At 35.5% G+C, this 72,089-nt stretch overlaps 4 protein-coding genes and 1 pseudogene across 4 annotated transcripts; 2 read left to right on the top strand and 3 right to left on the bottom strand.

Moving 5' to 3' along the window:
- Nucleotides 1-13,115: 13,115 nt before the first annotated feature.
- On the bottom strand, nt 13,116-13,701 carry LOC142624117 (large ribosomal subunit protein eL24 pseudogene; annotated as a pseudogene).
- A 10,681-nt stretch (nt 13,702-24,382) lies between these two features.
- On the bottom strand, nt 24,383-26,284 carry LOC142624142 (uncharacterized). Its single transcript, XM_075797661.1, has 3 exons — nt 25,750-26,284; nt 25,136-25,326; nt 24,383-24,967 (listed from the first exon to the last, which is right to left on the bottom strand). The coding sequence occupies exons 1-3, from the start codon at nt 26,282-26,284 to the stop codon at nt 24,383-24,385; spliced, it is 1,311 nt and encodes a 436-aa protein (XP_075653776.1).
- Nucleotides 26,285-26,371: 87 nt separating this feature from the next.
- Nucleotides 26,372-27,259, bottom strand: LOC142624150 (uncharacterized). Its single transcript, XM_075797672.1, has one exon. The coding sequence runs from the start codon at nt 27,257-27,259 to the stop codon at nt 26,372-26,374; it is 888 nt and encodes a 295-aa protein (XP_075653787.1).
- A 12,561-nt stretch (nt 27,260-39,820) lies between these two features.
- On the top strand, nt 39,821-50,512 carry LOC142613975 (serine/threonine-protein kinase BLUS1-like). The gene is made up of 21 exons (XM_075786503.1): nt 39,821-40,273; nt 42,395-42,649; nt 42,763-42,887; nt 43,011-43,055; nt 43,662-43,743; nt 43,866-43,934; nt 44,058-44,228; nt 44,314-44,379; nt 45,873-45,941; nt 46,065-46,148; nt 46,353-46,702; nt 46,850-46,986; nt 47,095-47,189; nt 47,302-47,340; nt 47,432-47,491; nt 47,977-48,078; nt 48,202-48,253; nt 48,340-48,395; nt 49,359-49,423; nt 49,528-49,579; nt 49,923-50,512. The coding sequence occupies exons 1-21, from the start codon at nt 40,100-40,102 to the stop codon at nt 49,989-49,991; spliced, it is 2,217 nt and encodes a 738-aa protein (XP_075642618.1). The 5' UTR covers nt 39,821-40,099; the 3' UTR covers nt 49,992-50,512.
- Nucleotides 50,513-61,003: 10,491 nt separating this feature from the next.
- On the top strand, nt 61,004-68,291 carry LOC142624643 (uncharacterized). Its single transcript, XM_075798302.1, has 6 exons — nt 61,004-61,306; nt 61,396-61,626; nt 62,675-62,754; nt 63,663-63,738; nt 67,608-67,733; nt 67,822-68,291. Exons 1-6 carry the CDS (start codon nt 61,190-61,192, stop codon nt 67,966-67,968), a joined length of 777 nt encoding a protein of 258 aa, XP_075654417.1. The 5' UTR covers nt 61,004-61,189; the 3' UTR covers nt 67,969-68,291.
- The last annotated feature ends 3,798 nt before the right edge of the window (nt 68,292-72,089 follow it).

Consider the following 72,089-nt stretch of genomic DNA (forward strand, 5'->3'; position numbering starts at 1 on the left):
GTAGGTCAGTGTCAGAGAAGTCTGATAAAATGACTTGGCGTTCCGAATGAATGTCTCGTCTAGAAAAGTTCTTCGAAGTCCTTGCAGGCTTTATCATCACGGAACTTAATATGGGAGGGGGTAGGATCAAAAGAGGTAGATGCCCCGGAATGAAGAGGATTCCAGGACAGAGTGAATTTATGTTTAGGTGCCATGACGCAACTAACATAAGAAGGAGAGAGAGAGAGAGAGAGGGAGAGAGAGAGAGAGAGAGAGAGACGGAGAGAGAGAGACAATCAGAAAAGCACCAACAAGATACAATATAACAAATATAGAAACTTGAAGGTACGTATGCATGAAAATGCATGAACATGTGACATGCAAATTTAAATACATCATGGGCTCAGCCCAATCCAAACCTTCCAGCACACAGCATAGCAACAAAGTAAACACACATCTAACATGCATGAAACATTGTTATAATGCATATGTAATGCAATACATGATGATTTAAAAACCATTAAAACAAGGCCCATCCCAAAAATCTCACAAGAACTTTATTAATTTTGAAAAATCCAAAAATTTCTCAAAAATTTCAAAAGTTAGGTTAGAAAACATGAAATGCATGATAGGATGAGAGAAACAAGATCTTACTAGAAAAAGAAAGATCAATCTAGGCCAAAAATCTCTTGGGAATGAAGTTTAGAGTGAGAGAGAGGTGTTTGGGAGGTGAAAAGACAGAAAACAATCGAGAGAGATCGAGGAGAAATGAGGAAAAATTGCGCGGATCATATTTAGAGAGCTTCTTAATTCTCGACAGATCGAGAGGTGTCAAGATTTAAAGCTTGAAAAGATCCAGCTATCATGCACCTGTCCAGAGGTATCCACAGCAAAAGTGAGCTCGATAGATCGAGGAGCTGTCGAGAAGCTATCGAGATTACGATAAAGAAAAGTTGAAGAGCTCGATAGATAGCCTGGCTGTCAAGAGGTGTCAAGAAGCTATTAAGATTGCTTTAAAAACAGTTTTCAAGACGAGAAAAACACAAACATAAATGCAATAAAGCATGCAACTCAACCAAGGATCCAAACAGCATTTTAATCTCTCAAAAACATCTCTCAATCAGGAAAAATTTAAGCACATAGATCCAAACACACACACACACTAAACACGTCTAACCAATTTTATATTTCAAAAACAAATTAAGACAATTTAGTTAGCATACATTAACACATGCAAACCTTGTGATGGTCAAATCACATTGTACCTGCACATGTATCAAAAGTAGCTAAGAATATTGCGTGTTGTGTGTGAAAAACATCGCAAGATTGCATGAGTGTCTATATGTTATGACGATTTGAGACATGAGTAAATCAATTTAACACACACACGATCATAACTACTTGATGGGGACTATCACCTTCAAGGTACATCCTATAACTTCCACATCTCCTAGAATATACGCTTGCAATCATGTTTTAAAGCATTTTGTTCTTTTTGCTTTAATTTTTCTTTGCATATTTTTCTTTTATTAATCATATCATGCATGGGCATACAAGAGAGAGAAAAGAAATACCCAATTATGTTAAGACTTTTGACATTGCACTTTTGCTATGCCGAAGCATACTGATGTCATTTCATGATTGGCGGGCAACAGTTGTGAGATGGTTATTTATGCCTTTCTCTTAGGATTTTTTTGTCCTTCCCGTCAAAAAGAGTGATACGAGTGTTAAGTACAAGAGATAACTTAATCTTACTCATCACAAACACGAACCACAAAACTCACTTGCTTAGTTGTGCATGGAGATGCTCATCTAAGCTACAAAGAGATACAAAGTTTAAAAAGAAAATTGTTTCATTGGCCATTCAAGGTACACAAGTACCAATGTATACAAACACACTGTTTTTGTATTTTTTCTGATTTTTCAATTTTTTTTTATTTTTATGAATGAAAAAATAATAAAAACGAAATTGAAAAACAAACAAACAAAAACATGTCAAATAAAGCAATGCATAAAAACTAGATTGTCTCAAAATAAGAAAGCAAAACACACAAGTAATGCAAATACAACAAAAATAGGGAGAGAGAGATAAGTGACTGAATCACTTAGAGCCTTTTTCCTTCCACACCTTGAAAAAACCCTTTCTTTTGGTGAACCCTTGAACCGGTGGAGAGGGGGAAGAATTGCAACCGTTCAAGTTCAAAAAGAACATGAGGGCCTTGAGGAGATCTCCAAGAGGAGCAAGAGAGGATGGAAACTAACTCAGGTTTCTTGCTGAAACCATGTTGTTGCTCTGTTGAGTGGCTTGCCACTTGTAGCAATTGGTCGAGTATGTCCAACTGCTCCACAGTGATGATAGAGATGCTGTTTCTCCTCTTTAGACTTTTGAGCATTACTTTTCTTAGCCCTAGAGTTTTTAGTTTCTTTCTTAGCAAGCTTAGGGGGTGCTCCTAAGATAGATTTACCCTTGTCTATGTTCTCACTAGCTATCACATTTTTGGCATCATTATTCTCATATTCAAAAGTATTAGTAAGAGAAACAAAAACAGTAGTACTAGAAGAAGCAATATTAGGAGAAGAAAAATCATACTCTAAACCGGTTCGATCGGAGGTAGATTTTTGCATGCTGAGCATCTTATCAAGCTTTGCACTTGAGGTCCTCTCCAATTGAGCTCTCACTTGGAACAATTTCGCCTCGAGCTTCTTGGTCTTCTCAGCCAAGAAATTGCTTTCAAACCTCAGTGCTCCAATAGTCTGATTGGCTTCATCAAACTTTGTGGAGAGTTGTTCTCATTCAAGCTCCACATCACTGAGCTTCTTGGTGGCCAACCTATACAGCTTCTCAGGCTTTTCCGAGACCTTGTATAAGTTTGCATAAGCTGTGTGGATGTTGTCTTGCTCATCCATCTTCTCAAACTTTGATTCCACCAACTTTTCTTCTTTATCCACATCTTCTACAATCTCTTCAGTAGGATTGCCAGTGGCGGTGAAGGCATTTAGGATTCTGTCATCTTCATTATCAGTATCATCCTCAGGTTTGGTGTCGCTCAAAGTTGCAGCAAGTACCTTGCTTTTCCCAATGGACTTGAGATAGGTAGGGCACTCTTGTTTCATGTGACCGAAGCCTTGACACCTGAAACACTTGGGTCCTGAAGAAACAGTGTACTGACCGCCATCCCTAGCATCCTTCTTCCCTTTGTCTTGGCTCTTAGACTGAGAAGAACTTGATTGCCTACGGTTCTTATTGAAACCCTTTGCATTTGCATTCTTTATGTTCTTGAACTGCCGGGTGATGTAGGATTTCATTTTAGAATCTTCATCGTCTGAAGACTCATCTGTGTCACTGCTTTTGGCCTTCAATGCCATGCTCTTGCCCTTGCTTGACTTCCCGATCCTTGACTAACCCAACTCATAGGTCTACAGATTTCTAACAAGCTCTGTCAAAGGAATTTTATTGATATCTAAAGTTTTGAATCCTTGACAGCCTTGGTTCCTTCATAGGTTGTCTGGAGAATGGTCCACGCCTCCTTTGCATTTTCAGTGGAGGATATCTTCTTAAATTCCTCATTTGTGACCGCACTGAATAAAGCATTCAATGCCCTGCTGTTGAAGTTTACCGCCTTGATCTTTACATCATCCCAATAGGCCAATGCTTCCTTTGGCTTGGTCTAGCCTATCTCCACAGCTTGCCACACTTTCTCATTTAGAGACTGCAAGAAAGCTCTCATGCGTACTTTCCAGTATGCATAGTTAGTATCATCAAATAAATGAGGTACAATAAGTGACTGCCCTCTATCCATGACAAACAGGGGTCAATGGATCGCACAACAAAGATTAAACCCTAATCAGAGTGTGCCTTCTCTGATACCACTTGATAGGCCAAAAACGTATTGATCCCTTATGATGGATTAATTGATTAATTAGCCAAGTTTAATTAATTAATCAAATTAACATGCAAAATACGTGACAACACAAATAAATCACCAAATAACTAAATATGCAGCGGAAATTAAATGACACGGTGATTTGTTTATAAATGGGAAAAACCTACACTGTAAAAACCCCACCGAGTGATTTTAAGGTCACCACTAAGGCTGTCCACGGGTCGGGCCAGGTCGGTTTTGGCCTCAACCTGGACCCGACCCACTCAGGTCGAGTGAAACAAAAATAGACCCGCAACCGACTGCCGACCACCACAGGTCGAGTCGGCTGGGCTTAGGGGAGCGAACAGTCGGGTCGGTTGAGTCCGATGATGAGCGACAGCGAGAAAAGGAGAAGATCTATCTTCATCGATCTAAGTTGAAGGCCGATCGGATCTAACGGATTATTGCCGAATTTGAGTAGATCGGAGCCTAATCTAACCAAGAATAGCCGAATTTGTGTAGATCTAAGTTAGATCTAACCCAATACCGCTAGATTTGAGCAAATTTGAGCGAAGGAGGAGCTGAGGAACGCCAGATTTGAGCGAAGGAAGACCAAGGATGGCCAGATCGGAGCTGAGGAACACTGTATCTGAGCGAAGGAAGTCCAAGGATGGCTGGATCGGAGTTGAGGAACACCGAATCTGAGCGAAGGAAGTCCAAGGATGGCCGGATCGGAGCTGAGGAACACCAAAATGTCACCAAATCTCGAAGGATCTCGCCGAATTTGGTCCAAAAGTCATAATATTTCGCCGGAGAGGATGACTGTTTTAGTTCGGGTTGTGTGTCACGGGTTTTGAAACGTAAAACTGGCAACCAACCCGCATGGGGTCGGGTTAGAAAGTTCGGACCCGCATCCGACCGCCGGAGACGTCGGATCGGGTGGTGGTGGGTCAGGCTCAGGTGGGTTGGGCAGGTGGCTGGGTGGGTTGGACAGCCCTAGTCACCACTTTCGAGAATTCATTATTATCACAACAAGCGGTTACAAGAAAAGGAAGCTCAGTACCTTATACCAACCTACAGTTGAACCCTTACCCCAATACCTAATTAGACTTGTTCTATAGTGACAATCTCTCCTTGTATTACACGGCTCTAAGTACGTGACTAACCATAAGATGCACGGATCCCAGTACACGACTTGATCACCAACTTAAGAAGGATGTTGGCTGCAAAGTTCTTCAGTTCATCACACGATAAAGATCACGAAGTTACTTGGTCATAAAACCCTACGGTGTACAAATACAGCAGCTTCTTCAAGATAAAGAAGAACTAGGGCAAACTATGTTTCCGGTCACACTTTTTTCACACTTGTGGAATTGTGCTCTTGTGCAACTGTACAACCTATGACAGCGCTTAAAATAATCCTTATATATGTTTAGGGTTGTGAGAAAAGAAAGCCCAAACATACATTCACGGATTGGATGAAAATCAGCTCTGAAAAATTGAACTTCATAAATCTCGACAGATACCCTATCTATCGAGCAGCTTTCGAGCCTTGGGTTGAAACAGCTCTTTTAAACCTCGATAGATACTAGCTGTCGAGCTAGCTGTCGAGATTTAATGAACAACACATCTTCACTTGATTCTTGGATAGACTTGCATGGCTTTAACACTTAAATTTGAAACATTGTTTCTTGAAAAATTAAACACATCCTAAATCTACCCATTTATAAGTAAAGTGCGTTTTGTTAAAGGATTAACCAATTACATAAAATGTTGACATATGTTCCTAACATGAATCACATATGTCCTAACACGACCGATAAGGCTATTGTGAATGGCTTGAAGAAGAGACTAGACGACTCAAAAGGACAGTGGACAAAAGAGCTTCCAAGCGTGCTATAGGCATACAGGACCACCCCTCGGCGTTCTACTAGAGAAACCCCTTTTTTAATGACATACGGGGCAGAAGTTGTGATACCCGTGGAAATGAAGCTGCTGACCTCACGAACAAACATGTTTAATGTAGAAAAGAATGATGAACTGCTTTACAAACATTTGGACCTGGTAGAAGAGACCCGCAATGTCGCTTTGGCAAAATTGGCTAACTATTAACAAAGGATTAGCCGAGGGTACAAAAAGGGAATCAAGAATAGGAAATTTATTCCAAGCAACTTGGTGCTCAAAAAAGTTTTAGGAAATACCCAAGATCCTACCATGGGAAAGTTGTGCCCAACCTAGGAGGGGCCTTATAAGGCTACCTCCATTGCGGGGACCGGAGCTTATTGACTAGAAGACCTAGATGAGAAACCTATAGCAAGACCATGGAATGTTTTTAATTTGAAGAAGTATTACTTTTAGCTAATTTGCAAAAAAAATGCGTATTACTCATGCTTCTTTTTTGTTTAAGTTTGGTGAATAGCAACAAGTACTGTAAAAGCATGGTTGGGAATTCAAAGATTATATATTGAAAGTAAACCCCACGGTACTAGACCCTGTCTTTGCCTTGGGTGGGTTTTAAGCTAAGTTCTCTGCCTTAGTTTGACTTCAGGGTCACTACCAAGAAGCAAAATTAAAACTTCATTGAAAGTAAATCCTGTGGTACTAGACCCTGTGTTTGCCTCAGGTGGGTTTTAAGCTAAGTTCTTTGTCTTAGTTTGACTTCAGGGTCACTAACAGGAAACGAAATTAAAACTTCATTAAAAGTAAACCCCGTGCTACTAAACCCTGCCTTTGCCTTGGGTGGGTTTTAAGCTGAGTTCTCTGTCTTAGTTTGACTTCGGGGTCACTAACAGGAAACGAAATTAAAACTTCATTGCAAGTAAACCCCGTGGTACTAGACCCTGTCTTTGCCTCGGGTGGGTTTTTGCTGAGTTCTCTGTCTTAGTTTGACTTCAGGGTCACTATTAGGAAACGAATTTAAGACTTTATTGAAAGTAAACCCCGTGGTACTAGACCCTGTCTTTGCCTTGGATAAATTATGAACACAGTTTTTCACCTTAATATAACCTCGTAGCAAAGCAAAAACTTAATGTGGGAGGAAAGACAAGGTTCATGAAAAAGGGACTTCATCTTTGATATAGGTGGAACTTGAGGGTGTGTAAAAAAAAAAAAAAAAAGAGTTTCACGGAGCAAGTACCCTGGGTATATGATTAGTCAAGGTTATTATATTAAGTTTGATTAAGCATTTAGCTATTAGACACTATCAAAACTTAGTAAATTATTAATACGACAAGAGGCAAAGGGTATGACCCACATGGGATTGCTATAAATATAGTAACTCATTGGGAAGTATAAATATGAGGTAATAGGCAGATAAAATAGAAGCACATCTAGAAATGTATTCCTAAGAAGAAATTTCAAACATTTAAATAATTGCCAAAAAACAAAAGCCCCCAAAGCCGAGCAAAGCATAGAACTGGTCTAGCCAAAAATAAAAATATAAACTAAAATATAAAATTTCAAAGTAGAATTAAACATGAGGAGCTTCCTTGGTAGAAGAAAGAGTAGCGGTAGTAGTTGCCTCTCCTCCTAGCACTGTAGTAGGCCCAGCCCCATCAACTTCTCAGACAGGAGATTCGACATTGATTATGGCCTGGATTTCGAGGTTTGGGATGATGATCAGCTCAATGGGGGTGGGTATACTACTCTCCAGCCTTAAGGAGGATGAAGCCTCTACTTGCACTTTGTCAAGGGCAGCCATCCATCCTTTGGAGAAGTATATTTGAAGGTTCTGCTGAACTTCTAGTTTCACAGTAGCAATGCAGTCGTATTGGCCTTGGTAGTAGGCCTCTTGAATTTTTGCATCATCAACTGCCTCGTAGTTCTTTAGCTCCACATCCTTATCTACAAGGGCCTTCCTCACTTTCTGCAACTCCTTCTCCAAGGTTTCTACTCTCTCCATGATGGATTTAGTGTTCTCTTCTGCCTTGGACCACAGCCTTTTGAATTCTGAGACCTTGCTTATGACATTTGAGATCTTCTTAAGAAGATCCTCATTGTCATTATTCAACTTGTCAGCCTTAGCTTTGGCCGCCTGGTACCTCTCCTTCATTACCACGGAACATTGGTACCCCTACCATGTCAAGGAAACAATGGTTTAAAAAAAATAAAAAATAAAGAAACAAAGAAAGCAATAATGAGCAAAGGAAGAGTTGATTACCATGATAGCCTCTCTCTTCATGTTAAGCAGGAGGGAGTCATCATTCCTCTTTGCCCAATGCTTCATGTCCTTGAGTAGGAGGAGGGCTTTACCTACGCTCTCAGCCACCTTGCCCCCACAGCCTTCCCTCCACAGCCTGACCCTGTCGTTCGCGGGAAGAGGGATCCCATCCACGGTGAAAGAATGAATGTAGGTAGGATCCCCCACAATATTAACATTGGATCCTAGATCAGGAGGGGAATTTTCAAAATCTAGGGCCGCAAAAGTTTGGCCTGCTCTCCTCGGACGCTTCTATCCAACTCTAGTCTCACAAGCATGAGTCACTACTACCGCGGTTGTTAGAGTAGCTTGGGTGACTGTGGGAGTATTAGCAGTTGGGAATGGAGGAGTCTAGGACTTTGGCATAATTAGAGTGGCCAAGAGCTGTGCAAGAGTAACTCCACTTCTTTGATTCGGTATCTCGGAAGGAGACTCATCTAATGGGATGCAAGTTTGAATTTCAAGTTCTACTCGGGGAGGTGAAGGAGTACGGGTACTAACGTTGCTCGTTTTCTTCTTCCTTTGGCATCGCAGGCGATTAACTGGAGTTGGCTCTGCGATGGTGACACCAAGGTTTGCGAGAGTGAAAGTAGGATGGGAATTGCTTCGATATCTTCCTTCTTCTCGACACGCTCATTCAGAAGGGGATAAGATGTACCCCTTGTAGCAAACGTCTATGTATGGGAGCAATGGATGCCTCAGAGTTATAGCCTTTCCCGTAGCTAGAAAGCTTTTGTACACAGGAGAATAGCCAAGTATCAAGTAAGCTGCACGAAGTTGACCATCGGTGTAAGGATAAATTGGAGATCTCAGCAATCAATTCAAATTCGTGGAGTTGATCAGCTGCCTTTTCCTTTTGAACGCAAAGTCCTTTGGAAAATGAATGAGCAAAGGTTAGTCATATATAATGCCTAAAATAGACTGGAAATGGAATAAGTCACAAGTAACAAGTTAGTAAAAGGAAAAAATCCTATAAGATCTACCCACCTATTTTACCCGCTCTAGTGGGGAAATGGATTCCGCCGGGGTACTAGTTCCCCGAGATGATCAGATAGTCTCCTTCGATTTCTTTGTCGAAATCCGCAAGGCTAGAAATGAGCCTCACCTCCCCTTGTCGGATCTTAAAGTAAAATCCAGAAGTTTTACTATCTTGGAAACTATAGATATAGTTGATGTCATGCTCGGTAAGTTTTAATCCGAGCTTTTTTTTTAAGTTTCTACACTACTAACGATACTAAAAACGTTAGGGGCACATTGGTCGGGATAGGCCTTAAAATGGCGTAGGAAGTTAGTAAGAAGATCGCTCATGGGGATCCTAACTCCCTCCTCTACAATGGCAACGAGTGGGATTACCACTCTGCCTTCCCTTCTAGAGAGTATTGCCTCAAATTCCAGGCAATAACTCACCTCTACATCATTAGGAAAGTTGTATTTCCTCCTAAACTCAGCTAATCTTTTAGGGTACCAACCACAGGTCTAAATTTCCCCATTATAGGCAAAGAAAGAACTAAAAAGAAGATTGTGAAGACAAAAATAAATCTAAAGGAAGACGGATAGACAAACTTACGATAAAAAGGAAGGGAAGAGAAAGGAAAAGTCACTGGAGGCCGCCTAAAGGTCGTCAAAAAGGTAAGAGGTGTAGAGAAAAGAGAAAGTTTTTAGGATTTTTGAGTTTAGTGGATTGACAATGTAGAAGAAGCTCAAAAATGGGTCTGGGCTCTCCCTTTTATAGGGAAAGTGGGGGAGATGAGGGGATAGATCAGACTCTTCCTTTCCCGCCATTTTTCCATTTTCCAAGGGGTTCATCTAGCCGTCCATCTAATAACACGGGCCCATGATCGTGGGCAAGAATTTTGTGCATGTCTACCGCATTAATTACCTGACGCCGCCACTGTTCATCAATGCCAGTTAATGATTGATCCATTTTTTTCTTGAACCACGATCCCCACCTCAATGATTATGACTTGGAAATCATAGGGGGTTATTGTGGGGACTAGGAGAATCCCTATGCAGGCCTTGGGCCCAGTTATGGATTGGGCCATGGGAGCAAACTAGGCCAAAAATGTATGTTTAAAATGAATCCCAGGAGACAATAGGCTGTGAAAAAGAAGAAGCTGAATCATCCTCGTGGAAAAGGTAAGGTGCTAACTTACCTGAGGTATGTTGCACGAATAATTCACGGATGAGTTTTAGGAGATTCCTGAAACCACAAGAAAGTCCCAGAAATGCAAGAAGGTTGAAGACCTTTATCTACACAGTAATGATGGAGTTCTTACCTCACCTTTGCCGCATTAAATACCTGTAAGACAACCTAAACAATAGAAGGACCCCCCCAAAAAGTCAAAATTCCAGGATAAGGGTGGGAAGCAAGATTGTCAAAATCGGGATCCTAAGTAAGATTGTTAAAGGTAGGTAGGATCGTAGATCGTAGGATTGGATCGTGAAACGTAAGATCCTACGTATTTTCAGATTTAAAGCAAAAAACACATTGATAATGACTTTGTATGTTGAATAATCACGTAAATTATAAATTCATCCATAAAAAAAAACTAAGATTTGCATCATATGATGTAATTTGCATGTCATACATTGCTAAGTCTATACGAACAAAACAAATATATTTAAGTTTTGATCCAATATATCTAAAAAGTTCAATAAATGTTTAATTAGTGACCAAATACCAAAATATTTATAAAAAAATATGGAAAATATTTTCCAAGTTTGAAATCCAAAATAAGTTAGGAAATGAAAACTAGCTAACTACAATATGAAATCTAAAAGCAAGATGAATATTAAGGTGAAGTGAACATTTAATTATTCACATTCTAAGATTCTTATAACCACTGTCCTAAATTCCTAATCATCATCATATATTTCATCATCTATGTAGATATTATATATTTGTATACTAGAGCTGCAAAAGACATCAAAATACAATTTCACACTCAACTATTCAAATTATACCACCTAGCACCAATTAAAAAGCATGCTCAAAAAAAAATTAATCAATCAATATACAAATACAAGCATAACTGATAAAATTATATATAAAAAAATATTTTAGTAATATTAGAATACAAATTAGTATATTGATCAAACAAATTTAACAACATTATAGTTTAAAAGGCAGCAAAGCCAACATCAAATTCTTCATTTAGAAATGTTGAAGCATTCATTTATTTTGATTACAAGTGAACTAGAAATTAGAAAACATTTGCTTAGGTTTACATAATTTTATAAAAATAAAATAAAAAGTCATACCATTACAACATGAAAAATAAAAACTCTTAAAGTTTCATTAGAACAAAAAATATATCCTATAAAAAAAACCAAATTTTTTTGTTTTTGGTAGGATCGGTAAGATCCCATACGATCCTATGTACGATACTACCATTTTTAAGATCTTCGTGTAATCCTAAACATTTTGGTGAGGTGGGATCATAAAATCATGTGATCTTACGATCTAGATCGTGATTTTGACAACCATGGTGGGAAGAAATCCAATAAAATAAGGAAAAAAAATATCCCTGAGACTCTAGCCGGTGCAGGACAGCTGTGGAGATAAGAGCAAGAATTGAAGCTATAAAAGGGGGAGGAGAAACGAAGAGAAAGGAGACAGAAAATCTGGGTCTAAGAATAGAAGTAGAGAGAAAGAAAGAGAAATTAAGTGTGATACCACAGGAAAAATGGAATTTCCTATTGTAATGTTTGAATTGTATTTTTGCAATACGAAAGATCAAAGAAATCAACTACTTATGCTTCCCACTGTAGAGTGTTTATCCCTAGTTGTATATTTACAGATTGTGTTAACTGTTGTAGTAATTATTCGAGCAGAACTCCTCGGGGGCAAATTTTTGAGTCCCCACATTATATATGTAAAATATTTGTTAATAAAATAACTATTTATTTTGCTTTTCCAAATCCTTCTTCACCTCGTAATTCTCCTACCCTATAAAAACACGACTGTTTCAATCTACAACTGTATTTTTCTCTTTTGCAAACAAAACACTCTCTAAATACTGATAGTCTATTGGATATAAGTCTACATCTCCCTTACAACTCCCTGGAGAAGTTTGGTGAGTTACCAAAAGCCATGCCAATAATGGCAATGATGGCAGAGGAGTCTGATAAAAACTGTTTGCTTGGAAGATTTTGAAATAGGCGGTAAGGCTAGAGAGATGCCATGCAAGCACGTACAGGTTCCATTCAATTTGTATCCACTAGCTCTGGTTTGCAGGTCGTGCCTACTTTGCCAATTTTTGCTATAGAGGAGGAAGAAGAAGGGAAAGAGAATTCAATATGTTGCAGTTCATCAAATCTGAGTCCACGTCCATTGGTCAATTTGCTCTATAGTTGTTGATTTGGGTTCGTATCGTTTTGAAGTTCATTCGGGTTTGGGTTCGGGTTCATTTCATTTTGAATATATGGATTTGAGTTCAATTTGTTTTGAAGTTCATTTGGGTAGGGATCTGAGTTCGAATTATTTTGAAGTTGATTACCTGTCCACAATGAAGCCATGCATTCAAGGACTATAAATTATTTATTTACCTTTTGTTTGATGAAAAAGAAAATTACAAAAAAAAAATTCACAAAAAAATCTACTTTCTATGCATAGAATGTTGATGAAAGGCATTGACTCTATGGGATTTTTCACACCATCGTTTGATATTAATATTGATCTACAACATTATAGCAGAATGATTAATTATGAGTAATGCATCTGTAACAATTGAACCAACTCAAAGCAAAACTTAAGAAATATACCGTGGTAGTCTATGCTCCGTTACTCTATCAAATGTGTTGAACCTGCTATACATAAATTGTTTTACACACATTCTCAAAGTAATTGAAATTGTAACTTGAAGTCATGATTTCCAATGTTAGAGATATATTAGCCCATTAGTATAAACACAGGCCTAATTCTACTTTGTGTGCAAGCCAAGTCTCCTACTTGTACTAGAAGTCTATTAGTCTAGGGTTTAGTCTACTATATATACACATGTTATGGTTCATTGTAATACAGGATTTGTACTACATTCTAATATATTATTGATGTAGCTCTTTAGGGTTTTCTCTGACTAGTCTAAGTTGTTGGCTCAACGCTTTCCACCGCCACTTCCCATTTTGGCCTTTGGTGCAGCACCCTTGAGCACATTTCCCTTGCTCTGACTCTTCTGAGATTTGGCCGTCACTTTTGCTTTCTTTGCCTTCTTCTCATCCTTGGTTTTCTTAATTCTCTCCTTAATTTCGCGGAGAGCAGCTTCACGTGCTGCATCTCGTACTTTAGGTTTTTTAGTTCTCCTTTTCTGGATAACTTCCAAGGTAGCTCCAACAATGGACCTAGAGTATGGCTTCTTGGTGACCCAACGCCTCTTTTTCCACAAACTCAGCAGCTATGTCCTTTTTATGTTGCTTTCTATACATTGTTGTCCAAGTGAGCATGGAGGGCTTCAATTTGTTGTGGAAGTACCTCTTGCATTTTGAGTTGACAAATAGGAAAACCTGAGAATCTGATCTGATAAATCTGATACCCCTACTCGGGTATATCTTTGACCCGCTGAAGCGGCAGAGTTCAATGTTGAGAATCGTTGGGTGTTGCTGCTGTTGTTGCGCTGCTCTACGGCTTTTTTTCACTTCGCAGAGCCACCTTCCTATGGCCATGGTTTTCTGTCCTTACGATGTATTAAAAGCAATCTTTGTCTTCCTTGATGTTCCTTCACTGCGTTCATCTTCTTTGACTTTCTACTACTACCGTCAAATCTCTCCGGTATAGTCATGCCACCGATATAAGTCGCATCAACACTGCAAGACCATTGCCTTCCTCAAACCACTATCACAGAGCCAAACTTCATTCAAGGGATCTTCTCAACCTTATCAAATCTCAAGGTTTCATCAAGTTTCCACCTTGAATTTGAGAGGGGGTGTTAAAGATATATTAGCCCATTAGTATAAGCCCAAGCCTAATTCTACTTTGTGTGCAAGCCAAGTCTCCTACTTGTACTAGAAGTCTATTAGTCTAGGGTTTAGTTTACTATATATACACATGTTATGGTTCATTGTAACACAAAATTTGTACTACATTCTAATATATTATTGATGTAGCCCTTTAGGGTTTCCTTTGTGGATGTAGGCCGTTAGGCTGAACCACGTAATTCTCGTGTGTTATTGTGTTCTATACTTTATGCTTTTGCTTTCGCTTCTATACTAGCATATTCAACATGGTGTATCAATGCTAATATTTAACATGGTATCAGAGCAAGAGATCCTGAGTTCGATCCCTAGTTTTACTCTACCTCCCATTTAAAAAGTTAAATTCCCACTTGTTGGACCCCCACTTATAAAGGGAAAGTTTAGGCCCACAAGTGAATTATAAAGGGAAAGTTTAGGCCCACAAGTGAGGGGAAGTGTTAGACTTATGGTTAAGTGATTAGATTCATCATTTCCTAATAGCTTAAACTTTTGGGACAATCGGTAAATCAAACATTCAAATTGCTTTTGGGAATGTGTGTAAAACAATTTGTGTTATAAATTCTACTCTTTTCAAAAATATATATATATATATATATATATATATATATTTTTTTAATTTTACTTGTTTTGGATACAACTTCTTAAACAATCCATATTCAAAAAACTGAACTAAGCTTTATACCAAACCGGCACTTCAGGGAAAAGCGAGTGTATGTGTGTTTTTCCTCTCATTAGCTGTTTACCTAACTGGCACAGAGAAGAGAGAAATGACGCTTTAAACAATGTATGTACACCTCTTGATGATCTATTTGCTAGTTCTTCTAAGAGACTGAGACTAACTCCCAGTTTCTATTTCAAAAAAGGACTGAAGCTATTGATGTTTTTACTACAGAGACCATATTTTTCTCTCGTGTGTTTCTTATTAAACTGCTTCAAATACCTAAAAAGAACTTTTGTGCTTTTATATATCTAAAAATCTTGAAGCCTGAATTGTATGCTGTATGGAGACTCAAAATCCAAATTCGTTAGCAACCTTTTGTGGGCGCAATTTGAAGAATTGCCCAAATCTCTAAAATAAATATGGAAGTAGTGCAAGGAACTTAACAGAGTTGGGTGTAGGCAAAATATAATGGACATGATGTGTAAAGAACCCTTTTCTATGTCTTATGCCAACTCTCAAACAACATAGAAAAGCAGCTAGTTCTTAAATAAATGAGAATTTGAAACATTTTTCTTTAGGCAAGCAGATGCTCAAGACCAATTGGAGGGCAAATCCATGGTTGTTGAAGTGGCCACTTGAAATACCAGGCATAACCCAGTTCAGGTCTCTCATAGCAGCACTGTTCTCGCCTTCAAAACCTACCTAGGTGCTTACTATAAAGTCATCATAAATAAATAAATAAAAGTACAAATGGAACCATTGCCTTATCAAATGTCATAGTTTCTTGACTTTTTTCCTAGAAAGTAGTACATCGTTTAGACATTACAAGAGTATAGAAAAAACAGAGAAGAATATGCAAGAAAGGGATTACTAAAAGATGAAGATGCATTTGTTGGCCACTCTATTGAACTATCAATTTCGTATACATGTCGTGATTGAAGATCTCATCTTCTATGCATTGTCAAGATTATGTAAAAAGAATTTCATATGTGTTTGTGCTTAGTGTCATAAATTTATTCACAGTCAGTTCAAACCTTAAAAAAGGAGGGGAATTAATTACAATAAGTTGATGATTAACATAAAAATTTATTCATTCTATTATAAATTGATAGTGTGGAGAGAAGGTTGTGGTGGTTTTGTATTTTATTTAAATTATTATTTATATTATATATTAATTTATAGGTATTCTTTTATGTTCTGTTAATACAACATTATAAGATGTTCTGAATATAGTTTTTTCCTTGAAAAAATTATATAATATAGAAAAATTTACACTAACTATACTATAAATAGTAAAACATGAAACTAAAATTTTTAATAATTTCATATAATTACATATAATATCACATCTTAGAAGAAAAAAAATTCATATTATTGAAGGCCATGGCAGTGCTTCTAACTCTGGTTCAGGTGATTCAAGTCCAGAAGATTAAAATCATGAAGGAGAAGTTCAAATGGCTACTTTCAATTCCAAAACGTTGTCGTGTATGAGGCTGGGAAAACATAAAGCAAGATTGAAACATCACGCCACCGTTTCTCATTAAAGTAAATGGTGTCGTTTCGTGTGAGTTGTAATATTATTAACTGTAGGTTTGTTATTTTTGGTAGTGCACGTGTGTGAGTCTGGTAGAGCATGCGTGAGGTAGTTACCATTGTTTTTCCTTTCCTTCTCTCTTGCTCTGTATGTATATATAGATTGGTACACCCATTGTATTTGTATCTAGACAGTTTTCAGTGTATAATACTTGAAGCATTTTTAGTCTCATTTCTCTCTCTCTCTCTCTGTTTCTTTCTTCTCAAAGTGTTTGTTATAGAATTTGTGAATTTGAGAGAAGTTTTTCATGGTATCAGAGCTCTAATCCATATCAATGGCTTCTGCTCACTCTGGTTCATCTTCTTCATCGTCTACTTCAACTGCTTTGCTTGCTATGGCTACTATGAGTTTACCAATGAATTCTTCATTGCTATTGTTGTCAAATATGTCATTTATGATGACTGTGAAGCTCGATGAAGGAAATTATACAGTTTGGAAACATCAAATTGAGGTAATTCTTGATACCTATTCAATGATTGATGCTCTTGATGACTCAATCACTACTCCAAATAGATTTCTTAAAGATTCATCTAGTAATTTCACTGCTAAGATTAATCCAACATTCATAGCTTGGAAGAATCGTGAACAAGCTATGTTCACTTTCTTGAATTCAACTCTTTCCCCTGCAATTCTTGCCCTCACAGTTGAGCAAAAATTTGCTAGAGGAGTTTGGAGAGTGTTAGAAAAGAGATTTGCATCTGTCTCAAGGTCTCATGTTATGAGTTTGCGTAATGAATTGAATGCAATTAAGAAGGGTGTTGCTTCCATTGATGGCTATTTTCAGAAAATTAAGCAAGGTAGAGATAGATTGGTTGTTGTTTCTGTGTTTGTGGATGATAAGGAGCTTCTCCATATCATTCTTGATGGTCTTCCTTTTGAATATGATTCCTTTAGTTCTGCTATTAGGACTAAAAGTGATGTGTTATCAATGTAGGAGTTGAATGCTTTGCTCAACGCTGAAGAACGAGTTATCAAAAAGAGATCTAAAATTGTTGATTCAACTTCTATGGTTGTGGTTGTAAACTTTCATTCTCAAGGTTTTCAACAGGGAAGAGGAGGTAGAAATCATAATCAGAGAGGAAGAGGTTGCGGTAATAATCATAATTCTGGAGGTTCTCACTAAGGTGGAAGTGGTTATTCTAGTCCTAATCAGTTTCAGAATTTCAATCCAGGCAATTTCAATTCAGAAAATTCAGGGTTTTCTCCTCAATTTCAGCCCTTCAATCTTAAGCAATCATCTAATCAGAATCCAGGTCAATCTAACAGGCCTACCTGTCAAATCTATGGCAAGAGTGGTCACTCAGCTCTTGATTGTTACCATCGTATGGATTTCACATATCAAGGGAGGCATCCACCTGCTAAGCTTTCCTTTATGGTGGCTAATGCTGCTCAAGTTCAAGCTTCTAATGCTTGGCTCACTGACACAGGTTGCTCAAACCATGTGACTACTAACCTGTCACAACTCTTTCTTCTACAGCAACCAGTTCAAGGATCTGAGACTGTCACAGTTGGCAATGGTCAAGAATTGCCAGCCACTCACATTGGCAATGGTGGGCTTCGAACCCTAACTCATAACTTTAGGCTTGATAACATTTTAAGAGTGCCTGAACTTGCTTCTAATCTCTTATTTGTTCATAAACTTTGTTTCCAAAATAATGCTTTTTGTTATTTTGATGCACATAAGTTCTTAATTCAGGATTTGCCCACGGGGAAGATCCTCTATGCAAAGTTGAGTAGAGATGGAGTTTATCCTATTCCATCCACCTCTAATCTGTCTTCATCTTCTAGCTTTAGTTCTGTCCAATCTTCTACTTTTGTCATAATCAAACCCCATCAAATTCTGTTATGGCATCACAGGCTTGGGCATCCAAGTTCTAAAATCTTACTTTTTGCTTGAATACCTGTATTTTCTTCTCTTTCTTTGTCTCGGATTGATGAAGTTTGTTCATCTTGTGAATATTGTATAAGTGCTAAAATGCACAGATTTCATTTGAATAAAACTACTCTTGTATCCACTTCAATTCTTGTGCATAGTGATGTTTGGGGTCCTTCTCTCATTACTTCTTTACTTGGCTTTAATTACTATGTGATTTTTGTTGATGATTACTCACGTTTCACTTGGTTATTTCTTCTCAAACATAAAAATGAAGTTCTTTATGTTTTTAAGCACTTCAAATCCATGGTTGAAATTAGTTCAGTTCTAAACTTAAGGTTCTAAGGATTAATAATGGATCTAAATACATTAATACTGAGTTTAAGTCCTTTTGTTCTGCTATTGGTATTCTCTACCAATCTTCATGTCCTCATACTCCTGAACAGAATGGTGTTTCAGAGAGGAAATATAGGCATATAGTTGAAACTGGTCTTGCCCTTCTCTATCAGTCTCACCTTCCTCTCAATTATTGGTCCTATGCATGTTCTGCTGCAACTTACCTTATCAATAGAATGCCTTCTTCAGTCTTAGGTTTTCACTCACCTTGGGAGAGAGTCTATTCCAAACCTCCTTCCTTTCATGCTCTTAAAGCCTTTGGTTGTGCATGCTATCCATATCTTAGGCCTTTTAACAGAAACAAACTACAGCCTAGGTCTAAACCTTGTGTGTTTCTTGGCTATCCTCCACTTTCTAAAGGATAAATCTGCCTTGATCCTACTTCCAACAAAATTTACATTGCTTGTCATGTTTTGTTTAATAAGTCTCTCTTTTCCTTTGCTCATGATTCAAGCTTTACTGATCTCAATATTCCCTTCTCCTCATCTTTCTCTGATTGGATTTCTAAGCCTACGCCTTCCTTTGATGAGTTTGTTCTTGCTTCATTTGATGAGTCTGTCATTGTTTCTTCACCTACTGATCTCACATCTTCCCTTATTCCTTCTTTCCTTTCTCCATTCCTTCCAATTCCTGTTGTTCTTCCTCCTTTAGATATTCCTTCATCAATCTCTAGTCCCTCTTCTACTTCCCTGCCTGTTTCTGCTCCTGTTAACCCTCCATCTTCCTTAGTGTCCGCTCCTATTATTTCTGACTCTACTACCATTGTTCCTACTTCCATTAACTCTCATCCTATGCTCACAAGGTCAAAGCATGGTATCTATAAGCCTAAGGTTATGTAGGTTCATTCTGATTACATTGTGTCAGAACCACCTTCTTTTACTATTGCCTCTAAACACCCTTAATGAGTGGCTGCTATGGATGCTGAATTTCAGTCTTTACAGAAGCAAAATACTTGATCTCTAGTTCCTCTTCCTCCTCATAAAAATGTTGTTACTTGCAAATGGGTTTATAAGTTAAAGAGGCATAGTGATGGCTCTATTGCAAGGTATAAAGCCAGGTTAGTGGCAAGAGGTTATCTTCAGCAATATGGCATGGATTATGATGAGACTTTTAGTCCTGTGATTAAGCCTGCTCTTGTTAGGATTCTTCTTGCTTTGGCTGTGCAATTTGGCTAGGAATTGAGGCAATTAGATGTTAGTAATGCATTTTTGCATGGTGTTCTTGAAGAGGAAGTTTATATGGTTCAACCTCAAGGCTATGTTGATTCTGCCTTTCCTAAGCATGTCTGTCTTCTTCACAAGGCTCTTTATGGTCTCAAGCAAGCTCCTAGGGCTTGGTTTGAGAGGTTCACTTCTCAATTGCTTCACATTGGCTTTTGTGCTTCTGCTGTAGATGGTAATCTCTTCATTTTGAGGCATGGTTCTTATATTGTCTATCTGTTGCTGTATGTGGATGACATAATCATCACAGGCAACAATTCTAGTTTTGTCTTTTCTGTTATCAAGCTGTTGGGGGTGGATTTTGATCTCAAGGATCTTGGGTTACTTCATTACTTTCTTGGCCTGCAAATTGATTACACTTCTTCTGGTTTATTTGTGCATCAATCCAAATATGCATCTGATCTCCTTAAGAAGTTTGGTATGACTGAATGCAAGCCATGTAAAACTCCTTCCTCCCCTAACTTTCATCTTCTCCCTGCTGATAGTCCCTTGTTGTCTGATTTTACATCTTATAGGAGTTTGGTTGGTGCCTTACAATATCTCACCTTTACAAGGCCAGATCTCTCCTTTGCAATTCAACAAGCTTGTTAGTTTATGAGTGCTCCTACTCAAAATCATCTTTAGGCAGCCAACCGTATTCTTAGATATCTTCAAGGCACCTTACATTTTGGTATTGCCTTTACTCCTAGTCCAATTTCTTTGTCTGCTTATAGTGATTCTGATTGGGCTAGGGATCCTGTGGATAGGCGTTCCCTCACTAGTATGGTGGTCTTTTTTGGCATTTGTCCTATCACTTGGTCTGCCAAGAAGCAAGGCATTGTTTCTCGTTCATCAATTGAGGCTGAATATCGTGCTTTGGCTTCTACTACTGCTGAGTTATATTTGATTAGGATGCTTCTTCATGATTTTGGTCTTTTTCTTCCTCATCCTCCTCTTCTCTGGTGTGATAATATTAGTGCTCTGGCTATTGCTTCTAGTCCTGTGTTTCATGCTCGTACCAAACACATTGAGGTTGATTATCATTTTGTTTGTGAGAAAGTTCTTCGGCATGATTTGTTGATTAAGTTCATCTCTACTCATGATCAACTAGCTGATCTATTTCCTAAAGGTCTTCCTTCTCCTCAGTTTTCTTGGCTTACCTCCAAACTCATGTGAAAATTCCCCATACATTTGAGGGGGGATGAAAGACATGGCAGTGCTTCTAACTCTGGTTCAAGTGATTCAAGTCCAGAAGATTCAAATCATGAAGGAGAAGTTCCAACGGCTACTTCCAATTCCAAAATGCTGCCATGTATGAGGCTGGGAAAACATAAAGCAAGATTGAAACAAAACGCCACCGTTTCTCATTAAAGTAAACGGTGTTGTTTCGTGTGTGTTGTAATATTATTAACTGTAGGTTTGTTATTTCTGGTAGTGCACGTGTGAGGCAGTTACCATTGTTTTTCCTTTCCTTCTCTCTTGCTTTGTATGTTTATATAGATTAGTACACCCATTGTATCTATATCTAGACAGTTTTCAGTGTATAATACTTGAAGCATTTTCAATCTCATTTCTCTCTCTCTCTCTCTTTGTTTCTTTCTTCTCAAATTGTTTGTTATAGAATTTGTGAATTTGAGAGAAGTTTTTCAATTATCAATCAAAATATCAAATTTAACTCAAGTTGAAATATTTTTGTAGAATGATAATATATGAAATTTAATTATAGAAACTGTGTATGTTTTGGAATATTTTTATTTTATGCAACAAAGTTAAGCTTTTTCATTAAAAAAATACACATTTATATAATATATTATAATAAGTGTATTTTATATTTTTATTAATAGGCAGTGACTGCAACAAGCACAGTAAATTATGTACTTCTTACAAGATAATGTGTGCATTGCCAAGTTAACAAAAATTAAGCACCGGCCATCCATCCCAACAATTACATTTCTATTCAGCAAGTGCATAATATTCTTACATGTATGGCTAAAACTTGTAACCAAACACAATCGGAAAATTGTTCGGTTGATAAGATTTGGGTGTGGAGGAAAATGGTTTACAGAAAATGAAAGTGTAAACCAATATCTACCATAGGTGCTTTTATTTTACGATCAACCAGAAAATAATTTTTTCGGTTGATAAGTTTGGGTGAGGAGGAAAATGGTTTACAGAAAATGAAAGTGTAAACCAATATCTGCCATGGGTGCTTTTGTTTTACGGTCAACTAGATAATAATTTTTGGCTGACCAACATTTTCGATTGCCCCAACGCTAGTAAATGTGAAAATTGTTTTCACAAAATCAATTTATGTCGAACCAAACACATCCTTAATCTGCCCTTCATTCGTGCCCTTAATTTTCTTTTGAAAAAAATTATTAAGACAAGTAAATTTTATGGTTAAAGAGAAAATGTGAAAAACAAAATAGAGTCAAGTTCAAAAGCTATTCATTAAGTTGAAAGCCTTGAATTTTAAATAATAATTTATTTATAATTTTGAGGATGATTTGAGTTCTTAAGACATTTATGAAAACAACTTACATGGATAGATTTTTATATCATTGAGTTATAATGCATAGTCTTAAATATTATTGATTCTCAGGAAAAAAATTCTTAAATATCATTTATTCTTGGAGTGCATGCGTATCTATATGAGTAATGGATCACATTGTGTCAAGAATGCGAATAATAAAAAAGAGAGTATTTGTATTTCATGTAAAAATTCTTATAGCTTTTAGTTATTTTTCCCCAAAATTGTTTTTCAAAGGGTGTTTTGAAATAAAAATTTATTTTTCATAGGAGGAGAAAGTTTAGAGGGTACGTATCTATTAAAGGGGAGTCATATTTGTTTGTTTAGGAGCTTAACAAGTTCATCTTCTTTGCCTTCACCTAACAAAAATAGGGAGCAATATAGAATTTTTTTTTTTTTTTTTTTTTTTTGACTTGATGCTAATGTGCTTAAGTTGATGTATTTTGAATACAGTCTAATGTACTTAAAAGCCTAATATATAAGCCGGTCATATTTTGTCTGTACTTGTTCCCTTTGCGTTTAATATGTTAGTTTATGTTTCATTAAAGACCGGTTTCAAGCCTCACATAATAGAATGTAGGTCTAATTTATATTCAGTGGTTTATGAGATGTACATGTATTACATTGAGTTTGTAATTTTAATTTAGTCTTCTACTGTAATTTTTTATCACATGTTAACAATATAATGTGAGAGAGAGACTGAATAGTCTGTATATTGATGTGTATATAACAATTTACAATAGAGAGCCTTATATAGGCTAGGAATGTGTGCAGTACAAGTAATATGAGTGAACTACAAGTACAGTATACTGGGCTAAGCCCAATGAGCTAAACTAGTCTAAGCTATACACTAACATCCCCCCTCAAACTCGAGGTGGTAAGGAGGAAGCCAACTGGAATTTGGATATAAGATCTCGAAGACGACTTGGCGGGTAAGTCTTGGTGAAGATATTAGTAGGCTGGTCAGCAGAGGAGATGGAGAACAACTTGAGATTTCCTTTCTTGAGATGCTGGCGAGTGATGTGGCAGTCGATCTCAATGTGTTTGGTGGGTTCATGGAAGACATCATTATGAGCAATATAAATAGCACTATGATTGTCACAATAAAGAGGAGTGGCAGTGGGTTGTGGAGCATCCATGTCAGCCAAGAGCCAGCGAAGCCAGACAAGCTCGCAGGTGGTGTCAGCAAGGGCACGGTACTCAGCCTCAGTACTAGAACGGGAAACCACATCTTGCTTCTTGCTACGCCACGAGACAAGAGAAGTACCCAACAAGAAACAGAAACCTATGATAGAACATCGATCAGTCGGATCACCTGCCCAGCCTGCATCTGAATAAGCATGAAGCTCAAGAGAAGATCGAGAGGAGTAATGGAGACCATGATAAAGTGTGCCTTTGACATATCGGAGAATCCAAAGAATGGCAGCATAGTGGACATTATGAAGGGCATCCATGAACTTACTAACCATATCCACGGCATGTGAAATATCTAGACGAGTAACAGTGAGATAGATCAGACTACCAACCAATTGACGATAGCGAGTAGCATCTGATATAGGTTCACCATCTAAGGGTGTGAGCTTTGCATTGTATTCCAAGGGAGTGGAAATAGTCTTGTTGTCGGTGATATCGGCTTTGGAGAGAAGATCAGAAGCATATTTTGCTTGGGAAAGATAGTATCCATCAGAGGAGGAGGTAACCTCAAGCCCAAGAAAATAGTTGAGAGTGCCCAAATCTTTCATCTCAAAATGCTGACTAAGGAAGTGTTGAAGAGAGCAGATACCTGCAGAATCATCTCCATTAATAATCATATCATCAACATAAAGAAGAATAAAAGTGATACCAGTAGAGGATCTCCAGACAAAGAGAGCAGTGTCATGAGGACTCGAAGTGAAACCCTGCTGAGCAACAACTGAGCTAAACTTTTCAAACCAAGCTTGAGGAGCCTGCTTGAGGCCATAAGGAGCATGACGAAGGCAGCAAACTTGACGGCCTAAATGTGATAGCTAGGGGGTGGTTGCATGTACACTCCTTCTTGGAGGTCTCCATTAAGTAAAGCATTCTTCAAATCCATTTGATAAAGAGGCCAGCGGCGAACAGCAGCCACAGCAATGAGACATCAAATAGATGTAAGGCGAGCAACAAGAGCAAATATTTCCTCATAGTCAATGCCATACTCCTGAGTAAAGCCCTTGGCAATGAGGCGAGCCTTGTACCGTTCAACAGATCTATCAGCCTTGGTCTTGATCTTGTAAACCCACCTATAACCCACTACAGACTGACCAAGAGGCAAATCAACCATATCCCAAGTGTGATTCTTATGAAGGGCATCTAGTTTTTCGTTCATAGCTTGCTGCCAAAAAGGGTCAGTATGGGTCTCACGATAGGTGTGAGGTTCATAAAGGGTGGCAAGAGCAAAAGAGTAATGATAATCAGCGAGATAAGGGGGAGGAATGCTTACCCGAGTGGAACAACTAAGTTCAGGACCAACAGGAGACTTAAGAGAGGGTGGTGCCACAGGATCCAAGACAGGCGGGTCATATGCCGGGAACAGAACCGGAGATGAGTCGTCTGGAGAGGCAACCGATGTTGAAGAATCCTCCACAGGTTCAGGATAGAGAGGAAGGAAAAGATCAGTAAAAATGGGAGACTCTAAGGAAGAGGACGCAGGAAACTGCTGAAGACTCTTTAAAGGACGATGTTCCTAAAACTCAACATGACGGGAGACACGAAGGCGATGAGAAATAGGAGCATAGTAGCGAAACCCCTTTTGAGATACACCATAACCAAGGAAACAACAGAGACGAGCACGAGGCTGGAGCTTTGTTCGTTCATGAAGAGGAAGAGAGACAAAGCAAGCACAACTAAAAACCCGAAGAGAAGAGTAGTCAGGAGTTTGACCATAAAGAAGCTCGAATGGTGATTTGTTGTGTGTAGTTGGTAAAGGAATACGATTAATGGTGTACACAGCAGTGAGTGCAGCCTCACCCCAAAAACGCTCAGGAAGAGAGGCAAAAATGAGAAGGGTGCGGACAACATCAAGAATGTGACGATGTTTTCGTTCTGCACGACCATTTTGTTGAGATGTGTAAGGACAAGATCACTGAGGAAGGGTACCATGACTGTCTAAAAAGGATAGGAAAGATTTATCATTATATTATTGAGCATAATCTGATCGAAAGACTTTGACGGTGTGATTGAACTATGTTTCAATCATTTTATGAAATGTTTGGTAAATAGACACAAGTTCAGATCTATGGTGAAGTAGATAAATCCAAGTATATCGAGAAAAATTATCCACAAATATGACAAATTATTTTGATCCCCCCTCGGTGGGAATAGGTGCAGGACCCCAAATATCAGAATGTATAAGATCAAAAGGTGCAGAAGAAAATGAGTCACTATTATTAAAGGGCAATTTTGTTTGTTTGCCAAAATGACAAGAAGTACAATCAAATTTTTGAAACTGAACTGAACCTAAATGACCTTGAGAAGCTAACAACTGAAAACGAGATAAGGATGGATGACCAAGACGAGCATGCCATAGATCAGGTGAGGGGGTGGCAATGGTAGTAGCTGCAGAAACAACTTGTGAAGGAATCTTCAAGTCATGAATCTCAAACATGCGACCAACTTTATGACCTGTCCCGAGCACTTGACCTGTCCGGGGATCCTGCACATCCACACCATGATTAGTAAATAGAAGATCTACGCCTAATTCACAAAGTTGACCAACAGAAAGTAAATTGAGGGATAACATTGGGATATGAAAAGTGTCACTAAAGGATAAACAAGGAGAAGAGATTGTTCCTTTATGACTAACAGGCATAGGAGTTCCATCAGCAGTGTATATGGTGATTGGATGTGCTAAGGGTGTCTTATCAGAAAATTGGGATTCATCAGGAGTCATATGGTTACAACATGTAGTATCAAAAAACCAAGGTTGTTTACCTGAGGTGACAGAAAGAGCAGTGGAAGTGCGGGATAAAACCCGTTGAACAACTACCTCAATATTAGCCATAGTAAGTGAGGAAGCTAAAGATGGACCTGTAGGAACTGATGGATCTGAAGGACCTCCAATAGCTGCCCGAGGAAGAGAAGCTTTATTCTACTCTTTCACAAATTTTTGCAGTTTGCGACAAACTGAGATGTCATGGCCTTTGGCACGGCAAAACTTGCAGCGAGTACCTTTGAAAGACTGAGAGGTGGGATGCCTAGAGTTTATTCGTGGAGGAGCAGTGAATGCAGCAATGGGAGGCTGTGGAGATGGTGTAGCCAATACATGATCAGATGATGACATGTGATGAGTAGGCCGATGGTTCTCCTTAGAAATGAGCTCCTTGACTGCAGCATTAAGAGAAGGAGTAGGAGACCGGCTAAGCAGAGAAGCCCTAGTAGGCTCAAAATCCTCACGTAAACCCATCATGAAGTGCATAAATTTACGGCGGTCCCGATATTTGACAAAGAGCTCAATGTCCTTAGAACACACTAATGGAGGATCTGCAGCAGAAAGTTGTTCCCACATAGTAGAAGTCTGAGAATAATAATAAAAAATAGACAGACTTGTCTCTTGGCGCATTTGATAAAGTTTTGATTCAATGTGGAACTCCAAGCTTGAATCATTAGTACAATTATAACAATCGGCCAGAAATTTCCAAGCAGCCTTAGCAGTCTCAAGACGAAGAAGAAGATTATGAATGGAGGGAATAGAGGTATTGATAAACCAAGACAAGATCTTACTCTGAATACTCTCCCATTCCTCTAGGCGTTCTTCATAATCATCCGTTGTAACAGCAGTCTTGGAGGCATCTTCAGTAGCTGTGGCTTTGGACTTAGGGTTTGGTACTGGCTTAGGAATTGAACCAGTTACATATCTCCATAGTTTACGACCCTTGAGGAAGACAGTTATATTCTGAGACCATGCATGATAGCTAGTGGGACCATCCAACATGATGGTGATAGGACGTATGATATCTCGATCATTTTGTTGAGCCATAATAAGAAAAATGACCAAAAAGTGGGATTTAGAGACCTCAATTGCAAAAACGGGGCCCAAAATCGAAATCTACGCGAAAAACTGAGCAAGACAGGTCCTGTTGAAATATTTTTGACTTTGGTCAAAGTCAACGGTCAACGATCAAAGTCAACGGCTCGTGTGCTAACGTGGCAGTGTGACGTCACCCTAGGGCTAACGTGGCAGTTCGTGAAACGGAGCGTGACGGCACTGTCCTGGCGTCACACTAGGGCGCGTGGAGGCGAGTGACGGCACTGTCTTGGCGCGTGAGGCGCGTGAGAGTGGCTGACGGCGTGTGGAACACGTGCTCTTGAGGCAGAAACTTCAGCCGGCGCGTGTGGGCACGTGGGAGGTGGTTTCTGGCGATGCTTTGCTGGGTTTTGCTTGGGATCAGAAGATCTGTCAATCTATGCCTTGACTTTGGCAGTTTGATCAACAAAACCGACGAAATCTGAGTGTTCTAGGGGCTGTGGGCGTGACGGCAGTGACTCGCTTCCGACAATGACTACTGGATGAAAGCGAGGGCAGCGGAAGAACGTCGGAGATGTCCACAAGAACCAGAAAGTCAGAGGAATGGCTCTGATATCATGTTAACAATATAAAGTGACAGAGAGACTAAATAGTCTGTATATTGATGTGTATATAACAATGTACAATAGAGAGCCTTATATAGGCTAGGTATGTGTGCAGTACAAGTAATATGAGTGAACTATAAGTACAGTATACTGGGCTAAGACCAATGGGCTAAACTAGTCTAAGCTATATACTAACATCACATAATTGTCAAACGGGAAATTTATTAGGTTTTGGATGTTAGCTAATTCAATGTAATAAAAACGGAATAAAAAAAAAAAGGATTGAAATTGATGTATTTGAGTTAGGTTAAAAATATGTCACATTACTTTATTGAAAATTTTCGTTCAAGTGAAATCAATCAATCATTCTCTGTTTAAGAGGAATAGCGAAAAAAGTTTTGCTCAAGAATTCATATAGGAAGTACTTGAGAGTCTTGTTAAACATTTGCTCAAGCGAGATTGCATGAATGGTAACCCAACTTTGTAGAACTGACTTTTTTTTTCTATAAATAGTAATACCAACCCTTGCTAAAGAGAAAATGTGACACTGCCATACAATGTTGTGTATATATAGAGGTTATAATATCTGAGAATGTCTCACTTTAAAAGTAAAAGAACGAAGAATGCTTAATAATCGAGCTAGGAGGCTTGTTTAGTGAATTTTAGTAAGCTGAGTGATGAGTGAAATTTTTATCACCTGATTTTTTAAACGTATACTAAAAAATCGCTCAAGTGAGAATGACTTTGCTCAAGTGAAATCATGACAGAAAATCATTTATCTGCAAAACTTTGCAAAAAATTTGAGGGAGACTGAACTTTACTTTCCTAACAAATAGTAACAATCATAACAACATTTTAAAGGTTTTATGTCTCTTACTCTCTTAACAAGTGACTTTTGAAATGTAACTTTTTAGTGTTCATTGGTATCACTTTATTATTTATGAATAAAAAGTCATTTTCAATTTTTGTAAAAATAATTTGCTCACCATATATAGAAATTTACAGGATTCTCTAAGTTTGATACTTGTAGAATATTGGCTTAGTTGTATCTTGAAAATAACTTGCTTGCAATCCTCACTACCAAACATGCGGATCTTAAGCCGCGTTTGCTTGAGCCACGTTTGAAAAAACGCGGCTATAGATGCCCCATTTATTAAAAATGCAGCTAAAATTATGAACCTATAGCCGCATTTTATAAAACGCAGCTATAGGACAGTTCTGTAGCCGAGTGCAGCCAAATATCATCTTAAATATAACAATCATTTTGTGCCTGTCTAAGCCTACTTTGTTCTTATATTCTTTCATTATTTTCTCCTTACTTTCTGAACATACAAGACCAAATCTAAGAGTTGAACCTTCTTGAACCGTAAAGTTCTAAATCTACCCTTCATATTGTTACTTTTTAGAGTTTCTATTTGTGTCTAAACTGTTTATTCCTTGGTACTTGTTATAAGTATTCAAGCCATTGAGATACTACAAGAGCCGGTCTGTTTATTCCTTGAAACCACATATTAGTTCCTCAATAGTTCGTTAAGAAGGTTGTTTTTGTGTGAAGTTTTGGGTTGCAGACAAGGTCCATCTTGAGGGGTGATTGCTGAGATTACAATGAAGACCTATTTGTGGAAAGGTTTTACAAGTAGACTACTGTAATTGTCTCTTATATTGATTTTTCTACGTGAGTAGATCCCTGGAGTGTTTTTTCCTTTAAGATTGTTCATTGGTTTTTCATTTTGTTACCAAACTTTGTGTGTGTGTGTGTGTGTGTTTTACCATTTTACATTTTTATTGGTTTTGATTTTATGAATTATTACTGTGATTAAAATAATTGTTTATGCTATGAAATAAATCATAACTTGTTTAATTAATCCACTGCTTGATTAAATATAAAAATTTCAAGTATAGCTAAGCTAACTACTATGACTAATAATAGAGTGCGGGTTCACAAAATTTGTGGCATTAGTTGTTTTCTTATTTCTAGGGATTTAGAGATTATTATGACAAGTCAAAGGCTAATATGAAAGATTTTTAGAAACATCAGAGAATTTGGATCTTTTTGAGTTAAGGTTTATAATGATGGTACTTGAATTATGTGATTATGACTACCACTAACAAAAAATGTGCTCTAGGATGATCCATTAAGCACACTCCACGCGTCAATCTAGTCAAATATTATTGAGGTGACTACATTTAACATGCGCGCGCGCGCGCACACACACACACACATATATATATACTTTTCATGCTACAAATGAGAAAGAATTTGAACATATTTTTTTTTTTAGAGATAATTATAATATACTGTTAATCCCACAGCTCAAACTCTTTTTCTCAATCCCGAAATATTTTATACATGAAAATGTGTCAATTTACTATAAGGTCTTTAGCAAAAAGAAAAACACTTCACGCATCAATCTAGTCAAATATTATTGAGGTGACTACATTTAACACACACACATGTATATATTTATTTATTTATTTATTTATTTATTTTGCATGTTACAAATGAGAAAGAATTTGAACATATTTTTTTTTTAGAGATAATTACAATATACTGCTAATCCCGCAACTCAAACTCTTTTTCTCAATCCTCCAAATATTTTATGCATGAAGATGTGTCAATTTACTATAAGGTCTTTAGCAAAAAGAAAAACAATCCACACGTCAATCTAGTCAAATATTATTGAGGTGACTATATTTAATACACACGCATGCATACACACACATATATATTTATTTTTCATGCTACAAATGAGAAGAATTTGAACATTTTTTTTAAGAGATAATTACAATATACTGCTAATCCTGCAACTCAAACTTTTTTTCTCAATCCCTCAAATATTTTATGCATGAAGATGTGTCCATTTACTATAAGGTCTTTAGCAAAAAGAAGAATCTGAACAAAGTACAAAAAATACTAGTAAGCCACAAAACTCACGGCTGGAATAGCTTACTACGTATACTTATATATTCCTTATATTATTAATTTATTATACCATTGCTTTTATTTCATTTTTGTTCTCCTATTGAGCCAGTGTTTTATAAAGTTTCCTGCGTGACTTATCAAGCATTTAATACTCAATCTTATATGGCAATTTTTGTCCAAGGAAACATTTTGGCAAAAATTTGTGAAGGATGGAATCAAAACTGGCCTATCAAAACAATAATAATAAAGTCTTGAACTTTTTTGAGAATAAAATAAAGTCTAAATTGGCGTCTAGTCAACAATAATATGAAGAAGTAGAGCTGTGCAACTATAGTTTGCTTTAGTTTAGCTAATATCTTTTCTTTATGAGTTTTTTTATTTTTTATTTTAATTTTATATTAATAGAATCATTTTATTAAGAGTTGTCAACTCGTTCTAATAGAGCTTATCCATTCACCTATTGAAGTTCGTTACAACAATTCTATTTATTGATTATTGAAAAGTTTGGCTACTTTTAATAATTGGGTCTGGTTAATGTATACCCTTAGGACATATGTTAATAAAATTCTTAATAATAGTAATTAAAAAAGTTGTCAAAATTTTTTCAATTCTCAATAAATTTTTTTTCAAAAATGGTATACTATTGTGTGCCTTTAAGGCAAACATCGGTAAAATCCTTAATAATTTTGTACTATATATCATTTTTTTCACTTTATTTAGTTGTGCTCAAGATAAAGAGATATATGTGTGTGTATATATATATATAAAATTAATTTGGACTTTTGGAGAATGGCCCTATCAATTCGTATTAACTTTTCTAACCGCATGCTTTAGACATATAACTATTTGACTATTTCGAATGAATTCCTCACGGTGGTTCTAATTCTATGACTCTATCTTTTCTACCTGTGGGGTCTAATTAAAAGTACCACTAATAAGTCTAATATACATTTGTCTTGTGCATTGGCATTGCAGAATTTTTTTTTTTGGAACATCGAAAAATGTTGAAGGGGAGAGGACTGAGACTGTCGTCATAGGTCTGCTCACCCTACCTATAAGTGAGACTCGAATTCAAGCGTTTATAGAGAGGAATCCGAGCTCATGCCACTCCACTGAGGAGTTTTGATGGTAAAATAAATGGAACATTGTAGAAAGATGCTCACTAAATAATCCATATTTTGCATTTTAAATGGTTAATAGCCATTGCCCGTGTCAAACAAAATCTTAAACCTATATATGCTTTAATTTCTGGTTTTTCTTCGAATCTATAAAATTTCTCTCTCTCTCTCTCTCTCTCTCTCTCTCTCTCTCAAAGGACAAATCTTGTCGAGAATGAATCGTTCACTTGAAGATAGTCATTGTATCTTAAAATAATTCTATTTACAAGTTGTGAATTAATTGATCATTTATAGAGTTCAAGATTTATTTATTTATTTATTTTGCATTTGTATTAGATTGATTTCTAATTTTATGTATTGAATCATGGACAGCACGACATTTATTATCAGCCTATATATCCTTGTCTTGCTATCACTATATGGATACAAGCCTCACAATGGGAAGACCAATTCAGTTTAGCTATATATGTCCACCTAATCTATATATATATATATATATATATATATATATATATATATATATATATATATATATATAAAATAGGTGAAGCAGAGAGAAAATTCAACTAACTTTCAAATTGGAATTTAATTAGAGTCTAAATTTGCGTCATGTGTCTCATCTAATCTAAATTTTAGAATTTTGTGCCAAGTGAGTTAATTTAGTATAAAAATTGAATTTCAATTATAATTTAATTTTGTGTTACATGTCCCATCTAATATAAATTTTTAAATTTTTGTGCCAAATTAGTTAATTTAGCGTAGAAAATGATGAGCACAATATAATAAACCATAAAAATCATAATCATATAACTAAAAAAAATTCAAATTTATAAGTCATCTATATATATATTAATAGGTAAAACTTAGAGAAAATTAAATTAGAATTTGAAATTATAATCCAATTTTGCGCCATGTGTCTAAATTCATGTGGGAACTACACCATAATTATCCACTTAGGCTTGTGCCATGTGTCTATTTAAGTTTTTTAATATTTGTGTCAAGTGAGTTAATGAGTTAAAATTTAAATAAAAAAAATCACATATACTCAATAAAAATCACCACATGTTTCTCAAAAAGTAAATAAAATAAAAATCACCACATAACAAAAAGCATCACACGTTTTATCTTATTAAAAATTAGAAGAAAAAAAAAGATCATAAGTAGTATTAAATTTAGATAAGAATTTTAATATGTGACTAATTACGTATACTTTTATAAAAATTGACTAATTATCCATATTTTATAATAAAAATTGTGTTTAATTTTAAATGTATCTATATGTATGCATGAATGCATGTGTTACATGCTTTAAAAAAATTAATTTGACTAATTATTTATATTTTTATAATAAAATTTTCGTTTAATTTTAAATGCCTCCGTGCATTTACATGGAGTTACATGCTAGTAAAATAATGAGCAACCCTCATGATCCCCACACGAACATGTAAATAGTAAGAGTGACAAATTGACAATCTCATATCGTAAGAGAATCAAATTTGATCTTATCATTGTCATGCTTTTGCAAAGAGACAAATCATTACTGGTGGTTTAATTTGCCCCCTTGTTAGTATTAATTACTTAATTTCATTTAAAAAGAGAGATAGAATATGGACACGGATATTTAATTTTGTACGTCTCTCAACTCATATTAAAGAATATGATATATATATATATATATATGAAAGAGGATTTATCACCACACATCATTGATATGATGGTTTGTACTTGTAGAATAGAGGATAAGAATCAAGATTCAAGTTTTCAAAAATGAGATTTTACTTATATACATAAATTATGCTAGAGTAAAATTTTTATTTTAGGAAAAAAACCTTTTAAATTTGAATACTTTCCAGGACCCATTGCTATTGGAATTGATGTTTCTATTTTACTTGTATCACGTTTCGGCCAAATGTGTCATACATTTAAGGCCTACTCAGAACATAATTCTTCATGATCTGATACTTAATTATATATGGGATTCACATAAATTTTTTACACGACTTGCATGCACAAAATATGTCAATTTTAAAATTTTTATAGTACTGCAATGATATCATCACCAATAATACGGTAGAAAATTGAAAATTTTCCAATACATGGCTAAGACTAATATCTATCCAAATTCATAGCCCTTCATAATGCAATACTTATTACATGAGTAAATTTTTTTAAGTACATAGGACTTTTTTTTGAATAGTTACAACTTACAATAAGGAAGATTGATTTGAAGCAAGAATGTTTCCATTAAAAAAACCAAAAAAGTTTCTTTTAAACTGCATGGCTCTTTGCTTTTACATAAGACTTACATGCAAGAAAATTTTAATCATCAAATTAAGTTTTGAGATTGTATTGCCAAGGATTTCATCCCTTGTAAAAAGTCGAAAATTTGACAAATTAGACTATAGGAACAGAACAATAATTTCAACTTTGGAAGCAAAGGAAACCAAATAATTTTATTATTTGAAAATAAAATAAAATATTAATATTCAAAAATAAAATAATATAAAAATCCAAACTATCATATAGTCAATATTAACAAAATATGAGTAAAAGAAAGTATATAAAATAAGACTTTTTAGATACATTTCTACTCAACCATATATTAAAATGGGATTCAACGTTTTTCAAAATCTCTAAAATTATTTATTATTATGTACTGAAATTCATGAAAAAAAATATTTTACAAAATTAAAATCTTAAATCTCTAAATATACAATTTAATTATTAAAATTTCCGGCCCATGACCCTTGGTCTATATTTGGTTTTGTCACTAGATGACCAGGATTAATAGTTGTTTAAGCAAAGGCCATAATCAATGAATCTTTTTTGTGGCTGGATAAAAAATTTAGGGTAAATTATAATTTAACCCTTTGGATTTGGTTAGGTCACAATTTAGTCGATAATCTTTTAATTGTCAGGTTTGAACTTTAAAGTTTAGATAAAAATAAAATGGTTAGGTTTATGTTCAAATTAACATATTTTACATTGTTTGGGCAAAAAAAAAAATGCCACATTGCGGGTAGACCCAATAGCAATTTAATTCCATAAGCTCTTTTTGTTACATTTTGACCCTTATAATTTGGATTAAAATGATTTACTGAAGCTATAAGTCCATGAGTGATTTAATGAAGCTATAAGTCTACCTGTCTAGATCTAACTTGGATTAAAAATCAAGCTATTTTGGATTAAAAATTACCTTATTGTGGTTGACCCAATAGCAATTAAGTTCTACGAATGATTTATTGAAGCTATAAGTCTACCTGTCTAGCTCTCATTTATTTATTCCATACAGATTGGGTACCTTACTGATGCACGGAAATCATATCTATAGAATGCTTTCCTAGGTATTTCATTTTTCCATGCACATGACAACATTTTTCCTTACATAAATGAGCTCGGTTTGTTTTGCTGCCTAGAGTCAATACTAGTGGATGCTGTATATTCTAGTCATCTTCAATGTAATCATTTTTTTTTTAATAGGCGATGCACTCATTTTCATTTATTGAAGTGATAAAATATTATTAGTAAGTGAAAAAGTAATAGTAATAAATATAATAACTTTAAATTTCTCCTAATTTATAATAGAAAAAATCTACTAATTTCAATTTATTACTTTAATAAATTGAAAAAAATTGTGAATATTATATCCCTAAGTATTGTTTAAAATCCTCTTTCAAAATTTTAAAATATAAAAATTGATATAGGTAAAATTTCTCCTTTCGGTAACAAATAACAATGCATACAAATTATGAAAAGACAAGATAATATAGGATGTAATTAAAAATTGGAATGCTACAAATCCGGGTTTCTCCGAAATTGGCAACAAAATGTGACACGTACCTCATTGCTCGAGGTCAAAACCCATTCAAACAAGAGAAGTAAGATAATACAATGAGGTCATACTATTTTGATCTTCCGTAAGCTCTCTCTCTTTAATATTTTGATCCTGATCAACTTCATCTTGAATCAGAGCATGTTAACAAAATTTAGTGTATATTTTTCAAATTTTTTTTAAAATTAATCCAATAAAAATCAACCCTCACTGTAATGATTCATTGATTAATAAAAGTTGGTTTTAGATTTGGGTAAAAAAATTTCAATAATTTCATATAAAGGCATTTCTTTTCACATAAATAATAGGTTTTATCACGAATTTATTTGGTAAAATATAGTATTATCATAATAAATAATAACTCGATTTTCATTAAATGCAACTTCCTACGTGATCTTATATGTATATAGCTATGAGATTCAATATGAAATTTGTCGCCATGCCATCAATGGAAAATCATTCACTATGCTGTAAAATAATGCTTCTTCTCATCACATAAATGGTGAGTCCTAACATAAATTTTAGTTAGTATGACTCATTATCATATGAAAGAAGTTGAATATTTACTAGTTATCAATAGCTTAAATGGATATTAGAGCAAGTCACTCAATATTCACAGCCTGAGACCCATAGGACATAATCCAAAAGCTTTGAGAGAATGGTGGAGAGGAAGGAGATGCTCTATTTCCATGAGTTACATAAATGAAGAGGTTACACCCTTTTGTGACCAACTTTAACATAACATATGTTACATGAGAATTAATTCCATTAAATGAGCCAGCCAAGGGTCATGTCCATTAATGGGTGACTCGACTGTCCAAATTTTAACGATAATAATAATTTCAGGTTTTCAAGAAGAAGTTTCACACATATTTATACTTAGATTAGGTTAGAGTAGAATTTTATCTTGTATAAAAAAAAAATTACAACAATATAAAATGTACCTCTCAAACGAGATTGTGATGATTTTTTTTTTTAACAAATCAAAGACTTGTGCCAAGATAGTTATAATGAAAATACATGAATAAAATATATGAAGTAATAATTACAACCATATATATCGAAAGAAATGCACTTTTCTCAAATAGGAGAATGTGATAAATTGGAGAAAAAAAAAAGGAAATCAAAGATTCGTCCAAAGAAATTTAAGAAGAGACATGAAGTGAAAGTATGAAGGATTGGGGAGGAAAGGAGAACGAAAAGGAGGAGGTTCATTTTTTAGAGGAAACTTAGGTTGCGTTTGTTTTAATGTAAAATATTTTCCGAGTGTAAAATATTTTCAGGTGAAAATATTTTTGGGAAAATAAAATATTTTCAAGTATTTGGATGCATTATGAAAATTGTTTTAGAAATGTTTTCAGGTGGTTGGTTGCATTCTAAAAACCCAAATTTCTATTAGTTTCTCACATTTTTTCAGCCATTTTCTTAGCTTCCAAACAAATTTTATAATGGAAAATTTCAGTATATACAATTAACAAAACAAAAATCCATTAGCTCCATTCATTCACAAGTTGAACTCGGTCAAACTGAGAGAGAGGGAGGAAGAAAGAGTGAGAGATTGAGGGAAAAAGAGATAGATCGGGAAAGAGATGGAGATCGGGTCAACGAGATCGGTCTTCAATGGCAGGGACAAGATTGGTCTTGGGTGGGTCAAGAACGAGATCAGTCTTGGGTGGTGATGACGAGAACAAGATGCAAGGCTCCAATCTAGATGGCAGTGACGTTGAGCAAGAGGGAGAAGAAGAGTTGAGGAAGAAGAGAGAAAAAAGAGGAAGCTTGGCCAGCACGTGATCTGGGTGGTGGGAGCGGCACGATCTGGGCTGGCCGAAACTTGGCTAAGGCGAGCTTGGAGATGAGTTTTGGACTATGTGAGGAGTGTGCTTGAGCTCTCTCTCTTCAGGTGTGGTTTTTGAAAAATGTTTGAAGGTAAAATCAAAGTGTAAATGATTTTATACTTTTAGTGGCTTATTTTACGATCAACGGGTTGCTGAATTTCCGTTTGACCATATTTTCTATGGGTACCAAACACACACAAATGTGTAAAACAGTTTCCTAGAAGCATTTTCATGTGAAACAAACGTAGCCTTAAAGGAGGATGTTTTGGTAAGCAATCATGGGGAAAAAACACTGAACATGTTTGTGTTAGGATTAAAAAAAATAAAAATCAAAAGAATGTGTTTGGGAAAAAAAATACTAAATGAGTTTGTGGGAAAAAAAGAACAATGTGAGAAGTGAGGAAAAACTGAAGTGTGGCAATTGGCAACTGGTCATGGATTCATGATTACGTGTGTTGATAGTTTTTATTTTTTTAATGTTTGAGCACATGCTACTAATTAAAAGTGTGTGTGAGAAATACAAAAAAAAAAGTGTCAAATTTATACATTTAAGCCTAAATAAAAACTACAATTAAAAATTTTGCCTAAAAATGACCATGCTAGTTAATCTATAAATATGTAAATTCTATTGTTGCTATAGTAACCATGTAAACATAAAAGAAATGTGTCAAATTTATACATTTAAGCCTAAATAAAAACTACAATTAAAAAAAGAAAAGACTAAAAACTACCACACTAGCTAATCTATAAATATGTAAATTTCTATTATTGTTATAGTAACCGTGTAAACTATTGTAGCTTTCTACTTCAATATTTTATATTTTTTCTCACACCTCTCTCTCTCTCTCTCTCTCTCTCTCTCTCTCTCTCTCTCTCTCTCTCTCTCTCTCTCTCTCTCTAAGCAAGACACAACCAATCAACCCATTTACCCACCACCGCAATCTAGTACCACCCACCAACATCGCCACAAACCATTCCAACACCTTATAATTTAAACACAAACATCCAAAAATCAATAGAAAATCAACCTAAAATCATAGTAGCACTTCATGAACTCATCAACCAACTTGAGTTAAATTAGTTATCTCCTAGCTTCATCTCTAACCCATTTCATCTCAAAACCAAAAAACTTACGTTTAGGTCATAGGTGTGATTATGCGAGAAAGATAGAGAAAAGGGTTTGAGAGGTTAGAGAGAGCCTCTACTATGACACTATGCATCGTGAGTCGTTAGAGTCGTTGCCGATCATATTAAAAGAGAGAGGTTAGGTCTTGGCCTAGTCAAATTGAGAAAGAGGGGTAAAGGACAATGGTGGGTCAAAATGAGAGAAAAAGAGAAGGGTTTGAGAGGAAAGAGACATTTGAGATAAGAGCGAATGAAGAAAGCTGAGAAGAGAGACATTTAAGATAAGAGAGATAAGAGATGAAAGCGAATGAGAGAAAATAAAGGTGGAAAAAATGATTATTTAAATAAAATAAAGCGTAAAATAGATGATCTGTTGTGAGTGTTTTTAAAAAGTGGTTGTGTAAAATAGGAAAAAATAGGTTCTTATACTAAAATAAACAATATTTTTTACACAAGTTGATGTAACTACTCTTAGAAATTGTGATTGGGATGATAAGGATAAATAGTTTTCTTGAGTAGGTTAATGGAGTTTTAAAATTTTGTATTTTATGTATTTATCCCATTTAGTTTTTTTTCTTTTTTTGAGTAAAATTTTTCTCATTTAATTGAAAACTTATAAGTGAGCATATTTATGCTCACTTAAATAGAATGAGAATATTTTTAAGCATTGAAGTTGAATTAGGAAAACTCATTAAATAAAAGTATAGATAAAAATAGTGTTAATAATTACATGATAAAAATCTTCCATTCGAGAACACTCAGACGGTGAGTTTAATGGATTTGGGGACATGATGTAAAACTTGAGGAGGTTTGATCTACTATGTAATTGCCTAATTGGTTAATGAGATTTTCAAAGTGTTTCACGGCCAATAAAAAATATAATAGTCTAGCTAAAGGTTAAGGCACCGAAACCGATCTAGTAACCAATCAAAAGTTACAGATTTTTAGAAACTAGCAATGAGAACGGTTGCAGTGAAATACCACCGAACTCCAAAAAATACAGCTGCTCTAACCTCTCTTCCAAATTAGTAGAAGTAGGAATTAGATGGTACGAGAGGACGAGCCAAGGCAAAGGCGGGTCCCAGCCGTCCCTTCTGACGACTTACCCACGCGTCAGCATCCCGATAACCCAGCCGCTCTTCGACACGTCAGCACTTCTCTCGCTCTCTCTCTCTCTCTCTCTGTCTCCTCTGCGCCTCTCTCTTACTCTTTCCCTCTCCCATTCCATGCTACTTCCTTCTCTCTCTCTCTAGCGCTTCCCATGGCGGTCAACGATTCCATTTCTCACTGAACAAAGCGAGACAGAGAGAAAGGAAAGAGTCCAAGGTGTAGAGTGGTGGTTTTCGCATGGAGCTGAGCTGAGGAAAAAGCGGCTTTGGTTTTTCTTCTCCGATCAGTAGTTTTATTGGGAAGGATGGGAGGTAAAACTAAGAATCAGAGGATTTACTCTGCGAACCCTAACGACTACAAGCTTCTAGAAGAAGTAGGTTATGGTGCCACCGCTACGGTTTTCAGAGCGATCTATCTTCCTACCAATGAAGTCGTCGCGGTTAAGTGCTTGGATCTCGATCGCTGCAATAGTAATCTGGTTCGCCTTCTTCTTTCTCACTCTCTCTCTCTCTCTCTCTCTCTCTCTCTCAGTATGCTTCAATTTTTGTTTTTTTTTTGAAATTTTTGGTTTTATTGTTTGGATTCTGTGAGGTTAGATTCGAAGTGAGATCTTGTTTGGTTACTGTGATTCGATTTGGATTTGATTTCTGTGATTGAAATACTGAGGGTTGCAAAATATTCATTTGAAATGGTTAATTTGAGTTTACACTTCGATTCTGCCGGGAATTTGTTAAGAGTGATTTCAAAATACTTGGTTAGGCTCGCTAATGACTTTTTGGTAGAGTATTGAATAAGGTAATAATCTTGGAGAGGAAATTTGATTTGTGTTTATTTCAAAATCTTAATTGTGTCGCCACAATCTTTGTTTAATAGTAAAGGGAAAGATGATTCGGTTTCAATGAAATTTTTTTACTTGGAAAGGTAATCGCTGGTTTTGAAGGTGTTATGGGACTTACTTATAGATGGATAGAAATTAGAAAGTTGTGTAGGTAAAGTTTAGCTAAACAAAGAGCTCTATCCGAGTTCATAGTTGGGTCAACTGGATCACTGAGCTTGGCTGCTGGACTAGAGCGGAATTGGAACATGATGGGATGTTTTGATGAGCCTGAATCTGGTGTGAGGCGGCTTGTGCTTCTTTCTGATTCACTAAATTGCATGCTTGATGTGCTGTAATGCTATCGGAGAAACTGTATTACACTTGTGTTAAAGTGAACTTTTAGGATGTTGAGATTGGATATGTGAGGACATTGCACTTAGGAACCTGTCTATGTGTGTTTAGGCGGTGATTATGTTTAGAGAAAAAATTGTGATTGTAGGATTTGGGTTGCGGTTTTGGCTGCTTGATTATGTTTTGACAAGGCCAAGGCTCTATTCTTGAAATTTTCTGGAAAATTGCCCATGGTCTTTGGACCTAATCGCATTTCCTCTCTCTCATATAACATGTAGGTTGAGTTCAAAGGTTCATTCTCATATGGTTGTGTAAGCTGTGTTTTCCTTTAAAGAAAGAAAAATGCCAATTTTTGATGTCTAAATGTTGCTAAAATTTGAAAATTTTGCACACAAGCAAATTCTTGATAGTGCCCGTTTGGTTTTGAATCTTTTGATGGGTTAGTTTGTAGTGAAAGGCTAAGGAAAATGTAGTGCTTTTGGGTTTCAAAAGTTTCATGACAGTATAAAACTTGCCTAGAGTGAATTTGCCACTAATGCGCAAGACAGTGCATCACCTGCTGAATCATATTGAGTTTGTGTAGCATCTAAACATTTCTTGAGATTGGACGCTCAAAATAGAAAAGACAAGCCTTGGAAAGAGCCACTCTGTAAATGCTAGTGAGGGTTCAGGGGTTGGCTTAAAAGTGATGCAAACAATACCAATGAAGAAAAATAAGAAAGAGGTGAAAGCTATCACAAGAAGTACACTCTTAAAATGATCTCAAACATTCTATCCTTGGGGGCTTCGATCCCAAGTATCTTCACTTAGCAGGGAAAAAAGATCAGAAGTGTATATGTACACTCCATGTTCCACCTAATATAACTCTTTGCGATGTTAAGTCACTCCATAACTTTTTATAGGATCAATATTTTGAAAGTCCGACTATTAAATTACAATTTTTGTTGCTCTTAATATGCTTGTAAAATTTTGTGTTAATAAGATGTTATATGCTATTTGATTCACAAACTCACGTTTTATGTATAATTTTTAAGTTCAAAAACTTGAAATTTAAACATTTTATGATGGGATAATGATTGATTTTCGATCATCTTGATATTTGGCAAGTATTGGAGGATAGAAGGAGATAATGTAATCCAAATGTTAATTCGTCAAAATACTCTATCAATGAAAGTAACATCACAAAGAGTTAAAACACCCCACACCCCCCCCCCCCCCAAAAAAAAAAAAAAAAAACAGACAGAGATACATACATATATATATATATATATATATATATCCTTATTCTTGAAACTGAACTTTTTCCTGTATTCTTGCTCTTTTTTCAATTATTTCTACTTTTTTTTATTGTGTAATCTATCAGAAATAGTTGGTTCTTTTTATATTGCTTTAAATGATGGTTAAATTTTAATTTTTTGTGTTATTTTGCAGGATGACATACGTAGGGAGGCTCAAACAATGATTTTGATAGATCATCCAAATGTTGTTAGGGCTTATTGTTCATTTGTTGTTGGACGAAACCTTTGGGTGGTCATGCCTTTCATGGCGGAGGGTTCTTGTTTGCACCTCATGAAGATAGCATACCCTGATGGCTTTGAAGAAGCTGCTATTGGTTCTATATTAAAAGAAACTTTGAAGGCTTTGGACTACCTTCATCGACAAGGACATATTCATAGGGATGTTAAGGTCAGTTGAATGTAGAACTTCAACATCCCTCCACTACATGGTCTATATTTGCTCTTCTTTTTTTAAAGATATGCTGGGAGGGTTTCAAATTAAGTTTGATATTTGCATCACAGGCTGGAAACATACTACTTGATACAAATGGGGTGATAAAGCTTGCCGACTTTGGTGTTTCAGCTTGCATGTTTGATACAGGTGAAAGACAACGAATAAGAAATACTTTTGTAGGGACCCCATGCTGGTAAGATATATTGTCAATGGACTCAATTTCTTTTTAGGATATTTCTTGGTTTGATGCTGTATGTTATTATAATTTATCCTTTTATCCATGTGTTTGAGATTTCAACATATCTGTGCTTTCCAGGATGGCACCAGAGGTATTGCAGCCAGGAAGTGGATATAATTCCAAGTGAGTTTTATTCCATTTTTTAATTTCAAAGAAACATAGAGGAGCTTTGAGGGTAAGGGTTAGGGTTGGAACATGCAGGTGTTGCTTCTGTTCGTCACAGCCCCAGTTGAACTTGATAACTTGCTCTAGAACTTTGGCTTATGGTTATAGCATTTGTTTGCCTTGATGATTTGCCATTATTTGATTTATTCAGCACTACCTACCTATTCTGTTTGAAAGCTTTAGCTGCCATGGTAAACTGGGCATAGTCTTTTCTAGGTCAAGGTCTGTTGAGCATGGATTGGGTTGCTTTTGGCCTGGGACAAAAGGCAGGCTTTCAGTGTCTTTACATGTTAGTATCTACTTATATACATGTCTGTGTGTAGAATGTAGGCCCCATAATAGATGGTCCTTTAAACTTAGCAAATTTGTGATAGGGACTGTGGCATTTCCTGTATTCTACTTTTATTCCTTTTTTAAATTCTTTATCATACAGAGAATCACTTTCTTCTGATAGTTGTTGAATGTCTTATTTGCATAAATAGTCAATTTCATGGTATGATTTGTGGAGAAAATAAGAAACTAATATATATATACTTGGTTCTCTTTTGCATCATTCTTCTACAGGGCTGATATTTGGTCATTTGGTATAACGGCACTGGAGCTGGCTCATGGTCATGCACCATTTTCAAAATATCCTCCAATGAAGGTATTTACATTATAGCGGTTCAATAAGATTGTACCTGCAGAATTGCATGAGGTTAAGTAGGCTTTCTCGGTAGCACTTTGTTGAAACATCTAAAATATATCTGACCATTTGTTGTTCTATAGGTTCTCCTGATGACGATACAGAATGCCCCTCCTGGGCTTGATTATGATCGAGATAAAAAATTCTCTAAGGTATTCATGTTCTTTCTGGCTAAAGTGAAAAATGACATATATACTTCACTATTGGTTTCCGTCTTTCAATGTCTTTATATTATGGAATAATATTCTAATTGGAGGATTTCCAGTTGTGATCAGTCTTTTAAAGAAATGGTTGCAATGTGCCTGGTGAAAGATCAAGCAAAGAGGCCAACAGCCGAGAAATTATTGAAACACTCCTTTTTCAAGCATGCAAAGTCTCCAGAGCTTTCTGTGAAGAAATTATTCACTGATTTGCCACCCCTTTGGAATCGTGTAAAAGCCCTCCAGGTTAACCATCATACTGCTGGAATGCAACATTCATAATTTCACTTGTCCTGGTGGGCTTGTCTGATGGCATTGGTTAATTTTGCAGCTTAAAGATGCAGCACAACTAGCTCTAAAGAAAATGCCTTCAGCAGAACAAGAGGCTATATCACAGGTCATAAACCTTAGTTCACGCCATTTATTATGAACTTAAATTTGATTTACCTGTGGTCATGATGATGTAGCAAATTGTATTTTATTTTATTTTTCTAATATTCAACTGTTTGCATTTCTTGAGAATGCTTTTTTGAACTTTAACAAATTTCCCCCCTCTCCTGTTCATATTCTGTCCATTTGTGAAAACCTCAACCTAGGAAGCTCGGGTGCGGCGTTTGGGCCGCCGCACCCACGTCCAGCGCGGCCCGACGCGGGGACGCGCAGGCGACGCCGCTGCCTGCGCGTCTGTGCCGCGTCGGGCATTAAAAAAATAATTTTTTCGGCGCGATTCACGCCGATTCGGGCCGACGCGCACGAAATCGGGCCAATTCGGCCCGAATCGGGCGCAAACCGATACCGGCTGAAATCTGCCAATACCGGCTGAAATTCAAAAAAAAAAAAAACAACAGGTGCGTAACCGTTTAACTTGGCTGAAAAAAAAAAAAAAAAAAAAAAGGTGCAAACGCACCGTTTGGAAAAATACCAAGACCCAGCCCTCTCCCTCTTCATTTTTCTTGTGCCTCTCTCCCACTCTCTGCCTTCACTCTTCAGCTAGGCTCTCTCCCATTCTATGTATTCTAGTTATTATTTACTAGTGCTCTTAAATTTGGTATATATTTATATAATGTGAAAAAAGTATGTTTAGCAATATATTAAAAATATTTTTAATAATTTTTTAATCGCCGCACCTGCACTCTACTTTTTCAAAAATTGTCGAGCCCCGTACCCGCTCCCGCTCCCGCACCCGCACCCGCACCCGCACCCGCACCCGAATCCCGAAACGCACCCGTGCTTCATAGACCTCAACTAAGACGATCAAGTAATTATCAGTGACAGCTGCCCCCTATTTGAAAATGTGTGCCGCTTTATTACCACTGAGGAATCTAAGTTACAATCATGTATGTTATTTGGTAGTTGACTGGGTAAGTCCATCCTAAATTCTGAATCCATGAGAAGCCATTATATCAGAGGAAAAGTTAATATTTTTCTTTAAATGATTATTGAAGAATCTTAATCCATAGAAATCTGTTGAAAAAAGGAGTAATAATATTGAAACAGAGAAAACAATCTGTTTTAGAGTGTAGGGCTTTTCAAACAAGGGGTTTGCTGTGGTCAATGCATGCCAACACCTCGTATTTCTGATTTGGAATTTGCTCTTTTATCCTGCTTTGGTCTGTTTTCTAACTTATTTTGCAGATTGATAATAATGATTATACAAAGAAGATATGTAATCTTTTTTTTTTTCTTTGTGGATCATTCAAAGGCTAGAGATTAATCTCTATCATGTCATATATGTTTCTTTGCTCAGACTACAATTAGTGTAAATAAAAAACTGGGAAAATGTTACTTTTGTAATATCTTACATTTAGTGATCAGAGATATCTGTACATAAAATGTTTCTTTACTCTTTTTCTTATCTTTGGTGGTAATGTATTGTCTTGCTGCTATCAGAGTGAGTACCAGCGAGGAGTTAGTGCCTGGAACTTTGATATTGAGGATTTAAAAGCGCAAGCGTCACTGGTAAGAAATATTCTTTTTAATCTTTACCGATTATCAAATTAGTTCATATTGAGACAGTATCTTCTTTTGGACAGTGTTTGGTTAGTTATACTTGTCAGTTAATCTGAAGTAATTTTTTTCTAGGTGAGAGATGATGATGATGATGATGATGATGGGCCGGAGATGAGGGAAGAAGGCAAAGGCATGAAATATGTTGTCAGTGAGAAGGTAGTAATTTGTTTTTTGAGCAAGACGGTAGCAATTTTTTAAAACCACATCGGACATCTAATTTTCTTTTTCAAGAGCAGTCCAAGTGTTCAATTTTTCTCCTGCTTCTTGAGAGTGAATATCAATCTTATTTTATCTTTGTTTTCTCTTTGAAATTTTGATTCTAAGCAAGTGAATTGATATTTTCTCATCTTTCAATGGCAGGATTCAATTGATTTCCAAACCAGTTTTGGGAAATTGAATTTAAATTATGAATTAGCACAGCCCGAGTACAGAGGGCGAACTAGTGGTGAAGAAACACCACAGGCTGACGTCCTGAATAGAAAGGGAAAGGTTGTGGAAAGTGATTTACTGGAATCTGGATGCCAAGAGAAAGTTGGTTGGAGGAAAAATGGCTCAAGCACTGAGGCATCTTCATCAATGTCAGAAAAGGACATGGTACAGGGCAAGACTAAAACCCAAACATTGAAAAGTCGCCAAACTCAGAGTGGCCCACTTATGCCCGGTGCTGTGCTTAGTCATTCAGTATCAGAGAGAGTGCGAATCTCTGAAAGGTTTGTCATGATGTATTTGGATTTATTGTGTGAAGCCAAATTATTAATTTCTGTTTCATTTGAAAAGTTTCATTTTCCATATGCTCTTGTCATTTGGATATTTTTCTGGTGGTGTGGACAAGTAGCTCATTTTTAGTTAATTACTAGGACTGAGCTTGAACTTCAACCATCTACTGATAAAGCTTTCCTACAAGTACGGCGGGCACCAAGCTTTAGTGGTCCATTGATGCTTCCAAACCGAGCTTCGGCAAACAGTTTATCAGCTCCAATAAAGTCTACTGGAGGTAATGAAGTAATTTAATATGCATCAAATATCATCATTATCATCACTGCTGCTGATAGACTGCAGGTTCACAGAATTTGTGACATTAACTATTTTTCCCCCTTAATAGGGTATAGGGATTCTTTAGATGACAGGTCGAAGGCAAATCTGGTGCAAATTAGAGGAAGATTTTCAGTAACATCAGAGAATTTAGATCTTGTAAAGGTAAGGCTTTATAATGAACCCCCCCCCCCCCTTCCCTTCCCCAGGCAACTCCCTTTCTCTCCCCCTCCCCTCCCAATTATATGACTATCACTAACTTTAAAATGTTCCCTAGGATATTCCATTAAGTACAGTTCCACGACGGTCTACACAGGTATTTGGCCAATTTTCGCTTGAAAATATTGTTGAAGTAATTACAATGGGTTTTCAAATTCTCACCTGATGTTCTGTTTTGTTGTTTTTAGGGATCTCCATTAAGAAAGTCTGCTAGTGTTGGTGAATGGATTTTTGATTCCAAGCAAGCGGTTAGTATACTGACTTGCTCAAATAGTTTAATTATATAAATTCTGTTATGTTAATAACCACCTTCATTTGTAGTACAATCACTTAAAAGGTTTACTAATATGGTAAATAATAGTATCTTTTTGGGGGATTTTTTTCTTGAGAGGAAAGAAGACAATATTTGACGTCTGTGGGTGTCTGCAATGTTGTGTGAAAATTAGATATTACTATTTGTAAATTTTCAGACTTGTGTGCTGTACTTTGTTAATTATTAATGTGTGTGTGTGTGTGTAAGCGGGTGGACAATAATGCCCAATTGTTAAGTAGCATTTTATCTTGATCCACACGTTTACATTTAATATATCCAGCTCCCAAGTGGCGGATTATATTGAAGATCAAGTCTGACATTCTAGTATACTTGCAAGGTTTACTTTAGTCATAGAATTTGTCCTTATGATAGTTTTTATTTTTCCTTTAATTCATATAATGTAATTCTCTGTGTTTTCAGCCTATCAATCGGTCGCCAAAGGAATTTAGCAACGGTAATTTACCTGCTTCACTTCTCATGCCTCACCTTCAGCATCTTTTTATGCAGACCACAACGCAACAGGTGAAATCAAACTTGTAAAAGAGATTATGCTTTTATGTTTGATTTTGACCGTTAAAATAGTCCTTGACAAACTTAAATCTGTGTTCAATAGATTCTTTTACTAAAATTTTACTTGTATGCTAGGATCTTATCATGAATTTGCTCTACAGCATGCAACCAGCTGAGGTAGCAGATGGTGAGTATGATTCTTGAGGTAGTTATATCTAGTTATATTGAGAAAATAGGTATCAAACACATTAAGGCACTCATATTTTCTTTCAGCTACCCAAAATGGAAAGTTGCCGCCATTGCCTCGTAGTTCAGAGAACAATGGAACTGTAAGTATATTTATCTATCTATGTGCTTCTGGCTAGTTGGAAACTGTTTGAATTCATTTTCTTTTTACAAAAGAAACATTGAAATTTCGCTGAAGAATAGGTTGTCCTTGCATTACTAAGACCCTATTATTAGCTTTGCTAGTTAGTAGAAATGTATTTATGAATGCATTCAAGGTTTCTGGGATTAGACTTCCCTTCGGTAGGTTGCATTCTTACTTAGCCTTTTTGTTCTTTTAAGTTTTGGACAGAAACATAAAGACTGTCCTGAGACTTCCTTCACCAAAATTCATTCTAAGTTCTCTGTGCCAATAATTGCTTTTTTATATTTTATTCTTTTGATAAGTGGTTATTGATTGATTGTTTTCATGGAAAGCACTCTGTTCGTATAAGTTTTCCTCATGAAGTAACTTATTAAAAAAAAGAAAGTTTTTCCTCATGAAGTACTTTCATTACTCCTCTCCAATAAATTTAGTACGAAAATCAAACTTACCAATTGTTATTGCATGAGGATCCTGTGGCCACAGTTCCAACAAAATGAGATGAGGGCATATGCAATTATGAATGGATCAAAGTTGGCACTTTATATTCTTTGATTGTGTGTTGACTGGCATAATCCCATCAAATGTGACCAGTGTATGTGATCAGACAAGGATGATGTTTTTGCTCACTATATGGCTTGTTACACCACTATGATAAATATGATGAATTGGCATACATAGTTTTAGGTGCCAAAAATTTCAATGTGAAGGAGTCTGTTGAAAAGGTCCTTGAGAGCACCATTATGGAACCCTTACTCCATTATCTTGTTTAAATTCCATAATAGATCTAGTTTGTATAAAACAGTTTCATGACTAATAACTATGTGTTTCTTTGATTGGTGCTGATGACAATTGGACTGACATATTTCGATTAATGCTTTGCTTGATATTCTTCCCTAGTTTCTCTGATTTGTTCTTTCAACAGATCGAAACAGTGGCTTCTGAGAGGGAACGTGTACTTCTTCTCAAGATCTCTGAGCTTCAATTTAGGTTGGTATCATAAGTGAACTGATCCCTCTTTTGTTTATTGTTTTGTTTTTTGTTTGTTTTTCCGGTGTGTGGAGGTTTCCCTAATTTTCTCCCCATTTCTGCAGGACGGTCAATTTGTGTGAAGAGCTGACTGCCGAAAAGTTAAAATACATTCAAGTGAGTTGCTCAGGGGGGGGGTTTAGTTTTAGATCTTGCTTTTGAATTGTCTGTTTCCATGACTTTGGGATGGGCCTAGCATGGAATTTTTAAAACAAGATAACTCACTCTAATAGAAATAGGTTGGCTTTGGTTGGTACTGATTGGCTGTTGAAATAGGATTGTTAGTAGATTAACATGACACCTGGATAGATTTCTTTCAGGAATGCTCCAGGGCATCGTCTTTTTCTTTTTTTACCCATCGGGGGATAGAAAGAGGGTGGGGGGGTCCAATTGATTATGTAGGAATTAATTATTAACATCATTTGAAGCATGCATTGATAATTTAGTTATCACTAAACAGTTGCAGCAGCAGCTAAATGCTGTATCGGGTCAAGAAGAAAATGGAGACAGGAGGGAAGGGGATGCCTGATATTAAAAAATTCAGGTTGTGTAAAGTGAAATCACCATGTACATCCAGGCAAGAGCTGTAAATCATATGCAGAAAGTGTTTTCCTACATTCTTTCTCAGTGCCAAGAGGGAACTGTTTTGGCTACTCATAGCAGTAAATAGAAGCAAAGAGTGGCATCCATGTGTCTGGATCTCTTTTCTACCTACCGCGATCAATAAGTTTCTTTGAAGATTTTCAGCCACCAAATATGACAAGCAAAAGTTCAAAGTTCATCGGTTGCTCTCATACAAATAGAAATGAGCTCCTCTCCTGCAGTCTCATGTTGTAACTTGGGGAGTTGGCAGTTGATTCTTTTTTCTTTTCCATTTCTTTCTCAATAGTTGCCATGAGAAGGGAGGGAGTAGTGGGGTTGTTGGTATACATTTTACAGTTTACCTAATTGTAATGTTCAATTATATATATTGAAATAGTATTGTGTAAAACAGGATATATGAGGTTTTATTTATGAGCTTGTAAATTGGGCGATAGATTATTATTTCTATCTCTTCGTGCTTTTTTATTGCATTGAACTTTCACTTGTGTTTTACTTGCGGTGCAAGGATCGCATAAACCAACCTATCTTTAAACCTTTAAAATAAAGTTCCAAAAAAAAAAAAAAAAAAAGAAAATATATCAATGTGAACGCATACTGGGCGTAGGCTCACTCTCCAATGTCGCCCCAACCACCTCGCTTGCTTCCCACTTCCTGTCACAAACCTTTTGGTTTTGACAAACTTCCTGTCCCAAACTGACAACGAGGGCTAATCACAGCTTTCTAACCAAAATTATATGATATTTTTTGGAGTAAAAATATCAATATACTCTATTAAGAGATTAATTTGTAATATGCTCCTTATAATCCAAATCAATATCTAAATTAATAACTTAATTAATAATTATCAGAACAGAATGTTTTCTATTTCACTTGAATTGTGGATGTGTGCAATTTACATTACAAATACTGTAAAATTCATATCAAAATTTGAAATCTCGCAACTAATATGATAATTTTTAAACAATAAATTTATATGGTAAAGGAATATTACAAAGTGATTTCAAATTAATGCTGAGTTTTATAGTTCAATAATTGTCTAATTCTTCCCTACCGAATAACACACACTTGATATTTCAATATTTAAGAGAAAAAAAGATTTGAACTCTAGACATCTTTGTTGAAAATACCAAGAGATGTCCATTGCAAAAGAACCTATATTTTTAACAACTTAAATTTTGAGTTTTTTTTTTTTCCTTTCAATTTTTTTATTAAATGATAGTATTTAAACCTATAAATCTGACATAAATTCAAATTATATCGTATTTTTTTAATTAAAAAAGTTGTGAAATAAATTTTGTGTTTCACTTTATATTTTTAAACCTTTATCTAATTTGTAGTGTCCAAAAACAAAAGAGGTGTATTGTTAGTAGTTTGCTTTCTACCATCAATATATATATAAAAGCAGAGATCTTATGCGGGAGAGCATGAGGTCCTGCCATGTGGTGCTCTATTTGAGTTCTATTAGACCAATTATTGCATTTAACCTTCCCAAATCACCTTCACTTGAAAAATAAATTCCAACATCTTTTTAGAAATTGAAAAGATGCACATTACTTATTGTTTAGCAAAATCAAATTCACCTCTTTCTCTTTCTTAACTCTTCAGTTCCCCTTTAAATTTGATGCACACTAATATAATTCTTTTTAAATCAATATATATATATATATATATATATATATATATATATATATATATATATATATTATCTGTAGCCCTTAGAGCTTGCTGGACACTGAGGAAAATAAATCAATGTAATAGTTCTTTGGACAATAACCCAAATCCCATTAGATACCTCTACCCTTTCTAGCTCCATTGATGCCAATTTGCTTCAACCATTATATCTTCTTCTCGGAGCTATGTTTTAGATCCCAAATTTAATAATAAGGTAATTCTTTCTCTAAAATGTGGGTATATAATCTCTAAAAAAAATCCTTTCTCTGTCAGTCTCTTAATTTTTTACTTTATTACTTTGATATCTTTAATTTTACTTTGTAATTTTGGTTTGAACGCAATTGCCTTTAATTTATATGCACGCAAATTGTTTGATAAAATAGCTGAATGTTTTGCTATAGGCAACTATTAATGCAAGAGCAGCAAACTATTTTTTATGTGTTCATATTGTAAATTGTAGCAATACACAATAAATATGGTCTGTGCTAGAAGTAACGTTGTAAATTGCTTCATATAAACACTATTTTGGTTTTACTTTCTTTTCTATAGTTTTTATGGTTTGCTTAATTTGACAATTTTGTCACTAAACCAGAACAAAAAAAAAAAAAAAACAAGACAGGAGAATTCTATAGCTATGAAATTTATCTTAAGTGATGCTCATTTTGCAACATTTTGATTGTGTATGTGTGAGTGATATTAGAATAATTCAAAACATTTAAGAATATATATATATATATATATATATATATATATATATATTAATTACAAGTCAATTCTTTCAATTTTTATTTTTATTAGTGTGACTGTTATTTATTCCAACAGTACTATAAGCATGAATTTTATAGAAAGGTATATAACAAAATCTGCCAATTGTTTGGAATACAAACTCTTTTGGTCTTTGACCGGCACTTTGCCACTTCTTTTTATCATAAATCAAACATGAACTTTCTAAATATTGTATTTGTACTTTTGCTTTCCTATAAATACTCGGTAATTAGTTTATTGTCATACGTGTATTGAAGATGGATTGTGGGTTAAGAACAAGTTTTTGGACTAGGTTTTAGGATAATTATATCTAATTATATTTATTCAAATCAGAATTGCTGATACCTAAAACATCCTAAATTAACATTATAAGGTTAATATAAGGAGGCTCAACTCCATGTTTCAATGAATTCTATGAGAGAGTGTCAATGCCCTAACAAAGGACGAAGTCCTTACATCTTTCAATCGAATGTCCAAAACTACCACAAAATTGGGTCGTTACTTTTGATAATTGGAGAAAAACCCCGTTTTGCACACCTAAAGAGATTTTTTTTTTTTTTTTTGAGAAGGCGCCAAAGAGATTGATAATGGGCTAACTGCTTTGCCTAGACATGACTCACTATATGACCTTGACACTACTATATATAGTTAAAATATTATTGAGGATGCTTGATGAGATCAATGCCTTGGTTAGAAATTTCATATGAAAAACAATAGATTCAACGAGTCTGATATGTACAACATATCCTTGCAGCTAATTGGGTTCATGATCAACTGATGGTAGGGAACAAAATATGCTTACTTGGTCTGAAGTTTCAGCTATAATTGTAGGTGATTTTTTTTTTTTTTTTTGAGAAGCAATTGTAGGTGATTTTAGCAATGAAAATATTCACCGTTTGTGTTATAATATATGTACTACATTTTTCAAAATCATCTTACATAAAAGCTTAAATAGCATTATTCGCGCATCGCGCGAGCAACTTCCTAGTTTAACTAATAATTGGTACTAATGACGAATTGATGATACTTCCAACTAGCTTAATCCTTTGTTGGTCTCTAAAATTTATTTTTTGAGAGTTTTTAATCCTTGAAGCTTCAAATAAGCGTTATTAATCTCTCAATTCAAAAATGATCTTTATCAGTTCCTCCATCAAGTTTTGTTAATTTCTATGTGTGTGTCCACGGAGTAAGGATGTAGCGGGTCTTGCTCGACACAAGCATTGGTATTGACACATTGCAAATACATATGAAATGAGTCAAATGATTCATCAAAAAAAATAAAACCAACCTGCATATACTAATGTTGTTATGCATCCCTGCGCTGATGTTTATCAGTCTATGGTCGTCTTGCCCTGAATTTAATAGAAAACTAGGGCATACAATACTGAAAGATGATGTTCTGTTACAAAAAATTTGAAATTTTGAATTAATTTTTTTTAACTATCAAAGATTTAACTTGTGCGAGTAAATAGTATTAAAATTATATATGACTTAATCCAATTTAACTATACCAATCAAGAAAGAGGATAGAGAAGGTGAGTACAAAAAGATAAGGCATAATTAAGGTCCTGCTGCTGCTATTCCGCTAGATAGCCTGGTTTAATTCTTTGTTAGCAAGCTCCACATTCTTTGTAGCTTCAACTGCCTGTAAAATAAACACAAGAAAAGACGGGAAGAAAAAGGAACAAATAAGAGAAAAGGTGCAAGTTATATTTAACTCCCGAGTCTATAATAATCCCAACGAAAAGTAGACAAGAAAACAGTACATGACACATTTTGGCTATAACAAATAAAACAGTGAAGGAAATGCTTTTCCTTCATGTACAGTTAATGTATTGCATCACTTTTTTCCACCCTAGGATTCAGCTCTAAATGTAGAGTTTGGATGCATGTAGAGGATGCTCAATCTAAGTGCAACACAATTTAAAGATGTAAAATATGCTTCCCCAAATGTCTGATTGATGATGTTAGAGATTAGACAATGATAATTAAAGCATAGAAAACAGAAGGGAGAAACAAATTAATTACACCTATGAGATCATACTTCTTCCCCAGTGACATACCCATGGTTTATAAAGCTTGCACTTCTTGACCCCATCATATATCAGCTTCAAACCACCCCCCCCCCCCCCCCCCCCCCCCCCCCCATATTATTAACTACAACAGATCAAGCTAACAGGTCAACCAGACCAGCAGCCTTCACCCATATAACACTGCAGCTCTGGAATTTTGAATGCAGAGTGCATGTGTTTCCTCAATTTAAAGTAATGTTGAAGCTCGCCCACAAATACTATAATAAAGTATTCGAGTTGCCATCTGAGACAAATGCTAACTGAAGAGACCCACCCATTTGGAGCAATTTCACAAGGTTGGGTATTAGTTGTACAAAGCCAGAGATATCATTGGGTGTATGAATTGTTGCTAAACATATAAGCAAGAAATATGGAAAACAGATATCATCTCTCACCTGATCATACAGAAGTTCTATCTGTTGAGTTTGATGCAGAACATAGGTGGACATAAGGTGATTCAATGCTGACATTTCCACCATCTTAGCTTCAGGTTCTTGAACTCCATCCAGAAGACTAGTTAGCTCTACCTGCATAATGAGCAACGGCAAGCAGCTTTAACTTTAGGGCGACCTCAGCCTAGAATTGAACAAGAGAAGAAACACGATTCTAGGTGGTTTTAAACAAATGTGATCAGAGAGCCACTAATTTAATTACATGAAGGGCACGTGTTTCATCATCCAAAAGCTGCTGCTGGACTCTTAGATGGTCAGGTTGACAAGGGTATCGATGAAAACATGAATTGGACCTCACAAAGTGGTAAAAATAGACTAACTGGCCACTTCTAGATCAGGTGAGACCAGACTTTTATCAATGGAGTTATGTATGCAGCTAAAGCATATATAGAGCAAAAATCAAACAAATGCAAGGAATTCCATTCTTACAGGTAAACAATCAATACCCATGTAGGCTTTTTAAAATTATTATTTTTATGAATCCACAGCACAATCAGCATGACACTTTCATGTTTAAAATACAATTCGTCACTAAAACATAGCATTGCATACAAACATATACATATATAGAAAGAGAGAAGCAAAAAAATGAAATATAGAGAGAGAAAGTGACAATGCAGAGAGAGAGAGAGAGATAAAGATGAAGAATCCAAATACCTTTTAATTTCAAAAGCTTTCAGACGCAAACATGCATGGAAAACGATTAAACTAAATTTCAACAGTGAAGCTCTGATCTCTCTGGATGTAACGGTGTCGTTTCTGCTTTAAGCGCCGTTTTTTTTAAATAAAATTTTTAATTTCACTATTTCTTTAATTGTTCTAAATTATAAGATTCAATGTGTAACCCTTGCCAAGTATAAGATTTAAAATGTATTTTTGCCTCTAAGGCATGTTAAGTTGGAAATCTAGAGGGATGTCTAAGAAAAGGAAAATGCTAGTGTTACTAGCAATTTTTTTTTACAAATTTTTAATAAAAAGGATTTAGGTTAAGTAGGTAAAAAAAATAGAGTACATGAACAATAAGTTTAGTACACAGATTAACAATGATTGAGGAATTGTAAAACATGGAGTCAAGAGAAACCAAAGAGTGGTTGCTTTCAATATCTTAGATCAAATATTCATAAAAGGATGAAGAGGTCAAAAAGATTTGAATTATAGATAAAGAGCAAGTGAGGAAGTGCATTGTATGGAGGACGACAAAGATTGGAACATCATTTAATGAATTTTCTTTTAGTTTAAAATTATAAATGTTTTCAAACTACCATCATTAATTTAAACTCTACTAAAAAAACGGTAATGAGATTTTAAATAAAGTAATAGGTTAAACTAGGAAATTTGTTCATTGATAGTATTGACATTAATTTAAACTCACGTGGAGGGAGTACATTTTATAAATTAGTGTCAACATTAATTAACCCTCCATCTTGTATCTATAAGGTCATTTTAGCTAGAACTTACTTACAATATTATGTTACCAAACACTAAGCATATTGGATTGTGAAACAGCCATAAGAAGCTTGGTATATGGTCTTGAATAATATTATATTGGTCACAATTACATGATCCTAGTTCAAAAGGCTTTAATACTTTTTCAATATTAGAATTAGGGTTTTTTTTTGGGTGTGTGTGCAATTTCATCACGATTGATGATTCCATAATTGGGGAAATAAGATTTGAATCCCATGAATATTTGTTGAAAATATCAGGAAGGCTCTTGGTTAGATTAGAGGAAATGAGATCCTCTCCCAAATTAAACTGTTGAGATGTCAAGTTGATAATGTTACATAATAAAAGTGACGTCAATGGTGAGTTAGATGAGAACTAGTAAAAACTCGCGAAAAAAACTTGTGCCACACATTTTTGTTTCATAATTTTACCACAATTTTGATATGGTAGATTGTGAGTAGTGGAGAAAAAGTGATAAGTCTATGTGAAAGTGATTGACAACTAGTTATAGTCTATTGCATAAGATAGTTGTAGAAAATGGTATGAGTTATTCAACTCACCTTGACTCGGTTGGTTGGACCAGTAACCCAATGAACTAATACCTAACTTGGTTCGGTTGTTTGATTGAATAAATTATGCAATTTACTTGGTAAAACATAGTAAAATCGAGTAGTTTTTTTGTAACCAACCTATGTGACCCATTCAGTTCTGAATAAAATTACGTTTATGGGTTCATTGCAGTAACTTTTTCTTGAATTCAAAGAGTAATGAAAACTAGAGATTTTATAATAAGGTTGATGCTTGACTTTTCAATATAGATGGAGTTTCAAGTTTTGACTTAGATTGTAATTCATGAGATTAGAGCAATGAGTAAAATATGAAATATGCATAGAATATAAACTTTGGAGCTTGAGATACTTTTATTCTTAGAATTTTAAGAAATATAATGTAATAAGATTTTATTTAGCAAAGACTTGGCTACAAGTTTATGGCATTCTTTTTTATTTTCTAGTATTGTTATTGGTAAAACCTTGACTTTGAATTTTATTAGGAGTCTTGACTTTTAGACTTAATTTTAATTAGTAATTTAGGCATATGCCGCTTTTTTAATTTTCATATTTATTTTATGACTTCTCAGACTTATTTTAATATTTATTTAATCATGCGGTTCAACTGCTAACCAAATAACTCAATTGTTATAATGCTTGCTTGGTTCAGCTTTTAAGCGGGGGAAAAACACAATGCTGTTTAAAAACATATTTTTTTGCATTTGGTAAGCATTTTCGGCCCCAAAATGTGAAATATCATGATTTCGCACTGGATCCTCAGAGGTCCAATGCAAAAACGCCTACTGTTGGAAACTTTTTCTCATTTCCTTAATTATCCTTACATTTTTCCCAAAACCCAATTTTACCCTTCTTCCCCAAGAACACAACACAAGTACACAACCTAGAGAACTCAACACAACACAATCCATTCTCTGAAAATCGATGTTGCTAGTGACCAAACTCACCTTACTAGACTCAGGGCCGATTGCCGAAGAGAGAGAGACCTGGTTTGTTGAGAAGCTAGAGGGTTGATTTACAAAGTCAATTATAACCACAAATAAAACCATAACAATGTTTCTTGTATACCTGCACATGGAAAATAAATTAAGAAAGAGATGTATAAATTGGAAGATAAATTCTTAAGAAGATTCAAGAAATACAAAGGGAGAAGGAGAAAGGTAAAGCAGATGAGGAGGGGTAAATTGAAATTGTATTGGAAAAATAAATGTTGTATGGCACACATGGTATATATAATAAGACAATAATCTCTGCAAGTTTGTTACACGTGTAGGTAGCTTAATTTTTTTTAAAAGTAATAATCTACTTCACTTAAAATTGAAGGAAAAAAGAAGTATTATATTTTTTTATTAAATTCTTATGAAAGTAATGTACTAGCAATATCACTATATCAATTTGTTTACCATATAATCCTGTTTTCATTTTCTCAAACCATCTTATATATGTTTTTATCCTTTTTAGTAATTTACACTTTAAATTGCAATTTAATAACTACTAGTCAAATACTCAGCTTTTTTAAAAAGTATTTTCTAATAACTTTCACTAAACACTTAGTTTTAAAAAAAAACTAAACGTTATACTGCACTTTTTAAAATCGTCACTTTTTCAAAAAGCACTGTATGAAAAAAGTTGAACCAAACTCACTATTAGGTTAATGTTGGATTCGGGTTTAATAATAGAGAAAAATTAACCAAGGCTCTAAGGGCCTTTGTTTATAATATATTTTTAGAAACAATTTATTTTTTAGACCTTTTATATATTTTTTATATATTTTCCATAAAAGTGGTGAAAAAATTTCTTAAAATGGTTTATTAACATTTGGAAGCATCTTTGATAATAACTAAACAAAGAGTGGTATTAGAATTGTCCTTACTGACCACTGCGCACCCTCGGTAGGGGTGTCTTGGCTGCTCACCAGCTCGCTTAACTTGCTCGTGTCTGACCTGCCGCCACCCGATCTGACAACTCCCGCAGTCGGACGCGGGTTCCAAACTCTCTAACCCAACCCCAATGGGTCGGTTGTCGGTTTTCCATTTCAGAACTCGTGAAACCCAACTCGAAAGCTTTAACCTTTTCGGTGAATTATTAAGCATTCCGGACCAAATCCGACGAGATCTCGTCCAAATCCTTCGAGATCTAGCGAGATCTTGCCATTATTCGACAAAATCTAGGCCAGATCTCAACGGATCTGGCTAGATCTCGCCGGATCTGGCCAAATATCTGCCCCGACAATAAAACCTAAGACCGACCCGATACAACCCAAAACCGACAAGACCCAAACCGAAAAAACCGACCAGATCATCCGGCTCGGTTTCAGGTCATATTTTCATCCACTTGAATCATTCGGGTCGAGTTCAGGTTGGGCATAAACCCGATCCGGCCCGACTCGTGAAAGTCATAATCCTTAATGTGGTGGTCACTCTATAAGTATAAGTGTTATAGGGTGTGGAGAGAAATGGTCGAAGTTCAAGTTTTTAGGAGAGAATTTCATACACATATGTACTTAAATTAAATTAGAGTAAAATTTCTATTTTATATTAAAAAAAAAAAAAGAATTGTCCTAACTTAAGACTCGGTAAGAGCCAAAACCCTATAAACATTAACACTGGGTTTGGAAAATGGTGAAAGGTTGGGAAAAGAAAAGAAAGGAAGGGAAGTTGTATCGTTTTTATTGCTTGGATTCCAAGGGAGAAAAGAAAACAGTGGAAACCCAATCTGCTGGGCCCATTTTCTGCTGTCGGCCCAATTTGGGCGAATTTGAAGGGAAAAGAGCAATAAAAAAATTACAATAAACATCTTAACTTTTCATGTCAAGGAATTTACCTTTGAGTCCAAGATTTCAAATACATTACCCTCAAATTCATGTGGGTATAGAAGTAAAAAAATAAAAAAATCTTTCTTCTTACTTCTCCCTCTGTAAACCAAACAAAGGAAAGCATAGTAATTCGGCAAAATTTTTTAAATAACTACAAAACTCAAACAATATCATTAGTAAGCAAAGGTTTGAAACAAATTTGGTTTCTAACAAATCGAGTCCTACGGACTCGATTTTACTGTAGCAAATCGAGTTCTAAAGACTCGATTTCCATGAGATGCGTTGCTGATGTGGAGAAAAAAATCCACGTGGAAATCGAGTCTCTAAGACTCGAGTTCCTTCAAAACAAACCCAACACAGAAAACCCATCTTCCTCCTCTGTTCTTTTTCTCTTTTTTTTTTTTTTTTTTTTGGTTCTTTCTCCATCTTCTGTCCGAAGAAAGTTCTTCCTTCTTCTTCTCCTTCCTCAAACATCCAAACCCTTTTCTCAAAATTCCAAACCCAAAAATCACGATCTCGAAATCGGAGCAAAAACTCAAACCCAAAATTCACGATCTCAGCACCGAAGCACCATGGGTTTGACGATCTCGGCACCGGAGCGGCTTGGGTTTGTTGATCTCGGCACCGAAGGTTCCTTTTCTGTGATTTCTGGTTTGGTTTGTCTCTTGATTCATTTTCTATTTTTTCTGGGTTGATTTCTGGGTTTTTTTTTCATTTTTGGTTGGTCTATTTGTGTTTTCTGGGTTGATGTTCTCGGTTTCTGGTTTCTGGTTTGCCAAAGAAATATTGGCGAGTTCTTGGGGGCGGTGATCGGAGGACATGGCGAGTTCTTCATTTTCTGCATTGATGATTTCTGCTGTTCTGGGTTTTGGGTTTTGGGTTCTGGGTGATCGGAGGACAAATCGCGTTCTGGGTATTTTCTGAGGGAAATCGAGTCTTAGAGACTCGATTTCCACGTGGATTTTTTTTCTCCACATCAGCAACGCATCTCATGGAAATCGAGTCTTTAGAACTCGATTTGCTACAGTAAAATCGAGTCCAAAGGACTCGATTTGTTAGAAACCAAATTTGTTTCAAACCTTTGCTTACTAATGATATTGTTTGAGTTTTGTAGTTATTTAAAAAATTTTGCCTAGTAATTCTTCTCTTTTCTTTTCTCTTTCTCTTCTTGCTTTCCCTCGTGTCATTTCTTTTCCTTTCTTTTCCCTCAGTCACCTTTCCCGAGAGACAGACCCGACGCTCTGTAATGTAATCTGTATCAAAAAACCAAAACTTTTCTCTCCGATGTTCTCATTTCTCATTCCTCATATTGCTCTGCGAATTGGATTACTTGCTTCATGACGATCCCTCTACTGTGCTTTACTTCCTCAACCACTCCTCTCTTCCCAATAATACCCACTACTACTCCCTTCTTACCTTCTCTATCCAAACTCTCTCACAAAAACCATAACCGGGTATTTTTAATTTCAATACTATATCCCTACTCTCACACCCACTTTTTTTTTTTTTTATAATTATAGTTTTTTTTTTTTTGAAAAATCAGCTGATGAAGAAGAAGATGAGTAAGAAGTTGAGGTCGTGTAGAGCTGAGTTCGCAAACGACGCGCCGTTCGCCGCTGCAATCGGTGCTTGTATGCTCACTTCACTGCTTCTTCCGGTAACCGACGGTGATGGTACGGAGGATAGTGATAACTACGACTCGGTGTTTGGTTTGTCCGATACCAGGTTCTCGGTTATGGGGATCATAAGCTTTATCCCTTACTTTAATTGGCTGGTAATTCCTAAATTTTTTTTTTTTCTTGTGCTTTTTTTGTTTTTTTTTTTGTTTTTTTCCACTTTGATTTTTTGTATGTTTGCCTGAGATTGGAAAATGCTAAAGCTACAATGTGTTTGATCATAATTAAAATATATACTGTTGGTCCCTAAACTCGAACTCATCAGCGGTTTTAGTCCCCAAAACAAACTTAAAATGATTCCTTTTAGTCCTTGGAGTGATGACATGTTATTTTTTAATTTGTCCACATTATCTAAGGGACTAAAATGGATCACTTTTTAAACTTCAGGACTAATGACCTGATTGGATGGAGGGGGAAAGGAGGGAGAGTGGAGGGGAGTTGGCTAAAAATATGCTAATTTTGTACTAAATCTACTCTACTTTACTTCCCTCCCTCCCTCTCCCTCAATCCAAACGGACCATAAATTACTAATGTGCTAAAATTTAGGGAGCAGCAGTATATGTACTAAATTAATAGTATTCCTGATTCTCAAAAAAAAAAAAAAAAAAAAAAAATTATAGCATTCCTAACATCACTCTCTGAAGTTTGGTCCAAGTTCGATCTTCTTCATCCCTCAAATTTGCTTTGGAAAAGTATTTGATATTCAGGAGCAATGTTTCAACGAAGTGAGATTTGAACCAGAGTATTGAATAATTAGTTAATTACTTGGGCATTGTATCATATTTCCAAATTATTTTTATCTCAATCACTCCTTAATTTGTGGATATAATTAAAAGGCTAAGAACACTTGAAATAAATAATTTGAATCATTAGTTGGTACTATATCCAGAGGTACCATTGAAGAATTCTTTTAAAATGTGTTTCATCTATAATCAAAGAAATTGAGTTGGAGTGTGAACATGTCACTTGTAACATAAAATAGAAGGACACAAAACTGTAACTCTTTAAATTTTAAGTTTGAATATGGAAATTGGGCGAAATTTTTTAGGGATGAATAATGTATATTTCATCGCTTTCTAAATATTAAAGTTGTAGTTGCTTCTATATTTTGTTAATTTGGCTTTTCTTTATTGGTTTGGTTGTTAGAGTTGGGTGTTTGCTTGGCTTGACACTGGGAAGAGGCGTTATGTGGTATATTCACTTGTGTACTTGGCACCATATATAAGGTTTTTTTTCTAATATCTTTGAATCTTTTCTTGTGTACAATTTTTCTTTTCTTTGTGTATGTGTGCGTGTATTTGGCAAACTCAATTTGAATCTTTGACATGGTTTCTTTTACAATTGTTATTCAAACGAACTTCATTTGTTCAATGTGATGCCTGCAAGTAAATATATAGTTTGATTACTTTCTTGCCATTCATGTAGAAGAAAGCCTCAGTTGCAGATATGCCAATAGTTGCAGAACAGAAAATACCAATATCAAATTAGTTCGTTCAATGCCATTAGTGTGTGTGTGTGACTGCTGCCATGAATGTGACAAATAATAATGATGAATGGTTGTTGTATTTAAAAGATTAATTGCTAACTAAGGAGAAATTGTTTGTTGATGGACCAGAAATAACTTTGCTTCATATTCAAAACTGCTGCCATGAATGTGACAAATAATAATGATGAATGGTTGTTGTGTTTGCATCTTGGTGCATTGGCCGTCCAGTCTGATGAACTGAACCAATGTAATATTTCTTATGCTCTATGCTTCGTGGTATTTCTTAACAAACAAATGGTTACAAAACTATACATAGTCCTACCTTTCTTACAGAACTATATATAGATCATTTCAAAATGCCAATGGTTCTGGTTCACCCCTTTTGTAGAGAATGTCACGATAATTTGGACATGTTTTCGTTGTAATAGCTACATTTCTCTTAAGACATCTAAATATTACTAGTAAGTCACTGAGCAATACATTAGCAGTGATATACTTTGGTGGTTTCTACTTTAATGGTGTTTTTGTGGAGAACATACATATTACCTTGTGAATATACTTTGGTTGCATCTAATCTAAAAATGTAACTCTGATTTAAGCGCATGACAATAAATACAAGATTTTCTTTTTGTCATCTTTATGTATTAGGTCAAATATGTCACTGTCGCTAGAGGAGAGCTGGCTGCCAATTGCTAGCATTGTATTCTGCATAGTTCACATTCAGGTAAAGATTTATCAAATGTTGGTTGCACTGTTGATTTGAGGTTCTTATGCACAAATTGTCTCATCCCCTTATTAAGTGGAAAAGGTTTGAACCACATATGTTACATTATTTGTGTTATGTTAGAATGTATTAGGATATTCCCATGAATAAGTAGACCAAGATTTTGTAGAATTCTGTGGGTTACCGTGGTTTTGTAATACCATGGGCTGTTGTGGTTTAAGTTTATCAGACTAAACCTAATGTATTCCTATATATAGCATCTATTGGGTTCCTTATAATAGACAATTTAATATGATAATGATGTAGCTACTAAGAGTCTCATGTGATGTGGGTTCAAGTGATAGCCTAGTGGTGGGTTCAAGTGATAGCCTAGTGGTAGGTTCCAGTTAGCTCAACTGGTAAAGTCTCTGATGGTTGTATTAGAGATCTGGGGTTCAATCCCTGCCTAAACCAAAAATTGATTGGTGTCTTGGTCTGATGATAAAGAGCTATTATCAAGAGCGGACGCCATAGGTTGAAATTCTCTATAAAAAAAAAAGAAAAAGTGATAGCCCAGTGGTACTGGCACCCTCTGTGGTGCACAGTGGACATAGGCCATCTGGCCGAACCATATTAATTATCTTGCTTCCGCTCTTTCTCTCTACATCATTTTATTTTATTCCTTCTATTCTAACAAGTTAAAATAGAACTAAGTGACGCAGGACAACCATAACAAAAATTGAAACAACAAAAAATAAATGGATATGACCTAAGAGTCAGCACTTAGGCCTTGCTTGGAGTCAGCACCAAACGTGAAAACCACTAGGAGTCAGCACCTAGGGTAGACCTGGAGTCAGCACCAGATCAAAGAAAGACCAAACGGCCATTGTTTTTATTTATCAAAATATCAACTAGCTCCTCAAGGAGTACAATAAGTTGCTTATAAAGGATTGCTAAACCCTAACTAATTCTAATTGGCTAGGAAACCCTAATTGCCTTATTACAGAAATAACCCTGCTTCCAAATTAAAATACTAATAGCCCAATAAACTAATAGAACCTAAAACATAAAAATACAAATGACTTGCAAACATAAATAATATTAAATAATAATTTTCTTGCATCTCCTGCATCATTCTCCTCTGGTTGGAGAAAACTCGACCTCGAGTTCTAAAGCATTGAAGGATTAGGATGCTGACAAGTAACACTTGCTTCCAGTCTGGAATCACTTTAGGTAGCATAGAGAAAAGAAAAACCTTGAATTCCACCATGTCAAACTCTTTTGGAATAACAAAATCAATGTGTGGAATCAACATAATCTTATCTTGAACTCGTGGAAGCACTATGTTATCCACTTTCTCCACTTTGGCAAACTGTTTTTCTTCATGCACCATGGAAGGCTGATCAAAAGCAGATTCATTAGCTTCCAATATCACATCATGGGCACCCTCTAACATAATACTCTCTTTAGAAACCATCTCTTCACCTTGCTGCTCTTCAATAGATTCATATCCTTGCACCCATGGGAGGGCAATACTTGTCGAGGCATGAATGTCTGTGTCAACATTAGGCTTTGGTGTTGCTTGAGGATTCTCCACAACCAAGATATCATCATCAATGTTGTCTTCTATGGGGGCAGCAATAAGTTCATTATGATCAATTATCATTGGTTTCCCAAATGAATTGGTTTGAGTCTTCATTTGCTTCATTTGAGCAATCATGTCTTGAACATTTTTCTTGATCTTTTCAGATAACTCCTTTAATTCCTTGGTAGATTGTTCAAAAGTGCATTGAGGACATGAAATGGAATGAAAATTCATCGTATTTGCTTCAACTTGAAAAGTACCACATTGAGATTGGGGTAGATACTTAGCTCGATAGTATGGTGACAAATACTCATCACAAAACTTTTCCTTCATATCTTCCCACACACTAATGGCAGCTTCATTGTTTAGATAGCGGAAATATTCAAGCTTTTCCCAAAACTTTTGTGCTTTGCCTCGTAACTTCAACTTGGCATACCTAACCTTTTTATTATTTGCAAAATTTGCTTGCTCAAAGAATTGCTCCATCCCATTCATCCAGTTGACAAAATCTCGTGGATAAGTTTCATAACCATCAAAATAAGGTGCTTCTGATATTATCATAATTCTCTAAAATAGTGTTTCAACAAATAGTTGGAAGTTGGAACAAGAACCTGGATTGCTGTGATGTTCTCTGGACAGATCTTTGGAATAAGCCCCGAAGACTATACTCTCAAATAATTGCTGGACTAGGCTGGTTGACAGGTTTGGATTTGGTGGGCTGGGTCTTTCTTCTTTTCCTTTTTTTTTTTTTTTTTTTTTTTTTTTTGTATACACATAAAGAATATACTGATAGTATTTTAAACCAGCAAATTATACCAAAAGAAAGAAATTTCAAACCCAAAGTGGCGTGGCCCACTTAAGGCTGATGGGCTGGTTTTGTAAGTGAACTCACGTTTTTGCCTTGTCCTGAGGTGACTAATAAACACAAACAGCAAAACTTGGCTTTGTAAGTGAACTCACGTGTCTGCTTTGTAAGTGAACTCAGGTGAGGCTTGTGCGAGAACAGTAGCGAGCTTTGGTCAAATCTGCATCGAAGTGTGGTCCGGCAGTGGTGCATGAGATGTAGGGCCTCTGGTGGTGCAACACTAATAAGGATCAGGATTGGGCTTGCGGATCGATGGAGATGGTTTGGCGTCGATTGGAGAAGGTGAGTAGATGGCGGTCTGAAGGCTGGATCGTTGTCGCGGTGGCGCTGGACAACGAAAGTGGAAGTCGCTGGTGTGATGGGGACGCTGCTGGTGATGGAGGCTGGTGAGTGAGGTGCGGTGTTGGGCTTTGCGGCGGCTGGTGGCTAGTGTCTGTTGGGTTCCACAGCAGTGGGTGTTGATTTTATGGCTTTTGGCGGCTGGTGAGTGATGGGTCTTGCATGGGTCTCCTCTTCTTTTTCTTTTTCTTTTTTCTTTTCGTGGTGGCTAGGCAATCTCAGCGGCGGCGGGTTGAGGTTGCCGATGGGTAACCTTCTGATGGCTTGATGGGTATTGAGATATGGTTTTTTGATGTTGGTTTGTTAGAGATGTCGTGAAGGGATTTTGAAGGTAGTGTGGTGGCTGGATTTCTGGTGGTGGTAGAGCTGTCACTTGCGGTGGTTGTTTATGGTGTGTGGGTTACTGTGGTTTGATGGGATGAGAAACACGGCAAATTTTTTTTTTTTTTTGGGTGATATTTTCTGGTTCTTTCCTACGGTGATGCTTCAACAGATCGAAGTTTGCTCTGATACCAAAATTGACGCAGGACAACCAGGACAAAAATTGAAACAACAAAAAATAAATGGATATGACCTAAGAGTCAGCACTTAGGCCTTGCTTGGAGTCAGCACCAAACGTGAAAACCACTAGAGTCAGATTCAGGGTAGACCATAGTCAGCACCAGATCAAAGAAAGACCAAACGGCCATTGTTTTTATTTATCAAAATATCAACTAGCTCCTCAAGGAGTACAATAAGTTGCTTATAAAGGATTGCTAAACCCTAACTAATTCTAATTGGCTAGGAAACCCTAATTGCCTTATTACAGAAATAACCCTGCTTCCAAATTAAAATACTAATAGCCCAATAAACTAATAGAACCTAAAACATAAAAATACAAATGACTTGCAAACATAAATAATATTAAATAATAATTTTCTTGCATCTTCTGCATCACTAAGGCTATATGAACAAGTTAAATATTATCAATTTAATGGTTTTTGTTTAAGTGGTGATTGGGCAGGCTATTAACCTATGCTTTAGTAGATGTCACCACGTTGGAAGCTCCTGAATGCTCTAATATCTATGTTTCTGTAATTTGGACTCTTTTCCCATTTTCAGCTGGAAGCAAGCATAAAAAATGGAGATATTCAGGGATTTAATATTTTTAGCAATGCTGTAAAGCAGTTTCCGTCAATGACTAGTCAGCAAGATCATTCAAAGGGGCATGAAGGAATTTCTGAGGAGGTGCTGACTAACTGAATCACACTTTCTAAAGTTTTGTGGATAATTTTTCTATTCTTGTCTGACATAGGCTTTAACTTCTGATATTAAGGGGAGGAAAGCAGAGAACATTAATCTGCCACCTGCTGAAGAAGAATCAAGAAATGAGATTCCGCGGTGGGAGGTTCCCAAAAGGCCCTCAGGTGATCAGGAACGCTCGAATGAAGACGGCTATGATGATGAGGAGAGAAAACACTAACAAGTCAGCATCCAGGCATTAAGATTTAAATTTTGATAACAATATATGGCTTGCAGCCACTTTACTGTTTAAATGAAATATGAATGACATTGATGGCATCTTGAAGTTCTTTGAATTCATGTTAACTACAAGATCACAGTGCAGGCTTAGTGCTGGTGAGAGAGAGACCTTGCCCTTCTGATTCCTTCCATTGGAGATCCCGAATAGGGTTCAACGGCTTGGTTCATTATTTATTAATTGAATTTATGTAATATTATGCTGCAGCAATATTTTAATGGTTTATTCATTAGAAAAATATATTTATAGATATATTTTTTACTAAACTGTTTACAAAATAGTGGCATATATTTGCCTTATTATTGGTGGAAATTGTTCAGGTGACAGACTTTACGTCCAACCTCAGGCTGTCAGGTTTTGGTTTACTCTATATGAATATTTTAGGACTAGGGAGCTCCTATGGATTGGGTAGAGCCCCCAGATTCCTGTGTATGGATAGGGCTGGGGAGTCAAAGAAAATTGATTCCTATTTGACGCCCAGAAGTACTTACTCACAGAACCCCTACAGATATGTGATAAAATGATGGTAGCAGATGATGGAAAAAGCTTTCCTAAAAAACGATGATGTGGAAACCTTGAAGTAGTGGGAGTTCATGGAATGACACTATTAAAAGAATGTTATCCAACACAGAAATAAGAATTCTGAATCCAACCTTTTAGTTTATAAATCCTGAAGTTCTTTTGATTTTAGCTTCCAAAACATTCCATTTCCAAACACTGGAAGTAGATTCCAACTTCCAAGCAGAGAAGCTAGATTCAAATTTTCTTTGCCACGTATTTTTAAGTTGAAAAAAGTTTGGATGTTTTTGCTTCAACAAGAATGGACAGTTCAATAGTTCATGATCACAGAAATGACTTATTATTTGAGACCCTAATACATTGCTTGAATTTGGGCAACATCAATCCAGGACATACTATTTGATTCATTTCAAGTAAAAAACTATGCCAAGGACGACTACTGTGTAGTTGGCTTGCAATGAGTTCCAACTCTGTTTGGTATTCATTGTAGATGGTAGCTTCTGATTTGGTTGCAATCACTCAAAGTTCAGTCCTTTGCCTGATGCATCAAAGCACATCTCCAAAAGGCATTCTTTACTATCTACATTTTCTTTGGAAAAGGGAGGAACACCTTTTGGATGTGTCTAACAAAAGGGTTGACCTACCAATAAACCGTAATTCTAGATCATTGCACCACTTTGGATCCAACTCGTAAGATATTTGGTTAAAACTTAAAATGGAGAAAACAGAAACTCATCAACAGTCGTCAAAAGCACAACTACAATGAATTTTGAATGGGTGTTGCATTTCATAAGACACTAGTCGCAAGCCCAAGCAATGCGAAAAAAATGTAATATAATTATTAAATAATAATATAATGTAAAATTTTTAAATTTGTAGGTTAAATAGTGAAGGTGTTATTTAAAGGTATTTTCTATTTTTATTAGTTTTATGTAATGAAACATATAATATATTTTGCATTCAACAACAATTATATATATATATATATATATAATGTAATTTAATACAAATAGTTAAATTACACCATTATAATATTGTTTTATATAAATGGAGAAGGAAAAAAATTTACACCCTCATTCCTTGAAACACATGTAACATGTTACATTAAGTTTAAATTATTATATAAATTTAGAATTATAGCATTTTTCTTTTCTTTCCAAATATAAGTATTATGCCTACATTATTGAAACTTGTATATTAAAGTAATATTTTAAATATTTATCATTTTATTACTTTTTAGGGCTATATCTTTATTTTCTAATACCTATTTTGCTTATATTTTTTAGCGTAAAACTAAAGAGTTTGACCCAAATAAAATAAAATTTCATTCTTTTCAACCCAAAAATTAAGAAAAATAGAAGATTTTGATCCCAAAACTGAAAAGGAAACCTACCAAAAAAAAAATTCAATTTAATGTCCAATTAGTCCGAAATGGACTGAAGTAGACTGATAAACCGTATGGACCCAAGAGGACAGAATTGGACCAATTTCGACAGAAGTGGACCAAATTGGACCAAATATACCGAGCTTTGTAAAAGTAGACCGAATGGACTGAATTAGACCAAATAAACTGCAGTGGACCAAAATACTAAGTTGGTAAAGGAGTGTAGTAAAAATAAATATTATACTTCAGTTTTTAGATATTATATAAATGAATTCACATGTATTACATATTATAGCTTTTAAGTATGAATTTATATAAGATCGGGCAATTGTATAACTATCTTGAAAATAGGGTATCTAGCATATATAGACATTACCTTGAAACTGATCTTTTGATAGGAAATGGACTAAGTAGCTTCATCTTAAAACAATAATCTAGACAAGTTAACAGCAGCAAAGAGAAAAAGAAAAAAGATTCCACCATGAAATTAATTTAATTAGTAACATGGATTGATATGTGATTACTCAGTTAATAATTGAGAGTAATAAATTTACATGATTGTGAGAGAGGACAACAAAAGGGTGTCATTCCTACTTCCTTTCACCTACATGGAATGAGCATCACCTCGAAATTCCTAGTAAAATAATTTCAATAAAAAAACATAGGGCTAATAAGTTATGAGCAATTAGTATGAAAGACGCAAGAAAAAAAAAATTCCTTACAGTTTGTTAAAGTCTAAACTAATGATTGGACCGATGCCACTTTTGTTTAAGTCCATCCCCGTTCCATTATCCAATTTAAAATATATAAAAAAAATTATTTTCCATTATACATTAATCATAAGAAGCTATATGTCACAGTTGTGAAAAAGACTGTGAGCTTGTTTAGTTGGTTATTTTAAAACTTGTCTTCATCAATTCAAAACAAAATATGATGGGACTCATATATATATATATATATATATATATATATATATATATATATATATATATTTTTTTTTTTTTTTTTTTGTTAGAATCGATTTTTGATAAATTTATGGGTTATAGTGGTTCCTTGGCTTGGATTTTGAAAAGAGGAAAAATAATATTTAAATGGAATGTATATAAAGTGTTGAAACTAGTGGTTTATGAATGGTAAATTAGTTGAAGTAATAAAAGAAAAATTTTTGAGGTCAATTTAATTAAGAGTAAAGTTAAATTAGGGTATCAGTTTAGGAAATATTTTTTTTATAAATTATTTATTAGAAAAAAAAAACTGATTTTTTTACAACTTTTTATATTTCCCGAAAAAATAATATATATCAAAATTTTCCTACATAACTACAAGAAGCAAGTACCAAAAGAAGCCCAAAGAACAAGAACTGAAAAGTTCAGGAGTTAAAAGACTGATGACAGTTGTAAATCTATTAGTTGTCAGATAAAAATGTATGAAGCCGAATATGGGAAGCTAGCAAATGCAACAGGAGTGTGGACATGATTCCATTTGTAGATGCTACCACCTTTACTTTTGATCTCCCTCTCCAACATATATGCCCCCTTCCCTTCACATTCACATTCACATTCTCCGCAATTTGATGATGACAATACTCCTCTGCCACCACTACTACTCATCACGAAAATCCGCTGCTGCTGCTGAGGATGATTATTGATACAACATTGATTTTGACCCTGTCCAATAGCTGTGACACATAGTGATGTTACATTTATGTCATCAGGAAGCTGAACGGACTTGAGCACATTCCACAGGATCTCATTGTTGTCACTAGATTGCTTAAATTGCTGTCCTCCCAAGAAGCACCACAATTGGTTTTGGTTGCTGATGGTGATCGTGGTGGTGAGACCTCTTGGACTAACATTTATGTTCATTAATATATATCCTAAAAACACCCATTAACTTACCCACTAACTAAAACTGCATTGAATTTGATACTAATGCTCTAAGCTTGGTCAAGTTCACAAATCACAATCCTCCAGTGTTAAGCACCTCTTTTTGATAGAGCATATATTATCCACTGAGCACCTAAAATACCCATGAACTCCCCACCCTCTTCTCGCTTCAAAGCCAGGGACCTCATGGTAAATTCGCTAGGAAGCTTTTTTCTCAACCTCTTGGCATTTTTCTGTAACTAAAACAAGTAACAACCCATCCCCAAACCGCCAAA

Source organism: Castanea sativa, chromosome 1 (assembly GCF_040712315.1).
Source record: "Castanea sativa cultivar Marrone di Chiusa Pesio chromosome 1, ASM4071231v1".
NCBI lineage: Eukaryota > Viridiplantae > Streptophyta > Magnoliopsida > Fagales > Fagaceae > Castanea > Castanea sativa.

Bases quoted from the DNA above. Each gene is read 5' to 3' on its own strand.
- LOC142624142 (XM_075797661.1), bottom strand. From the start codon at position 26,284: ATGGCTAATATTGAGGTAGTTGTTCAACGGGTTTTATCCCGCACTTCC. The intron at 25,327-25,749 runs GTCATTTAGGTT...ATGGTCGTGCAG, and splicing joins TCAGTTGTTAGCTTCTCAAG to AACGAAAACATCGTCACATT. The intron at 24,968-25,135 runs GTTTTTAGTTGT...GTTGAGTTTTAG, and splicing joins CTGACTACTCTTCTCTTCGG to GAACATCGTCCTTTAAAGAG.
- LOC142624150 (XM_075797672.1), bottom strand. From the start codon at position 27,259: ATGGCTCAACAAAATGATCGAGATATCATACGTCCTATCACCATCATG.
- LOC142613975 (XM_075786503.1), top strand. From the start codon at position 40,100: ATGGGAGGTAAAACTAAGAATCAGAGGATTTACTCTGCGAACCCTAAC. The intron at 42,650-42,762 runs GTCAGTTGAATG...TTTGCATCACAG, and splicing joins ATATTCATAGGGATGTTAAG to GCTGGAAACATACTACTTGA. The intron at 49,580-49,922 runs GTGAGTTGCTCA...ATCACTAAACAG, and splicing joins AAAAGTTAAAATACATTCAA to TTGCAGCAGCAGCTAAATGC.
- LOC142624643 (XM_075798302.1), top strand. From the start codon at position 61,190: ATGACGATCCCTCTACTGTGCTTTACTTCCTCAACCACTCCTCTCTTC. The intron at 61,307-61,395 runs GTATTTTTAATT...TTGAAAAATCAG, and splicing joins CTCACAAAAACCATAACCGG to CTGATGAAGAAGAAGATGAG. The intron at 62,755-63,662 runs GTTTTTTTTCTA...TTTATGTATTAG, and splicing joins TACTTGGCACCATATATAAG to GTCAAATATGTCACTGTCGC.